A 72,089-nucleotide genomic window follows, 5' to 3' on the forward strand; every position below is an offset into this window, starting at 1 on the left:
AGGGGGGGTGTATCAATTAAATATGTAGTACCATATTTAGAAGGAGAAAGTTCTATACCAGAAAAAAAAATGGAGAAAGTTTCTCTTCACTCATGGTGAGGATCGAGGGATAATTCATAACTATATCTCTTTTTTTATGAAGTCGGATGTGTGTGGAATTTCAACCAGAAGAAGTGAAGGCTATGTTTGGTTGCAAGGGGAATTTAAAGGGAAGGGAAGGGAAGTGAAAATTTCAAACTTAAAAATGAAACTTCTGTAATCATAATCCAAGTGATTGTATAAAGGACTAAAAATTTCACACCATATTAAGTAAGGATACATTTTACATTTTATAATAATGGGTCTTGGATGAAAAGTAAAGTGAAATTTAATAACCAAATATAGAATTATTTGGAACCAGTGATATAATCACATGGGATAATGATTACAAACGTTTCTTTTTTAGGTATGAAAATTTCACTTCGCTTCCTTTTAATTCCTCTTGCAATCAAACGGAGCCGAAGTGAGAATGAATGATGGAAACGGATCCATAGAGTCCCATCCAACCTCATCAAAATGACAGAATCTATTCATTGTGTGAAGAGAAACTCAATCCTAAAAAAAATGACTTCTAATAAAATGGAAAAGAAAAAAAACATATGAGAGGGTAGAGAATTAAGACATGGTTTTAAGGTTCTATTTGTTTAAATGTAAAATGCATGGAAATAAATAATGTAGGAAATTATTACACTTTTTTTATTTTTGGTAAATAAGAAATTATTATACACTGCTACCTTTTTTTACAGATTTTTTTTTCGGCATTAAATTACAGTCCTCTTTCTACACTCCAATTTTATATGGGGCTTAATTGAAGATGAACATAGCAGGTTCAAAATTGAATCTCTAATGAATTAAAAGGTAGAAAAACCCATTGAAAGGTGAAAATCGTACCTCCTCTGAGCAAATACTCAATGTGGTCTCTTGGAGTGAACTCATGTCTTTGAGCCCTAGTTTGTGCAACTGTGTCAAGATGGTATCTGTAGAAATGGGCTCTACCTGCAAATCGTCTGTCACCATGAACTTGTTCGTTCCACAAACAAACACTCCTCCATCTCCTGCAGGTCTTGCACCCTCATCTTCTTTTTCCCTGCGTATCTCCTTGTCCATCATTTTCCTGCAATTGCATCTGACATTCTTGAAAGTAGTATACAAACCACCAGTCCCCCTTCGGCTGCAATCCCTATCAGCACAAATATAATACTCGATGGGCTCTGTATCATCAACATTCAGTTTCAGTTTCCTGCACATATTTTCAGAATGATTCCTTGGATGAAGTAGCATGGACTTGCATGTCTGAGTCTGCAGAAGCTGCTGCTCGTCAAGATTTTCCACCTCTTTGTATAGACTGGCCATGGACCCAATAGTGGCGGGCTGTGGTTGTTCTCTGAGGAGTCTCACTATGGTTCCCATGGGTAAAGTCAAGAAGCTGAAAAGAATGTCCACAAAGTCACTACTAGTTTCAGCCATTACTACCTTGTTGGTCTTCTTGTCCACCAGAACCTTCAGGGAGATAGTCTTTGATCCTTGGGAAGCCATTGTTGATTGATTCAAGCAACTCTTTGAGAGAATTCGTTCCTAATTTCTTTCCTGACCTCTATAACTATAAAGACCCAGCCCCCTTCAAGTAACGATTTCTTTTGCTTTTTCTCTCTTTTGTTGGTGTATTCTTCATCTTTTGCGGCATACTGTGGAGTGTGGACCAATCTGGAACGCTTCCCTTTTTTTTCACGACTTTATCCTCTTTTGCTTTTACTGTCTTTTGCTTACTTTGAAGGCATTTGCTGGTTTTGATTGATTGGTTGGTGTATTTACGTTGAAAAAAACTCTATCGGATACATATCGATTACCAACAATCTCCCCTCCCACACAGAGCCTAGTATCTTTCTATTACTGGTGTTGTAGAGACACAACCTTCAAAGTATGCAGAAAATAATGAAAATAAGAACAAATAATACACATATATTTATGAGTTTTGATAAGATTATCTACATCCTTGGTAAAATCCTGTTTTACTAGAGAATAAAGTTTTAATATCTGTCTTTGTACCTCTCAGTATTGTTTATATTACAGAGAAAGAAACTCTTACTACAAATATATAGCAAAACTATCCTAATATAAAAAAGTATAAAACTACCTTCAAATAAAAGATTCATACACTCTGGATTAAACTTTAATAGAATACAAAACATAGTACACCAACAACTGTTCCATATGGAATTAAAGCAATAATTCCACATAAAAAAAATAGGTGGTATGATGTAGAGAGTTATAGGTATTTGGGGCACCCTCTCTTCTTCTTACTTTGCACCCATAAAAAAACAAATTTAAGGACTTCAGATTTTATTTTATTTTAAATTAGTTGTTGGAATATAATGTCTTGTATTCCGTTGCTATGACACCCAAGAATACGATAAAGTATTGGATCCGTCTAGAAGATCGGTAAAATGTCCCACCAAGAATATAAAATTGAAATAATGATAACCATCATGCAGCCATCACAAGTCATAGCCACAGTTTGAACTAAGGTGGTAGCACTACGCCACTACTCACTTAAAGAGAACTCAGTCACAAGGATCATTCAAAAGTTAAAACCAGATTAGCATGTGGCTACACAAATGCTTTCACTTACATAAGTTCTGTTACACTGTTTCAATCAGGAAATTGCCGTTTCTACTACGTTATTTTGCTAGTTCCATAACAAGATACATCTGTAAAATGTTTACGCAATGAAATGAAATCATTAAAATGCCAACAACTGCGGGATATTTTTATCTTAGAGGCCAATATGCACTTACCCTGTTGTGTCATAAGCAGCGTCCAAGGACTCAAGGAGAATAACCATGGAACCACTTGATCTCACCGTTTCCAAGTTTTCATCCTAACTTGGTACAAGTTGTAAACTCGGACATCCTAAGTTTGATTCTCACTGGGCGCACCTTGGGCCACTCTTACGGGGTGTTTAGTGCTCTTCATTGCTTTCAGTGAAAATTGAATGGTTCTCATTCAACCCCGGTATGACCCGGTCAATGTGGTTGTGAGGTTAGTATGGGCCTGCAAGACTAGTCAGGACGAAGGCATGGATACCCGTCGTTAGTAAAAAAAAAAATGTTGTTGGGATCCTTTGCAGATTATCCACGGAACAAGGTTTGCTTTCTTTTGATTTATTTATTTTTGAAATATTTTCGACAGTTGAAGATAAAAATCCATAGGTGGTGAATGAAGGTTAGGGCTACCATGGTTTATCATTATTGGAATGAGCAGCATTCATCAACCCATGCAATATTCCTCAAATATATGAGATAACCTGTGTCATAGAATATTGCCTAATTTTTATAACATATACATGCACAAGAAATGTTGAAGTAAATGAGATTTCAGTAAAATCTAAACAAACCAGTAGTGATGTTGTGGATCAACCAGTGGAAACAATCTAATATAAACCTTCATTTGAGCACAATGAGGAACAGTTGATTATCTTTCTATATACATAATATGTTGGATCAACATAATAACAAATTCTTACCACCAAATTAAATAAATAAAAAATAAAAAATGCTATAGACAAGTATGATGATGTTCTAGCTATAAAGGGAACATTCAGTGACAAACACAAGTAGACTAAGTCTTATGATAAAGTTAACTACATTAAACGACCCTTACAAAGGTCACTGACTGAACGCTAGGGTTTTTTCTCATACACTCTTGATCCGTGGATATAGAATCTATTAAATGAAGAGAGAGAAAATTGATTCCATATCCACAGACTAGGATCGTTCTCGTACATTCTTGTACGCGAACTTGATCCACTCTCTCGGATGGTGTCCTTATTGAGTTTTACTTTCTTGCTTGGAAATCTTTAAGCCAAACTCAACCAAGGCATCAGTGAATACTGAGTTGGACGAGAGAGAAGCCTTCAATAGCCTCAAGGCCTGCATCACAAAAGTAACATTGATTTAAGAAGTGTGATTAATAGCCCTTGTAAATCAATTAATTGGTATCTATGGGATCTGTTACACAATTTAGTGGGTTGAACATGTAAAAATTCATTAATGGAGGTGTATGAAATGCAGGGGAACAGTTCAGCAGGACATATACCTTACCAACCTTCACCATGACCAGACCAGACCATATGGTTCTGAATTCAAGGCAACCTATGGATTTTCACCATAGGATAGGAATAGTAATTCAATGGTTCTACCAGATTATCTATGATGCATATCACAATTTACAAAAATTTTAACAACTCACCTCCACTGTGCCCACTTTAACCATACGAAACACCAAGTCATCCAGGGGCAATTCCATGCTTTTAAGAAAGGAGAGACTCCAGAAAGAAGCTAATGGAGTGAAAACCAAATTGTCTGTTATAATGAATGTGGCCGGTCCCTTGAGAAATCCTCCTTGACCTGCTGTTTCACTTGTTGGAGACTTGGGATTTACAAAGTCTAAAAGTGAAAGACGATCACCACTCTTTAAATTAGGCTTCTTAGTAGTCAAGTAGCCAGTGTAAGGGTTAGCCATTCGGCCATTTGCATAACTTCTACACCACAAGGAAGGAGGAGGCTGTTGAGATTCTTTTACTCCTAGTGGGTTTCTCCTACAAGTAAAACCACGGCAGACCATGGGTTGCAGCAGCAGGTTCCTTAGACTATCATCTCTCGTAACTCCTGAATGTTGCACGCTTTTATACAAATTGTCCATGGATCCCAGTGATGAATTCCCACCCAAGAGTTGTAAAATGGATCCAAGAGGGAAGGTAAGGAAGCTGAGAAGAAATTCAACCAAGTCTTCCCCAGCTTCAACATATAATACTTTGTTCATTGACTTGCTCATCATTAACTTCAAAGTCATACCTCCTTCAGAGCTCAAGGAAGACTGCAACGGATCTCCCATCTCAAATTTTAAACCTTCAGCTGTAAACTCTTGCTTTCTAAGAAACACATCTGTCAGAGGTGTCTTGGAAAATAAAATTCCCTTGAGCAATTTCAGAATCTATAAATGAAGACATGGAAAACATCAGATACAAATTTACAGTAAGTTGAGATTCATACAAAAGATTCTGATGGAGGTACCTAATACTGTACTCATGATAATACTTGAAACAGTGAATAGCTGATTTATAGGATCCACAACCCAAAACTATCACAGAAAAAGTAAAGATTCTGTTTATAAGTCTTCATTCTTCAATTTTCCAACAAACAGACAAGAGATTTACAAAATGTGCCAATTAAGGCCTTCAGCAAATTTCAAAACAGAAAGCACAATGCCAAGCAAGACAAATAAAGATACTGAAATTCAAGCCCCAACTAAGGCAAGAAGTCAAGAACCCAATTAGGAATACATGTAAGTATTCTTCCTAAAACCCTCTGAAGCCCCCTGCAATCTGGGTAGCAGCAATTTTTTTCCCTTAAGAATAGCCCAAGAAGCAAAGATCCATAAGACAAATACAAGAAGTAAAAGAAAGGAGAAAGTTTCTCTTAACTCATGGTGAGGATCGAGGGTCATAACTATAGATTTTGGTCATTAAATTGCCCAATTTTTACATTGGGCTTGATTGAAGACGAACACAAAAGCTTGAAAATTGAATCTTTAACCAATTGAAATGTAGAAAACCCATTGCAAAGGTGAAAATCGTACCTCCTCTGGGCCAATAATCAATGTGGTCTCTTGGAGTGAACTCATGTCTTTGAGCTCTAGTTTGCGCAACAGTGTCAAGATAGTAGCTGTAGAAATGGGATCTACCTGCAAATCATCGGTTACCATGAACTTGTTCGTTCTACAAACAAACACTCCTCCATCTCCTTCAAGTCTTGCAGTCTCATCTTCTATTTGCATCCGTATGTCATCATTGTCCATCATTTTTCCGCATTTGCATTTAAGATTCTTGAAAGTAGTATACAAACCACCACTCTCCCTTCGGCTACACTTCCAATTAGCACAAATATAGTACTTGGTGGGCTCTGAATCATCAACATTCAGTTTCACTTTCCTGCACACATTTTCAGAAGGATTTCTTGGATGAAGTAGCATGGACTTGCATAACTGAGTCTGCAGAAGCTGCTGCTTCTCAAGATTCTCCACCTCTTTGTATAGGGTGGTCAAGGACCCAATAGTGGCTGGCTGTGGTTGTTTGTTGATGAGTCTCACTATGGTTCCCATGGGCAAAGTCAAGAAGCTTAAAAGAATGTCCACAAAGTCACCGTCAGCTTCAGCCATTACTACTCTGTTTTTCTCCTTGTCAATATGAACCTTCAGGCTTATGGTCTGCGACCCTTCTTCGGAAGCCATTGTTGATTGATTCAAACAACTCTTTTTAGAGAATCGGTTCCTAATTTCTTTCCCGAACGACCTCTATATCTATAATGACCCGTATATATTTTTGACCTTCCATTGAACATTTTCTTTTGCTTTTTCTTCTCCCTTTGCTTTCTTTGTGTGCTCTGCTTTTCTGTTTATCATTCTTTTCCTTCACTTTTTCTTTTCTTGTTGTGTTTCATTATTGCCTTATTGGCCTTTTCGATCTTTTGCTTATTTGTTGGGACACAAATCAATTGATGGAAGTCAATGGAGACTTAAGAGGAGCTGTTAGAGAGGTGAAACCTAAGCATAACCTAAGCATTCGATTAAATGCCTCCAAGAAATAATAACGATTTGTTATTGCATTTCTCAGAATTTAAGTTAAATTTAAAACTAATATTTTGGTCAATAATGGTATCATGGATATCTGCATCAAGGCGTTTGATGAAACGCCTCAAAGAAACATAGTGTCTTGGAAAAATCTTATAACGATATTTCACATTTTTTTAAAATTTTGGTAAAAGTTCACATCTTATTTTACTTACAAAAAACAAGCACTGGAAAATTTATCAATATGTAAAATTTTGCTCCTCCAAAATTTTCACATTTATATGTAAATTTTTACATTAAACAAACAAAGCAAGTGAAGCCATTTTCATGATGTCACCCTGCCATGCACTCTCTATCCTTCACCCAGGAAGGGAAGTCATTTCTTGGTGGAATGGTCACACATTATGTAATTCTTCTCCCTCTGGTTTACTGTATGATAAGCTTCTTCTCCCTCTGGTATACTTTATGGTCAGCTTCCATCGTTTTTTCTTGAAGAACATATACGATCCACCACTGATTTACTCCAATATCTCATTTTTTTCTTTTTTCTTGAAGATGTGATGGCACCTTGAAACCATATGATTAAATTATTTTTATTTTTTTCATGTTAAGATGTAATCACATTGAATCAATAAACAAAGGATTTTATTTCCCTTTTTCAGAACATGAAGAACTGAACATACCCTTACTTATACCAACAGGGTTTACATGAGGATCTGGTGTGCAGTGTTCTTGTCATTAGAATTATGAGTGGCAACACGTCTGTTCACACTTTTATTTTTTGGGGGGTGAAAACCAATGTTCACAATTATATAGTAATTATTAGTAATTCTCCGAAGACAACGTTTATTCGATTCCATTTTGGTTTTGTATTTAATTTCTTATTTGTTTTTAGTTCGGTTTCATATTCAATTTACATCCTATTTTAGGCATTTGGCTAACTTTTCATATCTTCACCAAAAAAAAATACCTTATTTATTAGTGTCATAATCTTAGTTTTAGTTATTAGTATCGAATTGGCCATATTGCATTGATATTGACAGACAGTGATCCCAATACTTGGCCGATCTGGGATTCATATTAATATCAGGGGTAAAATTGTAAGAAAACCTAATCTTAATGAAATGTAAGGGTAATATTGACTGATCCAAACCTTTGTTAGTTAAAACGGGAATGGCAAAAAAACATTGTTCGTTATGGGTGTGTTTTAAACAGATCAAAACGTGAGCGGATATGGTAAAAAATATGGTCAAATATGGTAAAAACGGAAAAAACTGCAAACGGATAGTACGCATTGTAAACGTTTAAATTCAAACAATATGGCACCAAAAAACAGCAATATATATACATAAATTAGAAAATAATAACCTAAATACCTACATAACAGAGGGGGGGGGGGGGAGAGAGAGAGAGACCCCTAACCTAAGTCTTTTGCTTGTCGTTGGGAGAGAATATGAGAGTCATGAGACCGAGCGAGCGGACAGCGGATTGGAAGCGAGTGACTTTAGGAAGAAGGGGGAGAGTGGTAGACGGTCAGGGAGTCATGGGCTTAGGTTAGGGTGAAAGGTGGGTTTTCCGGTTTTACCTTCTTTTCTTCCTTTTTTTTTTTTTGTTTTTGTTTTTTAATTGTCATGTCCCTTTTTTTTTAGCTTAAAAAAATGGATTCACGTTTTAAACGCGTTTAGAATTTCAAGAGTTGTCATTTCCATTTTTTATCAGCTTACTCTAGGCAGTTCGAAATTCGATGTTTTAAACGGAAAAAAAAGGCATGACGTTTAAAACGTGTTTTAAACACGAATTAATAAACAAAGATCCAGGCCAATACAATGACCCCGGATCGATAAAATATTGGTATCAGTTTCAGTCATACCAAGACCGATACTGATAACTAAAAAAGAGTAGAATTCATCATCCACTTTGATTGAAATAATAACAAATAGAATATATTTTTTTTTTCCGGTTCTTGTATAAACAATATATCCAAAAGTTAATAATTTGAAAAGCCCAACTTAATTTCAAAAGTTTATATTTATTTATTTATTATTATTATTATTATTTTTGCTTTAGATACCCTATATAGAATGCATCGCTCCCTATATGGAATTCTGAAAATATAAGTTGTTTTGAGAATTTTAACTCGTATGGCTTTTTTTTTTTTTTATTCAGATCCAGATCCAGATCCAGGTACCAATGGTCATTGTCTATTTAGAAAATTCAATTGGATTGAACATTATTATTTGATCGATTTTATTTTATTTTTTTGTGGACAAGATGATGTGTACGGCTAGAATAGGATCCAAAAAGGCTGATCCATGTGGTGGCGTACCAATTTGGATTCTCCAATTGGATTATATCATATAAATTCGTCTATATTGGAAGCTAGATGATTTTATTTTTTATTTTTTGGGTGGGGGACGATTATCCATGTAAGAATGATGTTTTGAAAATAACAACACAATGTCAACCATTTTTTTTTTTTTTTTTTATGAGAAGAGAATGTTCCTTAGTTGCACTGGGCCAATGAGAGTGCATTCATTGCATTGATAGGGGTGGGATTCTCTTGTATTTCATAGGGGTGGGGGTGTCATTTTGTCCTCCATTCCTGTTTAGGTGCAAGGGCTGCACTACTAAGGAGCCTTTTTTTTCCTAAATATATTTTCATACTGGGGAGGAGAATGCTACCCGGTTGTGCCCTCTACACCCAGAAGGAGGATGCCATGAAAAGATGCCCATGTCTCACCGATTGGATGCCTATTGTGTGCACTCCAACTAGTACCTCTCATTGGTCCCTCATGTTGTTGTTTCCGGCTCTAGCAAGACATTAATCTTTCGCTTTTCTAAGAAGGATAAAAGAACCATGCCAGTCTAGCGCAGGAAACACCTAGATTGGTGGGGGCATGAAAAGATTGCGTTACTCCTCCCTACTGTGCATTGAAGATGCTCTTGTCACCCTCCCATTAGTCTGTGGGTTTGGTGTCAGGTAAGGGTGTCAATATATAACTGAAACCGTTCATCGGAATAGAAATCGACCTGATCAAACGGAACCACACTGTAGGTATACGATCCAATGATGGTTTGATAGGCCATAATCTCGATTCGTTTCCGTTAAGCACTGTAAAACTAATGGTAAACCGGAACCTAGTGTTAAAGTGTTTTAAAACTTTTAGAGTTTTAGTGTTTTGACTTTTGATGGGTCTCTATGAAAAAATGAAAGGAAAGTACTAACCGAGAGGGCAAGACGAGATGAGATGGATTGAGTTTCATTTTTAGATGTTTTGATTTCTTGATTTTTAGGATCATAGTTAATTAATTATCATAAGTGTAATCTCTTACATAGATAGGAAGTATATTGTCCTCAGCAAAAAAACAATATATTGTCTTGACTCTTTAGGAAGTTTATTGTATGTAGGATTCACACTAGCTGTAGGTAGGGGTGTCAAAACCTAGCCCGAACCGATAAAACTGATCGAAACTAACCAAACCAAACCGATCTTTATTGGATTGGATTTGGACTGAGGTATGTTGAAACTGGATGAAAATCGGTCCAAACCAAACCGACCAATAACCAAACCGAATAAAACCGATAAAAAAATGATTAAGAGATTATAAATTGATGAATTGATTATCCATTTTTTACAATATTAGTGAGAATATCTTTTATTGTAATGGAAATTATTACAAATCAATGAATATGAGGTTATGAATAGAGAATATGATTTGTAAATTATAACAATGATTCCATTGATTTCCCTTTGTTCATTGTACAAAATTAGTTGGATAGTTAAATGAATGATTAGATAATAGGGTTCATTTTGTAACTTCAATATTAGTTATCTTCTTAGTAATTAGTTATCCATCGGTTTCAATTTTAATCATCTTTCCTTTACAATGATAAACCATGATTTAATTATAATTTAAAGTGCTTTCATCAAATCTTTTGTTACTATAGATTATGAATGTAAGATTTCATTATGGTTCAAGCACGATAGTAAACCTGATCTAAATTGGTATTAATTCGATATTGAAAAACTGAAATCAAACCGACCGAAAACCAAAGTTCCTTAACGGATTGGTTTTGTTCTCCCTCATTCCTCAACTTAAACTGATTCAGCCCGATCGAAACCGAACCGAACTGACTGATTGACACCCCTAGTTGTAGGATTCACGTTAACTATGATCTTCTAAGCCGACAAGACTTCTTTAATATTATATCTATATATAACAATTGCAAAGATAAATTTTGAGAGAATAACATATTACAACACAAAGGTAAATTTCTCCAGTTCTACTACGTCGCTCTCTCAACTCCCTACTCCCTCCCTAATATCTGATCCATTAACCGATTGTAAATCGATTGTGAACGAATTACAAAAATCGATTAGAATCCGTTAAAATCAAAATCGGAAGAAAACGATTCTGATTTCAGCGTATTCCTATCAGATGTGATTTTGGTTTCACCTTATCAAAATGTAAATCAAACTGGAATGAGATCAAATAACACCGTTTGACACCCCTTAGACTGTCAGGGTTCTCCTGCTTATTTAAGAAACGGCAAACGAATTTTTTTAAATGAAAAGATAGCATAAATGATTTTGTTATATCTATCATATTGAAAGAAAACAAGTTTCTTTCTTGACCATAGGTAGAGGAGAGATTAGAGGATTATTAACAAAACCAAAAATAAAGAGGAGAGATTAGAGGAGATTGACCGTTCTACTAGGCTCCTCTTCTGTTGAGAAAATAAGTGGCGCATGTTCCTAGTTCCTAGTTCCAAAGCTTAAAAACGGGATTTCATGAAATGAGTCCAGATTCATTTGAATGTGGTATATGAATCGCCATAAACTGGGTTTTGTCTTCAGTTAACCCAATTATGAGTTTCTGAGTTCTGACTAGTATAATGGGATGATCATAGACACAGGTGTGAAAGAAAGTAGGAGCCAATTCTATTAAGTTTGTCTCGAATTTTTGACCCGTTTTGAAGATTGACCCGAATCGACATATTTTGGTGGCGACTCGAATGAGAAATTTTCTGAGATCTGTGATGGAAGCAGATCGGCCCAAGACCGGAGCCCATCATTGATCTCGTATGGGGGTGCGGAGGCGTAGCGGTATGGTTCGACCGGATCGATCGCGACCCGTTGGGTCGACCCGGGATTTGGAGTATATATATAATGTACTATTGCTTGTTGAGATAATCATTGTATTTTAGGGTTTTCACGCAGCTAGGGTTTCAGGGCGAGTTTTTCCTCGCCGCTGCTATGGTGTAATCTCTCTTTTGCATAGTGAATCATCTTCTTCTTCGCCCGAGGACGTAGCACACTACTCTGGTGTGTGAACCTCGTTAAATCTCTGTCGTGCGGATCTATTATCTCTTTATTATTCGTGTTTCTTCCTGTTTGATCTAACAAATTCTTTTAAAGGTTGCTTAAATTAATCAACAATGAGTTCCCGAGGGTCAAATACCATCAGTTTGAAGGTTCTGATTGACAAGAAAACAACAAAGTAGTAATGGTTGAAGCTGAGAGTGACTTTGTGGATATTCTTTTCTGCTTCTTGACTATGCCCATGGTCAAGAAAAACAACAGCCAGCCAGCCAGCCACTATTGGATCCTTAACCAGTCTATACACAGAGGTGGAGAATCTTGAGAAGTTTCTGCAGACTCAGGCATGCAAATCCCTGCTACTTCATCCAAGGAATGCTTATGAAAATGAGTGCAGGAAACTAAAACTGAATATAGATGATACAGAGCCCACCAAGTACTATATTTGTGCTGATTGGAATTGCAGCTGACGGGAGAATGGCGGTTTGTGTACTACTTTCAAGGATGTCAGATGCAGTTGTGGGAAATGATGGACAAGGAAACATGCATGAAAACAGATGAGGCTGGAGGAGATGCAGTGTTTGTTTGTGGAAAGACCAAGTTCATGGTAACTGATGATTTGAGAGTAAAGCCCATAACTCCAGCTACTATTGTGAAACTGTTGCACAAACTAGGGTTCAAAGACATGAGTTCTCTGAAAGAAACCACACTGAGTATTGGCTCAGATGAGGTATGATCTTAAACTTGCAATGGGTTTCTACCTTTTAATTAGTAAAAGAATTGAACCTTCTGTTTCCATCTTTATTGTGATTTTAGACTTAAAATTTGCTACTATTTGTTTGATGACTTCATTTACAGATTTTGAATCTCCTCAAGGGATCATTATGTTCCAAGACACCTCTGACAGATGTCTTTCTTAGAAAGCAAACAATATTTACATCTGAAGATTTAAAATTTGAGATATGAGATGAAATGCAGTCTCAAGGTTTATCTACTGCCTTTGCATCTTTACCAAATGTGACCATGAAGTTAATGAAGAGTAAGTCAATGAACAGAGTATTATATGCTGAAGCTGATAAAGACATGGCTGATTTTCTGTTCAGCTTCCTGACCTTGCCTCTTGGATGCATTTTACAACTCTTGGTTGGGAATTCATCACTGGGATCCATGGACAATCTTTACAAAAGTGTGCAACATTCAAAATTTATGAGGACTGATAGTCTAAGGGACCTCCTGCTGCACCCCATGCTCTGCTGCGGTTTTGGTTGTAGGAGCAACCCACTAAGAGTAAAAGAATCTGAACTCTCTCTTCAATTGTGGTGTGGAGTTATATACTTTCTTCCCTTGTACAAATTATATATTAAATAGACTGAATAAAGATAGCTCTTACTCTGGTTACCTGACTACTCAGAAATCTGATCTTAGTCATTTCAAAGATTGCTTTTCACTATTACAATTTGTAAATCCCAAGCCTCCAACAAGTGAAACAGCAGATCAAAAAGGATTTCTCAAGGGACTAGTGACTTTCAGGGTAGCAGACAATTTGGTTTTCAGTCGTTCCGATGCTTAGCTACAGAGAGCCACAGATGTAGACCTTTACCCCACAGAGGAGGTTTGTAAGATTAACCTGGGCATCAAACAGGTGAGTGGTTCAAAACTTTAGAAAATTTTATTACATCATACATGATATAGTTAGGTAGAACTAGTGAATCACTTCAGCTTTTGATTCTTATGGTGAAAAGGCATAGGTTGCCTGTTGCCATATCCTTGACATCAATATTATTACTTTTGTGATGCAGGGCTTTGAGGCTATTGAAGGCTTCTCTCTTCTCCAAATCAGTTCTATCTGATGCCTTGCCACCCATGGTCAACTTTGAATTAAAGAGACCCAAGCAAAAAAAGTAAACCATCATTAGGATATCATATATGGAACTTGTTCAATTATCCCCTAGAGTTATTTTTTGGTAGAAAAAAAGCCTAGAGTTCGGTAATTTTATTTGTAAGGGTTGTTTGATTTGATTTACTTACTCATAATTATAAACGTAAAATTGTGTTTGGCTTCGATTCCCCCTTACAGAATGGCACATTTTATACTAAAATGTAAAAAAAGAAAAATTAATTATATATGTATTTTCCAAGGAAGGTAATGCCAGATTTGGTATGATTTCTATTTCAGTTTTGAATTGTTTTCATGAAATAGTCAACAAAATAGTTTTTGAATTTGGTCAATAAATTGAAATTGTTTTTAACACATCAATTTTGAAATATTTCAAGAATAAAAAAAATCCATTTAGTAGTTTAATTAATGATCGGAATAGATTCTCTATATTTTTTGGGGAGAGATGGGCCGGGGTGGTGGCGATGGTAGTGGCAGGGTGTGTGCAGTGGGGTGGTGGGGCATATTAGGGGTGAGACCATCTAGAGAAGAAGAAGTGTGATGTTTCATTCTTAACTTGTAATTATATTGTTTTGCCCATCAAATTAACCATGTACTCATTTAAAAAGCATAACATGACTTATTGACTTCAATTTCAAAATTGAAACAATTCTCATTTATTACAGAATTTCTTTTCCATTTGATTCAAAAATCAAACCAAATAATTTTTAAGATACAAATCATCCCATGAAAAATGAGAAATCATACCAAATCAAGCCTAAATTTCAGATAAGACTGCATTTAATAACTTTTCACTGTTATAAAATCCCCTTTTACCCTTGCATGAAGCATTGTATTAAATAATTGAGAAAATGTTGGGTATACTGCTGGTATACCGTAAGTTAGCACACTGTGTCTAACTCTCCCTTCCCCTTTTGAAAGGACCCATGTCCCATACACCTCATGTATGATACCTCATTTGGTGCCACATTCAGCTAGCTTACCGTATACCGGCAGCATATTTATCCCTCTCCCTAAATAATTTATGAGAATAAGATAATTAACAATTAAAAGAAAGTTACAACCTTTTATTTTATATCTATTTTGTTAGTGCAAAAATTCGTTATGTTATATATTTTACTCAAAAATTTCTGCAATCTTTCCTCCTTCCATGGCCATGCTTTTTGGACTAATCAAGAAATGAGAAATTTATAGATTTGATCCAGATTTTACTAGCTTCATTGTACATGCGATGCCAATGATGGATACCGAACTGTTTATAATGTATTCAGTAGACATCATTCACATAGGATAATCACTCTTGCTAAATTTTTGTTATTGTAAAAAACAAAGCAATCTTCATTTTGAAATTGAAGAAAATCATATCGGAGATAGGGTCTATGGTATGTGAATGAGAGTAAAACTTGGGATGTGAATTGTGAACTTTGAAAACCCACCTTTCCTTGTTTTGGGTAAAGATAAAAAGAGTTAGAGATAGGGGATAGAGTACAACCGTGGGAGTATCCAACTCTGTTCCTTTTTTGGAACTACTCTCAAGGCATTCATCATCTCTTAGTGTTGGTGATTCCTAGGATTTCAAATCGTTTGGATTATGAGAGTGAAACCAGGCAGCATATTATAGCAACGATACATGAAAACCAATTCAGGTTTTGTGATCTTTCCCTGATTCAGAGAATTGATCAGCTTCCCCGGCTGTCAAGGTTCTTTATTGAAGAGCATGATCCATCTTAGGTTTACCCCAATATCCCATTTTCTTCTTGAGCCACTTTTTCTAGCAAGATATGATGGTTTCAGTAGAAACCATGTAATCAACATTACTTTCTTTTTCTTTTACTTTACACATTAAGATGTAATTATATTGAATCACCTTATTTTTCTTTTCTACTTTAATCAGACACAAAAAAAATGTGATTATAGCCTTCCTTATACTTTTTCACTTTCCACCAAGGTTTACATGATGCATTAACAATTTCAAAAGACTGCCAAAAATGAGGATTTGGTGTCCATGTCATTAGAATCATGAGAGGCAAATACCAACAACTAGGGGTGAAGCAAGGCCGGATTGGGCCGGATTTCTCAAAACCCTAACCCAACCTTAGATCCCAAAACTCAACCCAACCCTAACACAATCCTACTGGGTTCATGCTCAGGCCCAACCCTATAGGGCTCAGGGTTGGGCCGGGTTGGGTTGGGTTGACCCTAGCTAGTTTTTTAAGTGGAATTACATTCCGATAAGTACGATTCAATTCCGATTTCAATTCCAATTTCAATTCTTCAAACCACTCTATTACCTTCAAACTTTAAAAAACATTAACCGTAACTGACCCTCCGCCCCCTAAATTTCTCAAAGTGCTGGCATGTGCTAAGAGTCGAAAGAGAAAGGGTCCCTTATACTAATGAAGTTCTCTTGTCGGTTTTTCAAAAGCTTAGGAAAAGCTTACTTGTACTGTTTTAGTTACTTTCTTCATGCATACAACAAGATGCAATGACATTATGGCCTGAGTTAAATCTTGGCCACAATGGAAATCCATGTGGGTCATGCCCAACCCAAAATATTAGGCAGGTGGAGTTGTTTTCTGTCAAAATGTGCAATGTTCCAGTGTAAAAAAAATATAAATATAAATAAGAGAAAATTGCATTGCCACCCCCTGAACTTCGGTCGTTATTCAATGCCACCCCCTGTACTTTTCGAAACGTCAAAGACACCCCCTAAAAATTCAAAAAATTTCAAATCGGTCCCTACCGTTAGCCAACCGTGAGAAATGAATGAAAACCGGTTAGTTTTTTTCTAATATACCCAAAATACCCCCACCCTGAGTGAGAGGACAATAATGCCCTCTCCTTTATTTCCTATCTTCTAAACCCATACCCATCTCACATCTCTCATCTCTCATCTCTCATCTCACTCCTCTCACTCACTCGGCCGGACAAGAAGACGAAGACCCACCTGCAACGCGATTCTCCCCTCCTCCGGCGTGCGATTCTCCCACCTCCGGCGTGTGATTCTACCCTCCTACGGCGTCCAATTCTACCCTCCTCCGGCGTGCGATTCTCCCCTCCTCCGGCGTGCGATTCTACCCTCCTCCGACATCCGATTCTACCCTCCTCCGGCGTCCGAACCTCTATCCCAAGGTATGTAGGGTTCGGTTTCTTCTTCTTCCTTTCTAATTTAGGGTTGTTCTTGTCAAGTTAATCTACCATTGTACAGTTTTGAAGGTTGAAGCCCCTTGGTGACATTGAAGAATTTTAGTACATACTACCATTGATCCCATCTCTTAAGCCTGTGAACTGCCACAGTATCAGCTATAAGCTCATGTGAGCACCTCCCATTAACCCCTGGATAATCATACATCGTTGGCTTATTCGAACCTGTTCTTAGCCTTCTTCCCCATCTTCAACCATTTTCCAACCAATTTATCCTCAAGTCCATGTGTTTGATTAGCAGGAATGCTTGACTTTGCATTCCACTAGACGAGATCCCAAGACAATAGGAACCCCATGCCTGACATGTATTCGACGAATGGATTATGGCTATGGCAAGGGATTACAAAACCATAATACAAAAAGCCTATTTCCCATGATATGCCTACAGAATGAGAAGTTTGTTATCACTGGAAATATAATAACTGAAGCCCAATCATTTGAACATGTTTTAGTTTGTTTCTCTGAAGCATTTTTGACAGTAAAAGAGAAATTTATCAACAAAATGGGAGAAACTCAAATCACACATCAAGAAAAAAGTTTATAAGACGCCAAGATCACCAACTAGAAGGGTTTCTTCCAAATCTCCCTCTATTTGGAAAATAGCCAAAAAAAGTAGGTTTTAACAATATTGTCATTGGCATGGACTTCTTTTAGACTTTAAATTAGCGTACTACCATTATGTTAGTAAAATTACCTGATGTTGAAGTATAAGACCATTGTTGTTGAGATGGGTTGTCATTTTTGCTCACCCAAATGATCAAAGTCTTCGCACAATCAGACTCTGATCAGTGATTGTTTTATCTTAGAGCTAAAATGAAAGCATCCCCAATTGTAATTCAAGCAGCCAGTTGGTTAATTCACAAGCCAAGTAAAATTACTATCACTTTTGCCATCATAGTAAAATCTGCTTTGTCATTTAATTTGTTCTGTTTCCAATAGCTTGACTGCTGATGAATATGGTGGTTTCTGTTGCTTTGTAGAGCTTTAAAGAGGCTGGTGAAGTTACATTGTAAGTTTCAGTGTTTTCTTTGAGGAAAGATCTATGACTTGTGTTCCCTGTGTTTGAGTTCTGGTTCTATATTTTGAGCGTTTCTCATAATCTTGATGCTAAGTAATAATAATCCACTTTTACCATGTTTAATTTGCAGATAACCGATGTCTACTGCGAGTGTCAATGACAGCAGTCAAAGTGGGTTAAGGTTTGTGAATGTTAGATGCAAATGTCCTGAACCCAAAAGGGCATTGGTACGAATTTCAGAGTCTAGTTCGCACCCAAATATGTTGTACTACTATTGCCCTGAAGCACCAAGAGGTTGTCGATACTTCTCATGGTGTGAACCTATAGCTGCACCAAGACTTTTGTCATCCCCTGCAACTAATTTAGAAGCAGTTGTTGGTGAAAGAATCCAAAGTCAACAGATGAAAGAAGATATTCGTGGCTTGAAGAAAAGAATTAAGTATTTAGAGAAAGCGTATAGAACGATGAAAATTGTAATTGGTGTGCTTGTGGTGGTGTGTTTAGTGCTATGTGTTAAAAAATGACTTTACAAGCATTAATATGAAGTTGTGTCAAGTATGTAAGAATCTGAACTAAATGAAATCGTTCATTCTCACTGTTCTTATGCCTAAGTTATTGATTAATCATGACCCTCAAAATTGAATGGGTAGCATTTTGATGGAGAGAGTGCCAACACTGTGATAAGTTTCGATAACAAACGGGCAGCATTTTGATTCAAAACGGGCAACATTTTGGCTGTAAACGGGCAGCATTTTGGCTATAAAATGACATTTAATACCTGTAAATACCATATAAAAAAAATCCAAAACATATCCCTGAAGCACCAAGAGGTTCAAATTCCTGTTTTCATCACAACATAAACCATATAAAAAAAATCCAAAACATATCCCTGAAGCACCAAGAGGTTCAAATTCCTGTTTTCATCATAACATATACCATAAAAAAAATCCAACACATATCCCTGAAGCACCAAGAGGTTCAAATTCCTGTTTTCATCACAACTTATACCATAAAAAAAAAAAATATATCCAAAACATATCCATGAATACCTGTTCAAATTCCTGTTCATAACATATTCCATACACAACAACAAATAATGTGAAATAGAAATAGATCTTAACAAAAACCAAATCCATCAAAAACATCCAAAACCATACACTGATGGATCCAACTGTCTTAAGGTCATAAAAAGTAAATTAATACAATAATGTTCTCTTGTTCTAAATTAAAACATCCAGATTGCTTGTACTTCATTTCTTCTCCCTCTCCCTTGCTGTCCTCTTTGCTCGATTGGTCTTTTGCTTGGTCAATACCTTGTCTTGTAAACATCCCATTGTGCTAGACATAAATGCTTGTGATCTAGTCAGTCGTTGAGATGTGCTGATTCCATCTTCACTCTCTCCTTTATGTTTCTCCTACACAACAACAAATAAGCATGAGATTTTTATTAAACAAGTTTCAACTAAATAAATAAAGTGAATTGCATTTACCTTTATATTCTTCTTTTTACTAGTATATCCATCCTGCTTAGCATCTCCAGCCCTCGGGCATGTCCTCCTATTGTGTCCTTCCTTCTTGCAGATGTCACACCTAATTGATGATGATCTCTTCCTGAAATCTGAAGGAAGTGCTTCTCCTGCTTCTCTTTTCCTGATTTTGTGAGGTCTACCTGGTAACCTCTTTAGACTTGGTGGTAGACTCTCTCATTAGGAGCATCATCCTTCAATACTGCCAAATCTGGAAGTGGATGGATCATCTCTTTGTATGTATCCAAGTATTTTCCAATACTGAAAAATGGATCACAATAGTTGACCAACTCTCCCCTTATGTATGATATAGAAGCTGCAGCATGGAGACAAGGTATACCAGTGCCTTCCCAAACTCTACAATCACATCTGTAATGGTTCAAATTAACCACAAATCTATTGCCAAATCTGTCTAAGACCTCAAATTGACCTTCACCTGCCGGTTGACACCTGCAATGCCTTGCTTCTTGCTGAACCTTGTTCAACTTCACCATAACCCTTGGTGTTACTTTACCCTCCCACATGGTTGCCTTCTCATACCTTCTATGTAGCCTACCCATTATTTTCACCCTTAGGTGATCAACCAATGTGAGAATGGGTTTGCTCCTTAAGTCTCCAATCCATTGATTAAATGACTCAGTCATATTGTTCGTTATATGGTCACTTCTTGCTCCTACATCAAAGGCATGCCTTGACCACATCCTCGAGGGGGTTTCATTCAAATACATGTATGCATTTTCCTTAATCTCCTTGATGCTATTCATTTCCTTTTGAAACTGAAGTTCAATTGAAGCTTGTGAGGCAGCCCAAAAATGTAGCCTCAATAGCATACCAGGGTGCTTTGCCTTCAGGTTTTGATATAAATGCCTACTGCAAATTCTTTGGTGAGCATAAGGGAAGATTGTGGAAATCACAACTGACAGCCCCTATACAACACATATGTTCAAATGTTATGACATGTAAATGAGTAATTCAAAATACATATAAAAAATGAAAAAAGAAAAAAAGAGACAGAAAAGTATATGCCCCTATACCTTCTGTCCGTCTGACATGAATGTGAGTGACATATCATCACTGTCATCGAGTAGAGCATCTCGTAAATTATCCAAAAACCACGTCCAGCTATCCTTACACTCAACTTCAACTACACCATATGCAATAGGAAAAATACCATTGTTCCCATCAACAGATATTGCACTCAATAGTACCCCTCCATACCGGCCCTTGAGGTGGCAGCCATCAAGACCAATGAACGGTCTACATCCTCTTAAGAAACCCTTCTTGCAAGCATCAAAACAGACAAACAATCTTTTAAAAATCGGATTATCTGACATACGGTTCCTGTTCTCAAACTGTAGCTTAAAAATACTCCCAACATCCTTCTGAAGTACCAACCTACCATAAGCAGGTAGTTTTGCATATGATGTGGAATGGCTTCCTTCATTAATCTCTAGGGCAATCCTACGTGCCCTATACAGCTTGGTATAGTGGAACTGAAGACCGTATGTTTTCTGCATGTGATCAGCCATGGTCTCTATTTTCATTTCTGGTTGAACCTTCAGTTGTTGAAGAAGTTTCATTGCTATCCATCTAGATGTAGCAGACTTGTTCTTGGTTGCCTTAATACATGTATGAACTGGGTTATATGTCTTTACCATGTAGGTGATACCATCTGATATAGGTGAAGCATGTAATCTCCATGAACAATTTGGTGCTTTGCATATAACTGTAACTCTAGTTTGTTCATTTTTCAGCCTGATAATATCAAAACCCTCTTGTAGTATATACTCTCTCAAAGCTTCACTGAAATGGTGCACATTTCCATATACATTACCTTCAGCAATCTTCACCTTGCCACCTTTACCCACATAGTTCTGTTCATCAAATTTGCCATAATACTCTCCAGATTCATATCCAGATAGGTCATCACCAATTGGATCCTCATCATTTTTCCCATACCCATCATCCTCTGTAGATTCAGAGTCATTCTGACCATCTTCTTTTTCACTTTCATCATCCCACTCGTCTTCACCGCCAATTTTTCACTCTTCATCAGATCCAACCATAGAGTCATCCGAACATGCATTGATATTACTAATAGCCCTGACAACCTCAGCAGACACTCTCAGTCTCTTACCAGTAGCTTCACTTCTGCTACTAGCTCTTCCACTAGAAGTAGCAATGCTCACACACCTTGCAATGGTCTTGGTATCTTTACCTCCCCTAGCAGTAGCTATAGCACAAGCAGTAGCACTTCCACTTCCACTACTATTAGCATCAGTAGTAGCTCTACATACAACAATTTTTCCCTTGCTCTGACCAGGACCATCACCATATGGTTGTAGAGCCTGTTGACATTGTCCACTAGGTTCATCATCAAGTTCACCATCTCTATCATTAACCAAACTGCTAGGGAACCGGTTAACTGTAAATTCATCGGTTGCAGACTTGCTGTGAACAATGTCATCCACATATATATTTATCATATCACAACTATGCAAGCCAAACAACTCATACACTGATGGATCATCTTTTACCTCCTTTATCTCATTGTTTGGTAGTATACACTTCGCTTGGAAAACTACATTATGACCCACAGGCACATGTGTGATGAGTTCATTGTAGATGTCATACACCATGTCCAAGTAGCCATATAAGTTTGGATCAAAAATTTTAACTATAGTCTTCCCACTCCAATGGTATTCAATAGCACACTTAACATTCATTGCTAAAAAAAAAAAAAAATGTGAAAACAGAGAAAATCAGTAACATTACTTAATACTCATTAGAATGGTAAACTTTTCATCAAAGATTTTAGATTCCATATACAAGTCAAAGCATTTATACATCCAAAAAAGAAATTTCCAAATCAAAATCAAGGACCAATCATAGCAATGCATAATACAGAGAACCTAATCATAGTAATTTTCAACTATCAACTATCAACTATTTTCCCATATATTTTCTCATAACAAAATAATCTGGTTAAATCATCAATCCACACTTAACATAAATAATTGATCTTTTCTAACTTTCTTGAGGGATGAGGTTGTCATTTTGCCCTCTCTATCCGGCCGTATAATAAGATAATATATCGTGTTCAAGAGAGGGAGAGAATATGTTTTACAGCAGCAACAGAACGTAAGTCGATAGAAATCGTGAACCTCTGATGCAGGAACTATAAAACCTCTAGATGATTGAAGACTAATTCACAGATATGCTACTTGATCACACATTAAGCTGATATGAATGGGTCACATACTTACCTTAAAGGTTAGAAAAAAAAGAGAAAAAAAGAGGGGGGGGAACCAATGGAAGTTCCATTTGGTTCTAGGAAGACTACAACAAGAAATTATTACTTCTACTATGGTTTCCTATTGGATCAGGGTATTGTTAACCCTACTGGTAAGGTTCTTACACACTGAACAGTGTCAAGTTCCCTTGGTTGGTGCCAAAAAAATTCAGTTCTGATCATGCTACCTGGAGGGCATTCAGATAACCACAGAGAAGGTTTGGCAATGTTTTAGAGCTCCAAAATGAAATAACATAATTGGTGCATTGAAAATGCTTTCAGTTGTATAGGGCCATTGTAGTAGAGCTCAAAAATGGAATACAAGGGCATTTCGATAGACACGTTTTCAGAGAAGCTTGTGAGCAGCAAGCACATGATAGAGAAGATAACAGAGGGCAATGGGTCTTTCGCTAGGAGGAATAACAGAGGGCAAGCACATGATAGAGAAGATAACAGAGGGCAAGCACATGATAAAGAAGACCTGTGAGGGCAATGGGCACCCACTTTCAATGTATCTTACCACGGCCGAGAAATGGTTTTCAGAATTTTTTTATAGTTAAAAGAAAACCAATTGATACCTAATACATTTTCTATCAGAGTGTTTGTTAAAATTACCTAAAGAGTAAGGGAGAGAAAACTTGGAACGACAATCCAAACACATTTCACCTCATATAACAAACATTTCACAGGTCTTCTTCCAAAGAGCTCCAAGAAAAAAATTTACTTTCTTTTTTCCCCACTCCAAAGTGCATAAACCCTAGATTAACTTGACAAGAAGAACCTTAAATTAGAAAGGAGAGAAGAAGAAACCGAACCCTACATACCTTGGGATAGAGGTTCGGACGCCGGAGGAGAGTAGAATCGGAAGCCGGAGGAGGGTAGAATCGCACGCCGTAGGAGGGGAGAATCGCACGCCGGAGGAGGGTAGAATGGGACGCCGTAGGAGGGTAGAATCGCACGCCGTAAGAGGGTAGAATCGCAAGCCAGAGGAGGGTAGAATCGGACGCCGTAGGAGGGTATAATCGCACGCCGATTGGGATAGAGGTTCGGACGCCGGAGGAGGGTAGAATGGGACGCCGGTGGGTCTTCGTCTTCTTGTCCGGCCGAGTGAGTGAGAGGAGTGAGCAGTGAGATGAGAGAGGAGAGATGTGAGATGGGTATGGGTTTAGAAGATAGGAAATAAGGGAGAGGGCAATATTGTCCTCTCACTCAGGGTGGGGGTATTTTGGGTATATTAGAAAAAAACTAATCGGTTTTCATTCATTTCTCACGGTCGGCTAACGGTAGGGACCGATTTGAAATTTTTTGAATTTTTAGGGGGTGGCTTTGACGTTTCTAAAAGTACAGAGGGTGGCGTTGAATAACGACCGAAGTTCAGGGGGTGGCAATGCAATTTTCTCTTAAATCTAAAAAACTAACACGGTGACACAAGAACACATATTTACCCTCCTCAACATGCGCAACCCACTCCTTCGGCTATTCTTCCTTTGAACATCCTCCATGAACACTACTGATTCAGTTCGACTGCTAACCGATGGAGGCGTCCCTTCATCACTAGATAGTCCCTTCAATCTCGCTTCCATCCCTTTGCCCCACAGCCTTGGGCGTAGAGTTGGAGCTAAACGTCCCCGTTCGATGGTAATAACCATGAAACCTCTCTGATGCCGATGCAGCCTCGGACTCAGCATAGTTCGGACGACGTTGATGTGCAGTCGATCCCGAACATGGCTTGCAATGGCGATACGCCCTGGATGCTTAGTGTACCAAAGCAGTGAGAGCTTTGATGGCTTGCTTCGTGCTCAGGGTACCGACGGTCTCCTCACCTTCCGGTTCATGAAGCGATCCGCCGCCGAGCTGCTTTGAACAAGCGATGCATGTCAGCAATTTTTCTCACACTCCTATATAATATTGTACCTGATTTCTGTCTGGAATTGAAGATGCGAGCGAGATATAGAGCCAAGCTGCTGTAATAAATAAAAGGGGAAAATGAAATCATAATCAATTCACTCTCACCCTCAAATCGGCTTCGCATTTGTATATCAGAGAGTTCAGAGTTGGTCCCAAACCTGGAATCAACGTCCAATCAGCTCTGAGAAACCAAATATCTCCATTAACTTGTAGAAATTGTTAGAATATGGTACCGTATAAGACCGCTGAGTACATGGGAGTATTCCAGTAATGCAGGAGACGAACCTTTGGTGCAGAGACGTTGAAGCAAACGAACCAATGGTGGGTTGAGTCATATCACACTCTCCTTAAGATCTGAAACGCCCCTATAGAAGTACAATTGGGGATATTTGCCTTTTATCTCCAAGATAAAACAACCATGTGATCTTTGTCTGATTATATGCAAACTCTGACCCTTTGGAAGAGAAAGGCTAGGTTCACTAAGCAAGGTTTTGTAATACTGTTTATGCAATGTTCAAAAACAGAGAACAGAGAAGGAGGGGAGAAGACAGGAAATTGCCAAAAACATATATACCTTTATGCTTTCTTTTGGTTTAGAATCCAGATTAGCATACTTGGTTTTTGAAGTAAACAATGGATCCTGCGACTGAAGTTTAATTCTTTCTTCTTGCTTATGATTCATGCCAAATTCTCCTATAAAAACTTGGAAATGTGGATCAGAAGGAAGAGGAGGAGAGAGGTAAATATGTCTTTTTGTATTCTAAAACTAACACCTCCCTTACGTCGTTAGTTTTTTGGATTTGAATGTAATAAACGAAATTCTAGGGAGAGGACATAATATAGGCAAACGCGATGAGAGGTTGATGTAAATCACCCAAAAAATAATAAATTGAACTGGGCTTACTATACAATTTTTACCGCATTTCTATTCCAAAATAATGAAAAAACATCATAACTTATTTTTTAGAACGTTACAGTACAGAGCATTAATGTCTACTCTACTTTTTTTTTTTCCTTCCGTGGCTCCTTTCAATGGATCTTTTCCATTGACTATATTTCAACATTTTTTCTTATTACTCTTTGCTTGGACCCGGATCCTTTCCCACATGCATTGGTGGCTAACGATGCCTCGACATGCACCTTAAATGTTTTCTAGCTGTTGGATATGCGTTAGGTACATTGACGTATTGGATAAGATCTCACTTCTTTTCCACTCCCCTATATGTATGTAGCTTTTTAGACTTGTAAAAGACAGAGTTGATAAGTTATATTTTTTGAAACTTGTGAACATGCTATGGTGAGTCTTTTATTGCGAGTTTGAGATCTTCTAGTGGTGAATGAGTTCCCAAGAGCTCAAAGTTAAATAGTCCTCTCTAACCCTTGTTGTCTTGTACTTTATTTCATTACTCTGATGCTTTGAAACCTTCCAAGGTAAGTTTTGGACAGTGGTTACTACCTTCAAAGTCCATGCACTATTCATCTCTTACACCATTTTCATCTCATTCTTCTGCATAACCACTAATACTGTTGTTATATACCCTAGATCCGTCCATTTCAATGTAGAACTCATCCACCGCGACTCTCCCCTATCTCCATTCAAAACCCTAAAACCACCTTTTAGACAAAGCTCTTAAAGCATATGAATCCTCAATTGCTCGCTATTCCTATTTAACTTCTCATACTACTTCTTCCATTGATGTTGTTAACTACAATAACCATAATTACCTTGCAAAAATCCCCATTGGAGCTCCATCTTCTGATATACTCACTACCATAGACACAAGTAATGGGATCTTGTGGATCCAATGCAAGCCTTGCCTCCAGTGCATTGACTACACCAATTCATCAACATACACTCCCTTGTCCTGCAACTCATCATCCCATTGCAAGCTTTCTCCTAATGGGCATTGCAAAGATAGCCCTAATGGGTGCACTTACCACACTCAATATGGTAATCAAGATGAGAGCTTTGGTTACCTTGCTTCAAAATCCATAGGCATCAACTCTGATGGAGGTGTTGAAACCACAAACATGAACCTGGTTTTAGTTTGTGGAATCAATAATAACAAGTTCATGCTTCATGATACATCAGCTGGAGTACTAGGCATTGTTGCAATGAACTTGTCAATAGTCTCTCAGTTAAGTTCCATTTCACAACCAAAGTTCTCTTATTGCTTCAGCATCGTCAAGAGGTAATTTGATATTCGGTGATGCACATATTAGTGGATTCACAACTCCGTTAATATTTGATCGCTTCTATTATCTTAGTCTGAATGGCATTAGTGTTAGTTTGAAAAAGCTTAATATTCCACAAGGAACATTCGATCGAAAAGACTCAGACTCAGACTCAGACTCAGACTCAGACTCAGACTTAGACTTGGGCTCATAATCAAGCTCAGGTGGGGTGATCATTGATAGTGGCACACCACTAACAATTTTAGCAAAAGAATGATATAATGAGCTAATAGAAGAATTATCTGTGTATCTAGTGATGTTCAAGTGCTACCAAGTTCCATTCACAAAATCAAATAGGTTATGCTCCTGTGGCAGTTTTATTAAGGACTTGAATGGATTTCCAACTCTGACTTTTCATTTTAAGGACAATGCCAACTTGGTTTTGGGGAAATGGAGTTTGTTTACCCAAGTAGAGGAAGATGTGTTTTGCTTGAATTTCATCCCTAGTGATTCAACCGATGTATCTATCATTGGAAACATGGCTCAACAGTTCTGTAATTTTGGGTTTGACCTTGTTAAAAATGAGCTTTTTTTTATTCACTCCAAATGCATTATATGAGAAACAGTTGTGCCATTTGGCTTGGTAATAAATAAAAGGGAAAAATGAAATCATAATGTTGTTTTTAATGCAAGTTTTAAAAAACAAATTTAGATTCAAAATACTTGCCTCTTCAGTTTTTGAAGATTCTTTACATCCCCCCTTAATTCCTTCAATTTTGGAGATTCTTTAAGTCTCTCCACATAATGGTTATTAATCTCTACAGTTTGCTAAAAGCTCCTTAAGGCAATTCTCTTTTAATCGTTTGAGTCACTTTATGTCTCTACATGAGAAGCCTCTTGAGGCATCAATCCTTCAATTTTGGGAGATGTATAATCTCTCATTCAAGTCTCAATTTAATTCCTTCTCCTTTACTCCTCATCTCACTTGTCTTATAAATAGAGGGAGATTTAGCATTTGTAAAACATGGATCAAGTCACTTGAAGTATTCAAGTGTGTGTTGTCAAGCTTTGATTTTCTTGAGTTTCATTGGATTTCACATGTCCATTTCTTGGTGTTTTGTTTTCTAGTTTGAGCACAGTCCTATAGCATTTGAAGGGGTCCAGTAGTCGAGTGCACGATTACTGGGGGAGCCATCGGGCTGTTTTATCTTGGAGGCCGATTTGCTATATTTCCGATTGCACCATAGGGGGCATCTACGGTCTTAAGGACAGTGTCAAGTGACACGACTCAGCCCACCAATTTTTCTAACAATCTTTGTTTCAGGTATCAAAAATATTTCATACAGGTGATAGATTGAAAGTTCTCTTATCAAGAAGGCAACACTGAGGTTTGCTCTCTCAGTAATCTGACACAACCTTCCCTACACATAATCAATTCACTCTCACCCTCAAATCGGCTTCGCATTTGTATATCAGAGAGTTCAGAGTTGGTCCCAAACCTGGAATCAACGTCCAATCAGCTCTGAGAAACCAAATATCTCCATTAACTTGTAGGAATTGTTAGAATATGGTACCGTATAAGACCGCTGAGTACATGGGAGTATTCCAGTAATGCAGGAGACGAACCTTTGGTGCAGAGACGTTCAAGCAAACGAACCGATGGTGGGTTGAGTCATATCAGAAGACACTCTCCTTAAGATCTGAAACGGCCCCTACAAAAGTACAATTGGGGATATCTGCTTTTTACCTCCAAGATAAAACAACCATGTGATCTTTGTCTGATTGTACACAAACTCTGACCCTTTGGAAGAGAAAGGCTAGGTTCACTAAGCAAGGTTTTGTAACACTGTTTATGCAATGTTCAAAAACAGAGAACAGAGAAGGAGGGGAGAAGACACAGGAAATTGCCAAAAACATATATACCTTTATGCTTTCTTTTGGTTTAGAATTCAGATTAGCATACTTGGTTTTTGAAGTAAACAATGGATCGTGCGACTGAAGATTAATTCTTTCTTCTTGCTTATGATTCATGCCAAATTCTCCTATAAAAACTTGGAAATGTGGATCAGAAGGAAGAGGTGAGACGTAAATATGTCTTTTTGTATTCTAAAACTAACACCTCTCTTACGTTGTTAGTTTTTTGGATTTGAATGTAATAAACAAAATTCTAGGGAGAGGACATAATATAGGCAAACGCGAGGAGAGGTTGATGTAAATCACCCAAAAAATAATAAATTGAACCGGGCTTACTATACAATTTTTACCACATTCCTATTCCAAAATAATGAAAAAACATCAAAACTTGTTTTTTAGAACATTACAGTACAGAGCATTAATGTCTACTCTACTTTTTTTTTTTCTTCCGTTGGCTCCTTTCAATGGATCTTTTCCATTGACTATATTTCAACATTTTTTCCAATTACTCTTTGCTTGGACCCAGATCCTTTCCCACATGCATTGGTGGCTAACGGTGCCTCGACATGCACCTTAAATGTTTTCTAGCCGTTGGATATGTGTTAGGTACATTGACGTATTGGAGAAGATCTCACTTCTTTTCCACTCCCCTATATGTATGTAGCTTTTTAGACTAGTAAAAGACAGAGTTGATAAGTTATATTTTTTGAAACTTGTGAAGATGCTATGGTGAGTCTTTTATTGCGAGTTTGAGATCTTCTAGTGGTGAATGAGTTCCAAAGAGCTCAAAGTTAAATAGTCCTCTCTAACCCTTGTTGTCTTGTACTTTATTTCATTACTCTGATGCTTTGAAACCTTCCAAGGTAAGTTTTGGACAGTGGTTACTACCTTCAAAGTCCATGCACTCTTCATCTCTTACACCATTTTCATCTCATTCTTCTACATAACCACTAACACTGTTGTTATAAACCCTAGATCCGTCCATTTCAATGTAGAACTCATCCACCGCGGCTCTCCCCTATCTCCATTTCAAAACCCTAAAACCACCTTTTAGACAAAGCTCTTAAAGCATATGAATCCTCAATTGCTCGCTATTCCTATTTAACTTCTCATACTACTTCTTCCATTGATGTTGTTCCCTACAATAGCCATAATTACCTTGCAAAAATCCCCATTGGAGCTCCATCTTCTGATATACTCACTACCATAGACACAAGTAATGGGATCTTGTGGATCCAATGCAAGCCTTGCCTCCAGTGCATTGACTACACCAATTCATCAACATACACTCCCTCGTCCTGCAACTCGTCATCCCATTGCAAGCTTTCTCCTAATGGGCATTGCAAAGATATCCCTAATGGGTGCACTTACCACACTCAATATGGTAATCAAGATGAGAGCTTTGGTTACCTTGCTTCAAAATCCATAGGCATCAACTCTGATGGAGGTGTTGAAACCACAAACATGAACCTGGTTTTTGTTTGTGGAATCAATAATAACAAGTTCATGCTTCATGATAAATCAGCTGGAGTACTAGGCATTGCTGCAATGAACTTGTCAATAGTCTCTCAGTTAAGTTCCATTTCACAACCAAAGTTCTCCTATTGCTTCAGCAACCTAAGTGATTCATCGTCGAGAGGTAATTTGATATTCGGTGATGCACATATTAGTGGATTCACAACTCCGTTAATATTTGATCGCTTCTATTATCTTAGTCTGAATGGCATTAGTGTTGGTTTGAAAAAGCTTAATATTCCACAAGGAACATTCGATCGAAAAGACTCAAACTCAGACTCAGACTTGGGCTCAGACTCAAGCTCAGGTGGGGTGATCATTGATAGTGGCACACCACTAACAATTTTAGCAAAAGAATGATATAATGAGCTAATAGATGAATTATCTGTGTATCTAGTGATGTTCAAGTGCTACCAAGTTCCATTCACAAAATCAAATAGGTTATGCTCCTGTGGCAGTTTTATTAAGGACTTGAATGGATTTCCAACTGTGACTATTCATTTTAAGGACAATGCCAACTTGGTTTTGGGGAAATGGAGTTTGTTTACCCAAGTAGAGGAAGATGTGTTTTGCTTGAATTTCATCCCTAGTGATTCAACCGATGTATCTATCATTGGAAACATGGCTCAACAGTTCTGCAATTTTGGGTTTGACCTTGTTAAAAATGAGCTTTCATTTATTCACTGCAAATGCATAATATGAAAAACAGTTGTGCCATTTGGCTTGGTATTAGAGGATCTTGTCTGGAATAATATTCTAGTATGGTTCAATCTCTTGGTAGTAGAGGATCTTGTCTGGATCTTGTCTGGGTTTAAGCTGTTGGCTCCTGCCTTTAATAATTGGCAGAGTCAGATTGGGTGTGACACACATGGCATCCTTTGGTGAACCCACCCAACTGCTGCCACTCCCGAAAGGGGAATGGAGAGATTGAGCTAAGGTTGTTCTGGTGGTTGATCCTGTTTGTGTGAAGCTGCTAATATTGATCATGATTTGGTCTCAATTTTGGTTCAAATTTTACGTGAATCATCATCATTGCTATCTTACTATGTTATGCAGTTCATGACTATGATAGTTGCCAAGCGGTGCCCATATGCTATGCATTTACTCAGTTCCCACCTTTGGTCTTTGATGATCATTAATTTCATTTTTTTCCCCTCCTGAATTCTCGAAGAAATATTTTTACTCTTATTTACTTTTGTAACTAAGCATACTTATTCCAATACTTGGCTCCATCTGTTTGTCTGTAAAATGTTAATGTAATGTAAAATATCTTAAAGAAGACTGAATATAGTAGAAATTGTAACATTTGAATGTTGAAGTGTGACCAATGCCCTTGGCTTGGCTGCTTCAATGGTCAAAATCTTATATTGTACCTTGAGAACCAGGGATCAAGTTGAAATGTGGGGTAAAACATTGCTATTTCCATTTTTTCTACCAATAATTTGAGTTCTAATTGACAAGTGTTGGAAAATTTAATTACTATATTTCTTAAGTTACATGGTTTTCAACATTTTAGATACACCCATAATTGAGAAGTGTTGGAAGGGTTTTTTTTTTTTTTTTTTTGGGTGTGTGTGTGTTCAATTGTTTTATTATTTGCATGAAAGATTGTTCTATTGGTAACAAAGATTTATCTGGTCTTAGTCATGTACTGAGATCTTTGTTCTAGATTTTTTCCATTGGCCCTGGGTACCGGTCTAGAAGCTAACTGAAGAATAAACCTGCAAAAGTGTGGGCCCAAACTAACCCAATTTTCTTGGACAGAGAGAGAGAGAGAGAGAGAGAGAGAGAAGTTTGTCACTTCTAAGGAATGTTTTGCAATTGGAATTACTCAAATCCGTTTAGTATTGAGTGATATATGGTCAATACCATCTCATGGTGTAAAATATGATGATGTGTTTGATCCAATGAGGGGATTAATCCTCTTCTCATGTTTTGATTGATTCTCTGTGCAAAGAGGCTCCCGCATGCGTGGGTCCAGGGGCCGAGAATTATGCCGTTTTATCATGAGATGTCGAGAGACTATTTCGACTGCTTAACCATCAAGTTGTAACATTCGGACCTTATCGATGGACCAAGTGTGCCCCTTAGAAAACAAGAAGAGCTCCCCTTAGAAAACAAGGAGTCCACATCCTCTGCAGCGAGCGGTGAGGTGCGATAAACATCGGGATGGCCAAGAGCATTTGGGCATGTGCCCCAAGTGATTCTCAGTCACTCGATGCTCACTGCATCGGTGCAACGGTTGCAAACGATTTTCACACGAAAAGAAGAGCCCAACTAGGCTACAAATAGGGTGAATGGCTAGTGTGGATCTGCGGCTAGGTCATTTTCAGTATTTTTCTTCAAAATATAGTCTTTCCATTTCAAGGGTGTCAATAAGTGAGACTGGTCTGATTGGATTGACCCTGCTGGCCGAATGCTTTAGTGGCTTGTATCAGGTTTGGCATTTAGAAAGTACTAAGAGACCAAAGTCGGCCAATGAGACTGAATGAAACTGAAACAAGGTCGAAATGGAAAATTCAATACACATTTTTCTTATGAGTGAAAGAACTCTGCCCGTCTGGCGTTCCTTATGCCTAAAAACTGTTGGGTGTCAGAAGACCTAGTTGGCCCTTTGCACGCTGGTTATTTTTCAAGTCCAGCTGTGTCTGGAGTCTCTGGATTCTGGGTGTAAGGGGCATGGATGGGCAGAGATGCCTTTTGCTTATTGTTTTTTGTTTTTTTGTTTTTTTTTTTTTAAATATACGAAAAATTTGAGATCAGATCTATAATAGATTTGTAAGGTATTGCTACAAGTAAAACTGATAACAGACTGAAATTGAACGGATCAAAATTATCGGTTTTGGTTTGGCTTTCGTAGATCGAACACCTTATCATTCCGATATCAATCTAACCCGAAATAAGCAAAAAAACATCAACACAGTGGAACCCCGATAAAAGTTAAACCAAGCTGACCATTTGACACCCTTAATCCCAATGTTAGATTTTTTTTTTTTTTTTTTTTGCAGTCCCGATCACATGAAAATTATATAATTTGGCTAAAAATTGGTTTAAAAAGTTTTATGTGAGGTTGTTCCATTGGGTTAGGAACTTTTTGTATTCATTACTCAACATGACTAACCACTTAAATTTCTCTCTCTCTCTCTCTCTCTCTCTCTCTCTAAGAAGACATAAAAATGTGTGTCACAAGGTGAAGGAGAGATACTCATGAAACCATAGGAGCACTAGCATGGCCACGCTCCTAGACAAAGTTCTTTTCTAAATTTCTTTTTTATCTATTTTCAAACCTAAGGGATTTGAATGCAAAGTAGAGTGAAATTTAATAAAAAAATACAAAAAGATTAACGATAGTGATGTAACCATATGGGATAATGATTACAAATATTTCTTTTTTAGGCTTGAAAATTTTCACTTCCCTTCCATTTAATTTCTCTTGCAACCAAACATAGCCTTAAGGCTCCATTTGCATAAAAGGGGAACATTTTGCAGTAAAATTAGTGTCATAAAAATAAGCTTTCTCCCAAGAGTTCTTCTATGTGACAAACAGAGCCTAAATCACAATTGTATCCATTTGCCACGAAACAGTTGAAGCACTTCTTCTGGTTATAACAGTCAGGTTGGATCTTTTTCTCTCTATAAGGTTAATAAGAGGCCATGGTTGGGCAGCCTTGCAAGTACTTGAATGAGAGAAACACTCCTAATATTATAAGTTGGAAGGGTCCTCATAAGCTAAAATTTTCTTAACAAAAAGCACCAGAAAAACAATTGGTAGGGTGAGCCAATTTAAAGAGTGCCCCAAACATTGGACTACACATGAACACTTCCACTCCAAGAAATGCAATCACAACAAGGTGGTCTATAGTTTGAACAGCAGAGATGAGGATTAAATTTAAGAGTTGTTCTTACAAAGGGAAACATTATATAATGCATTTCTGAACTCCAAAAAATAAGCTGTCCCTATAACGGTTTCTATCAATTAATTAAATCAGATACAGAATTCTTTTATAATGAGAAAGGAAAAACATACATATTTATATTCCAAAAAATGAAAGCCCCAGGCATTAGCCATAGGAACTCCCCCCTACCTGCAGCCCTTCATCAGGTAGGAAGAGGGGCTCGAGGAAAAGCTTACTCCATTCATGGTTCCAACAGACTTTCCGTTCTCCATTTGCTTCACAGGTGTCCCACATCCACTGAAATCCAGAACCCGCTGCTCACTCTGCAAAGGCAGCAAAACCAATGAACACTCAAAATGTAGATCTAATGCTGAAGCTGCATTTGATAGTCCAGAGTTTGAAATTTTCAGTTTTTAATGCATTTTTTTGTTGTTTGGTTGTTCAGGCGAGTGATCATCTGGGAAATGGCATCTAATGCTGAAGCAGCATTTAATAGTCCATAGTCTAAAATTTTCAGTTTTTAATGCATTTTTTTGTTATTTGGTTGTTCAGGCGAGTGATCATCTGGGAAATGGCATCTCCCCCCCCCCCCAAAAAAAAACCCAATCCCTACTCTCCCAAAACTTTTGGATCTTGATCACACAAGAAAGTAAGTTCTCTTACACTACCCTAGTTCAACCAAACAGCTAGAGAATGGGGATTCACTTCACTTCACAGTCTCCAGACCACCAAGCACAGCCTCCTTGTTGCTGTTAGTTAGCCAAAATTTTGAGTAGTCTACAATCATGATCAGAAAGTGATGCAATAACAACACCAATCACATCCCATGGATCTGTAATGTTTCAGAACCAGCATTGTCACACTTTAATCTCGTCATACTTTGGAGCTCCACTGGAGGCAACATAAATAAGAGTAAAGCTGGGAAAGATAAGATAGTTTAAACTCAACCAAGGACGACGAAAATATCATACCAGGACACCACAAGGCAAGGGAATAAGGTTCTCCAGCTCATCATCTGAGAAGTGATTATACTCTCGGGCGGAATTCTGGTCAGTGGAGAGTCTTTCCTTTGAAGGTACTCCGGGGTTTTCAGATGCCAGAATCTCCTGCGCCTCGGCCACTGCAGCAGCAGTATGCTCACTCAACTGTTTCATTAAACCAATTGCATCGTAGCTTCTCTCGCCAGGGCTCATAAAATATCCAATGTCCTGCAGGAAGTTGTACTCCTTAGGTGGATCAAAGGCTTTTTTTTCTGGGGGGGGGTGGTGGTGGAAGGGGGTAGGAGCAAGCACATTTTGCACATGTTTTTGCACTCTCTTAAAGTATGCCATGTGACACTCGATCAGAACAGAAAAAATCATAAAAACAAATGCATGCATGCGCTTACCAGGAGGGGAAAAAATAAACCCAACACATGTGCCCACTGACTCAGGTGAAAAGATACAGGAAGAGAGGATACAAAAAAGTGCATGCTTCTTGTTGATCCCTATACTCAATCTCTTAGGTTCTCATCAAGTAAGCTCTCTCAAAGGTAATGTATATATTTGCAAATAAAGCTCGGTGGATCCTTTGACAGCCCCCCCCCACCCGCTTTCACATATCTATATGGACGCAAACTCAGATCTCCAAAAGGGAAAGAAGGATAAATGATGAAAGATCTGAATGTGTATGTAAAGGAAAAAAAGAAAAAAGAAATACAAGAAAAAATTAAGCTTGTAAATACCTCAATTGTTATGTCTGTATCAACTCTTGGTCCAGGCAGAAAAGAGTTCATGAACCAAGGAGACTTCCATGCTGAGGGAGACTCGATACTTCTTTTAAAGGAAGGGGTGTCGCCAAATCTAGAATCAAAAAGCAAACCAATGAAACATAAGTGGAAAAAGTGATTAGCAGAAAAGAAAGAAAAATTGGTGGTGCAGTCATGGACTACCAGGAGCATATAACAAACCATATTTCTTAAGTTAGGTTCTATTTATAGACATTTATACGCAAACAATGTTTTGTAGCCAAAGTTTATTCCATTAAGAAGATTCACCAACAACAGAGAATCCTACAAGCAAAGTAAAAATTCTAGTCATCTCTTCTTAGCGGGAAATTACAGTATACAAGTGAACCAAAATCACTAAATTATCAATGACCAAAGACACTGTTTGCAGTACATGGAGATGGCCTATCAGTAAAGCCCTCCCTAAATGATCCCTATGGATGATAATATTTGCTGCACACATACAGAATCCATGTGAAGCATACTTTTGTGAAGGGATATAGAATCCTAGTAAAACCATGTACCTGTTCCTTTATGTTATAGATGAGATTTATTTTAAGAGAGAGAGAGAGAAAAAAAAAAGACCTTAAAAGTCTTATTTTCAAATAGATACTGACTATTTTATAATTGATAACTTATTGTGCTTTTGTGCTCAATGGTATGTCATTTTGAACATTCTATATAATTAATAGAAAGCATTACTCAACGCCTTGGGCAAAGCTGGCTGGACAGATCAATTCTGCATTCTCTAGGATAGGGATAGGTCTTTCTCCAATTTTGTTTGTTTTGCTATCTAGCTATCTCTAATTTAGGGAGCATCATGTGTGTTACAACTCAGCTAAGCCTCATCCCAAAATGGGGAAGGTAGGCAACTGGATGCTGTAACACTTCTTGTCAACCCTACTTCATGCATGTCTTTTCTCACCACTTTTCTAAAATTAGGGTGCAGCATGTGCATCACACCAGTTTAAAATGACAGAAAAATTGTGCTAGATGGCATCGAGGACACCATCCAAACCCAAAGAGAATCCAACTAAATAGAATTGAGAAGAAAGATTCTGGAAATTGTACCACACAAATAAAGTGATGTTTAGAGCTTCTAACAGTCATTATCCTAGTGATGTTTAGTGCTTCACAACATGCCATATGGCAAGATATGGGACCCTCAGGGTGTCAAATGGGACTGTTCCCAAGCAGTTCCGGCTCCAACAGGGCCAATCACAGAACCATCCCATTTACTAAACAGTCCCAAACCATGATCCAGTTCCATTTAATAATGAGACAGTCTTGTTCTGGTTCCTTAACTGTTCAGGGCACTCAAAGTCTCAAATATATGTCCAAAATTCCTAAGCATAAAATAATTGAATATAGTATCATAAGCATACAAACACTACAAATCCAAAATTTAACATTTCCATGTCACCAACACCAAATCAAATTCAAATCCTAAATTATTTGAATAAACAACTTCCGTATTCATATGAACATCCCAAATCACCAAAATACTTCTGAACTATTAAATCCAAATGATAAAAAAGGAAATCTAAATCTGTAGCACTTGTCTTTATCATCAATATCATTAGCCTTTCCAATTCACAAAAGAGTTCATGCATATTAAAAATTGTGAAAATTCCAATTAACAAAAAAAAAAAAAAAAAAAACCCTCAAGTTGAGCCTCACAACGATATGAAAAGTATGAAACCCTAAATCCTGAGTGAGTTGTGAATCATGAACTTGAATTCTTGATTGAATTTCATTATCTTAAAGACTTTTACTCCTCATTAGTATTTAGCAATAACAATTAACAACACAACTGATAACCCTTAGTTTTTCCTTGTACTTGAAACATAACCTTTGAATAAGTTATAGTTATATGTATTGTATAGTTCCTACCCAAAATAAATAATGTAAACATGTTAAATGGGCCCTAGTGGTTCCAATTCTAGCCAGTTCCTTATTGGGCATTCAGTTTTGGACCCATTGGGAAACCTATCCCATAACTGTCCTGTCCAGTCCATTTACATAATTGGTCCCACAATTGTCCCATTTAGTTACAGGCCAAGTTGGTTCCAGGTTTTGGAGGTTCGATTCCAGGACGGTTTCCAGTTCCAGACCTAAATTGACATCCTTAGGGGGGCCAAGTTCACAACCATCTCACAGGTAAAATTTGTAGCCAAAAATGTGTAAAGAAAGTGGTTGAAAGTTCAATCCAAAGTTTCACAAAATAAATAATTACCACAACAGTGAAACCAATCTAAATATACACGAATAGCATTTTGAGACCCTTCCCTGGATAAATTCGACCGAAAGTTTCCAATGATCTGGGTGTGAGGTCCTCTATCCCATGGACCCACTCACTTACCACCATGTTGTGAAGTGTGAAAACACTATGCTAGTGTCGTTTATTTATTTCCCTGAAATCTACATCTCTACAACATCCAAAATCCCATTGTAGCAGTTAAATACAAAACCACACCATTAAATGCTATACAAAAATCAGGCAGTGACACAATTGTGGACAAAATGGATGAGTCTTACATGCTAAAGCTTTCAATATCCACAGCACTTCCACCATTTTCAGATGCAACTTCTAGTGGACCTGATGAAGGAGAACATTGTGCAGATGTAAGTGGCATTATACACTTCGCATGCCTCTTTCCTCTAACAGTAGGAGACACAATTACAGACAGGCAACGTTTCCCAGATGAAGATTCTGAATGGCCAAATTGGTTTGACGCCATGTCCAAGCTTAAACAATTCTGAATTCTTGGAGTTCTGATACCTCCGCTCAAGGCTTTGCTTGATGGGAATCTATCTTGATTAGGAGAAAATAACATCATATTATTCACATTCTGTTCAACAAGTACTCCGGAAGGCTGTTGCACCTGGTAAGAAGTTTTGTGATATCTAGATGGTTAGTCATTACAAACCAATAAAACCATTAATGTTGAAAAGTAAATGGGCAACATCAGCAGAAAAGACAATAACAGCAGACAAAGGCAATGCAGCAGTGTGACCAACAACCACCAATAACAGAAATGTTGAAATTAATAAATCAGAGTTTGCTAGTTCCAATAAGCCTAACAGAATAAATTATACTTAATTCAAACTCCCCCACCCCCACCCCCACCCCCACCCAAAAAAGGAAAAATACTTAGAGATAATATCAGATGGTTCATAATCTATTATAAGATGTAGTTTTAGGAACATTATAGCCCAATTCGGTGTACAATATGGAAAGAATGTAACAGGATAAGCTGATTATACACGAATAATACAAATGACAGTTGAAAACAAGAATAAAGCTAAATAAGAGTGTCTGGAAGTAAGTGCTGACATCTAATATTTATCTCAACCATGAAGACGGCAATATGCCTGAGATGTTAATATTCCATAAAATGTAGTGCCATTGTAAAAGTTTGTTGCTTCAGTTGAAAACATGGCATCAGTAAAATAGATCAAGCATAATGCTAAGTTTTCAAATGCATACGTATACATATGCTACATGATTTTTCCGAAATGCACAATCAACTGCCTAAATACATGGCATCACAGTACTTACTAATGCAGTAAATGAAGTTAGCCGAAACAACTAAAGCAGTTTCAAGACCAAAACAGACTTATAATGAGGTTGGCAGAATGCAAATAAAATCCACACTAGAATGTTTAATTACATATCGCACCTATTACAAAAAATAAGTTCACTTAATATGAGCAACGTTTCACATCAACAATTATTAACAACAAAAGTAGAAAGAAGGCAGCATCAACCTTACTCATATCACTACATCCTGTCTTACCTTCTCCAAAGGATTAGTATCATCAAACCCTTTCTCTGAAACCCTTTTCGTAGATGCAGTACCATCTTTTTGTGCTTCAAAAGCACGGTCCAAATTTTCCTTTTCATAAATGGAGGATCCAGGGTTCTTTTTCTGGTTATCTGATGGAGAGAGAAGAACCTCCTCAATAGAAGATAAAGAAGCCCTGTGACCCACCTTTTCATCAAAAACAACATCCAGACAAGAAAAATCTCTGGCCAACACGGACGTACAAAACGTTTCCTGATTTGAGTCCTCCCTCTCAAGCCTTTTGTCACTTCTTTTTTCTTGCAAAGGAGATAAGAGCTCACGGTTCCGTTTCTTCAAGATCGATGGAGTACAAATAAAGCTTTTGGCGGCAGATTTTAGGACAAGATCAGGGCTATCATCACGAGCCGGTGAATCCCATAAGCTGTATGGGGAAGAGCAGTTCATAGAAGACATCATAAGTTGGCGTATCCCAAGGGGACTATATGCTTGCTGCAAATCACCACCAGATGTAATGAGATCACAGCTGACAAAAGGGATCTCCAAGCTTGGAAAACGAGGAGGCTCATAAAATAGAGCTCCCGAATCTGGATTTTCTGTATGCACATTTGTGCTTTCATCCAGGCAAGGAAGCATTTCTGTCAGTTCGGAAGTCAGGGAACTAAAAATGTCCACAGGAACCGATTTTGAATCATCCTTTGACTGGTCTGGCTCCATACCCAGGCAAAACTTGTCCATTTCACCATCACAACTTGCAGAGACATTAAGATAAATGAAACCATCACATGAGCTTGTAATAATCCCTGACTCTTGAGTTTCAGTTGCTGTGTCTCTTGGCTCATTACTTTCACTACCATGTATGTGTTTACCATCACCAGTGTAAAGCAGGGGGGGAACACTTGATAGAGGCTGAGAACTTGAGCTTCCCATCATATCAGAAGATCCTACTGAATAATATGACTGTGAAGTTAAACTTCTATCTGCTTCAGAGCCCTGGATGTCAGATTGGGAAATAAATGAATTGACACATCCGTCCAAGTCAATTATATTTGAAAAGTTAATCTGATTTCCCATAGAAAAGCATCCATCAATTCTCGACTCTGGGCATGTAACCCCACAACAATCACCTTTAGATGTTGATACATGCTCCTGGTCATCAGAATCCACAACCATATTTCCCATTGAAGTAGAAGCATTAAACTCCACAGAGTTCTGTAACAGAACAGATCCTGTTTTGTGGTGTTCTTCAACACCTACAATACACTGTGCCGATGTTTCAAAAAACCGTGGTGGTTCCTGGTCATAATTGCTGTCAGAGACTCCAACCTCAGGGAATATGGTTTGCTCAGTCAAGTTAACAGAGATTTCCAGTTCATGAGATAACTCTGGGACTTCTTCAAATGTATAATACTGTTCAGGACATAATGGCATACAAGAGCCTTGACCCATTCTTTGACTAGCCTCCTCTGTCACTTGAAACTCCTCCTGTGTTTGTACTGAAACTGCATGAGCCACGTCGTGCTCAGACTTGGAGCAACCAACAGCAGTTGAACCTTGGCTACATTCCGATATTTCCTCTGCTTCTGCCACATCTTTGGGGACACTATTATCTCCACTGCTCTGTTGTGTCCTCAGCGAGGATGAAGGCGTGCACTGATTTGGGTTTGGCACATGAGGCAGACCTTGAAATTTTGTGAGTAAGCCTGAAGCCAAGTACGAGTCCAACTTCTTTTTAACAGAGCTGTTCCAGTGATTTTTAATTGAATTGTCTGTCCTGATAGCCACGTAGGAATACTTCAATGGTCACAAAGAAATACATAACAAATACTAATTTAATTTCAAATAGATTAAACAGAAAGTACATACAGCCACTATCATCTAAGCAATTGAATTAGCATGACTTTAACAAAAACGGATGAAGTTGTACAAAGGGTAAAGTAATGAAGAGGAATGATGGTTCTCTGATTATCTAGGGGAGAACTTAGAAAATAGTGTTTATCTTAAGAATGACAGGCAGAGAGCATACCTTCCAGGCAAGAATTTTGTTAACTCTGCCCATCTGTTTCCATAAATTTGATGTGCTTGAATCAAAGCCAACTCCTCTTCTTGAGTCCACGCCTCCTTGTTGATTGCAGGGTTAAGATGATTATGCCATCTGAAAATGATTATTCTCACGTAAAAACTAAGGAATATTGCATATACATGTCTTTGGAAGTTCTTAGAACTGAAAAACCTATGGGACCTCATAGCAAAGAAAGGTAGAAGCCATACTGCATACCCAAAGATGGCTTTTGAATCAGACTTCACACTAGGCGCAACAAGAATATTTAAAAAACAATAAAAAAACACAAGAAAATATCTAAAAAATAAAGAGAGAATCTAGGTTTCCCAAGGATTTCACACTACACTATACCTATGTCAAAGAGAAAATTGCTTTTGAATAATGGAAAAACATAAAAGCAGAAAACAAGAGAGAGGGAGAGCTTTACCTCCCAATGTGGCAAGAGAACTAGTGACTCTAACAACATTAAAAGACTAAAAATACCCACACTACGTGAACAAAAATACAGACCAGTTATAGTTCTGAATAACTGAACTTAGAAGACTTTTGAATATCTCTCAACAAAATAGTGACCCACAACAAACTTCAGCTGCCCACTTAGACTAGCTGATGTAAGGATTCAAAAATAAACATCAAATTGAAAGTGAAACATGCGTACCCTAAAAGTAAACTCTTTCAACCATGTAAAATGTATTAAAAGTGAAGACAGCAAAGTACTAATAAGGGATGAGGACATTAAGAAGAGATAGAAAGATTATTTCTACAACCTACTAAATGAAGACATTTAATAGAGTCCCCGAAGGCTGCATTACCCATCAAGACACCACATGTCATAGAAATATACAAAAAATTAGGGTGCAAGAAGCAAAAGAAGCTTTAATGAGGATGAAAAAATCCAAGGCATTAAGTCCAGATAGCATCCTCAAAGAAGTGTGGAAGAGCTTAGGAACATGTGGTCTAGCCTAAGATTATGAGCATAAGGAAAATCCCAGATGAATGAAGGAGAAGCATTGTAGTTCTAATTTATAAAAAATAAAGGTGATATTCATAGCTGCAATAGCTATAGAGACATGAAACTAGTTATTCATAATAAGAAATTATGGGATAGAGTTATTAAAACTCACTTGAGAAAGAAAATAATTGTTAAGGACAAGGGTTATGACTGGATTATGACTAGTGCGCTAGGATAAGGACTATGATTCATCTTACCTAGCATTCCTTAATTGTAATCGAGTGTAATCCAAATCCTCTTCCTATAAATAAGAAAGGGCTCTATCATCCTAGATAAGCTAATTTATTCTCTAAATATCATATTCTTAATTCTTCACTTGTTATTAAAGCCAAATACATTGGGTATTTTTTTTAATCCGCTACCAATGGGATCACAAGCTCCGCCCCAATTGGGGCTGCGGCCTCCCTTCTCACACCAAGCATGGTAGGCTTACCATGCTCTTATGAATGTCGCAACACGTCTAACCACATTGACTATCTCCTAACTGTGCTGAAACTCTGTCCTCATAGCCCTCACCGACCAACGATCAACTGCATCCGGCCACTTCTTGGCCCTAATCGATCACCGCCAGCCCCTACCGGCCTCGCCTATGCCGATCACTACCAGCCACCCTTACTGTCCTAGTCAATCACCACCATCCCCTACTGGTCTTGCTAATCACCACCAACCAGCCCCCTACTGGCCTTCGCTCTCACAACTAACCCTCAGCTGGCCACGACAACTACTGCCAACCACTTGATGGCCCTTGCCGCTCACCAACCAAACCCTACTGCCCTCTCTAGTATTGCCTAGGCACCACTGGCCCCCATGGCTCCATGAAGTCCCCTGCCATGGCTCCTAGTTTATTCCTAGTTAATATTTATAAAATCCCCTTGTGTCCTTGTCTTTTTCTATCAAGTGACCCTCTACTATTTGGTTAATTACGACACTACCACTCTCTCTTGTAACTTTGAAATATTTAGGGGCCTGCCATACCCTCCTACTATTGGCTATTGTGTACTTGGGTGGGCCATAAGCAACCCCAATGCAAGGTTTCGACCCCAAGATTGCATCATTGTCCCTTCTTTTTAAGGAAACTATTATGCAAATAAACTCTCCATTGATCTCTTCTTTCTATAAATCCAGTGTTGTTTGCAAGAAAAGTACAAATAAGGTTACCCCAGCATATTAGGGTTTTAGTTCATTGCTTCCTGATTAGTTTAGAAAGGTAAACAGCTAGTACAAGAAAATCTGACGCATAGGATTGAGAATATTCGTGAACTAAGTGTGATTCCCAAACCTAAGAGAAAAAAGAAGCCCGAAAAACAAAGTATACCATAAGCATTTTCTAACTAAAGAGAAAAAGATATCTTACTCGTCCAAGAGTGATTTGTCAATCATACCTTTCACGGCATTGCTTTCCAATACGGCCAGGTAATGCTTGAGCAATGGTGGACCACTTCTTAGCCCCATATTTATTCACCAACTCAATTATTATATCATCTTCCTGTCCATCAAAAGTTCAATTTCAATGTGCATTGCATAAAAATACTAACTCTAATAATTGAAAATTGAACCACTAAGGTAGGAATGTGATTGATAAAAGATGCAATAGAAATTCCCGAGCAGCATACCTCTTTTGACCATGGACCTTTGACAAGTTCTGGATTCAAAACCTTCTGCCACCTGTGGAGGCACTGAACATCTGTCCTATCTTTGAAACACTCAGCTGCTAGAGGCACAATTACACATATTAGGTAACTTATAGGTAGTATATGAATAAATAAGAACACCATATTGGTCTAAACCGTACTGTCCATACAAAATGAGAAATATAATTGAGATAAGAGATTTGGGAACAAAAATAGTTCTAAGTAGAAATTGAGCCCACAAGATAAACAAGAAGAGAAGTTTAGACTCTTCAAAGAAAAAAACTTAAAGACTAAATAAAATGGTTTAACCAAGCCTAAAACTCAAGGCCACCCCAGTTGGCAAGGACTAAATAAAATTGGCTCCAGTTTCCCACCAAGGGTTGGGCCAGGTTCAAATCTTAGGTCTCAGACTTAGACAGTACTCCAATTCGCCTGATTTAAACCATTGTAATCCAACTTGCAACATATTTCTAAGTAGAAATTGCGAACTTTGGCATTTCAGACCAGAAAAAAAAAAAAAAAAAGCATAATATAAATCAGAGAAGCACACATAGTGATTCGCTGCAGCTTCATAAATTGACCAAGATCCAGGAGTCTTGTAATTTTAATTCTGGTTTCAGGAGTGCTGAAAATTCACATTTTTTCTCTTTCTCAACTGAAGTCTCAAAATCCAAATGATTTAACCAAACAATGCTACATGCCCACACATCACAATAAGAAACCAATAAATAAAATCCTAGCTAAATTTTTCAAAGAACATTTAAACCACCAACTAAACACCAAAAAGCCATCAGCAGATCAACAAAAAATAAAATTAAACAAAGATAACACCAAACAATATTATGATTTTCACAGAAATTATGTATGCTAAAATTCCTGTGCAGGCTGGCATATTTAAAAAAACGAAAAGGAGAATCAAGGAACAAGGCCAAGAAGCTCCCTTCCTTATCAACACCAAACTAAAAGAAAAACTGCAATCATAGGAGGTAAACAAGAAAAGACTCTATCCCATTTTTTTCATCCATCACCCATAACTTAAAAGACTCTCAATTTTTATTTTTTATTGGTAAGGCCACAAGGAGAGTCGAACTCGTGACCTCTTTAATTTTGAGGTGTTGGTCCTTCCCAACTGAGCTACCCACTTGGGGTCACTGTCAAAATTCTTCAATTCTATTGTTCTAAAATTTAGAGTCAATCGCCAAATATAGATTTCAGAAAGTAGTACAAAAGTATAATATTAACATCAGTTAAATGAGTCATACCTATCTTTTTCCAATTTCTTCCTTTAAAGAGCTGAACAGCCTTGCGCAATAACTCATCCTGATGGAAATAACCGAGCTTCACATCAACAGATAAAAACAAAAGGGAAAAACACTGGAGAGGATAAAACAAGAGTACATGAAAAAGGATTTAGTTCCCTATGCAAAGGGTTCTCTAAGCGAGTCTAAAATGTCTGCCAGCATTATCAGGTGGGGCCAAATTCTGTTGACATGTAGACCCCAAGGCCCCCCTGCTCACATGTAACGTTTCAGCCTAATTAATATTTGCCAAGTGGAACAATAGAACTTTGAAAAACTCAGGACTATGGGAATGTGCACAGTAGTGGTCGGAGTAGCTAGGCATGCACGGACACTTATGGTGATGCTTGCACAGGAGAAAATTTGATTGAATTAGGATCTATATTTTGACACGTGACCAATCCACACTGTTCTTTAGATATCTAACTTTTAGAACTACCATATCACTCTTTCACATGGCAAAAATGAAGCATCCGCTTGCAGATTCTTTTCCAAATGGCTGCTAAGAAAAACTTTCCCCTTTGTATATATGGTGCAACGGATTCAGTTTACCACCCCCCCCCCCCCCCCAAAAAAAGAAAAAAATTTTGCTTTTAAAAGGAAAACCAGAAGAGCACTGGAAAAATTCATTACACACAATAGTTTTCAGAAACTTCTGCTCATAGATTTCTTGCATGTACGCATGTTTCATGGTGGACACTGTTTGGATGAGGCTGTGTATAGATTCAGCAAATAGCCTAACTGCTTCATTTCAAGTTGCTGAGGATTGGATACCTATTGATTGGAAAGAGAGGCTCTTACATCCCATTCTTCATTCTGCTTTCCCCCCATGATCAACTCTTCAGGAGTCTGGAGAAGCAGTGATGTTCCATTTCTATCCTATATTTCTAGCTGATTATTCGATTTCTTTTGACTTTGTTAAGAATATTGTGTTAAAGTTACTGGCTATTATTCACCCCCCCCCCAAAAAAAAAAAAAAAAAAAAAAAACTTACTGGCTATTGATGTTTATTAGTTATGGTTGTTGTTTCTAGTTATTGTCTACCATAAGGTTATTTTATAACTGGTTTAGGTTTATGTGAAGATATACGTAGACCAAGGGTATATTTGTAATCTCAGCAGTACTTATGTGATTATAAACAAAGTGGCCACTGGTGGGAGAGTTTGTCTCTCTTTTTCTGTCATTCAATAGTCTTCTCCATTTCTTCTTCTTCTTGCTTTCTCTTGCAATTTACTTTTTTTAATTTTTTGGGTTACATGGTATCATATCAAGTTTAACTTAAATTTCTTGTCTAGTTAGATTTGAGAGTCCTCAAAGTAGTTTGGTTGCTTCATTACTGTTCTTGAATGATCATGAGATCTGAACATGAAGAATGAAGGTTCATTTATACCTTGATCATCATCTCTCTGTTCTACGAATTCTTTTGAGGCCTGTTGATGATTAAAGGACCTGCGGCTGCAGTTTATCTTGATGATCTGATCTCTCCCAGTCAATTTGTGTATTTCTACACAGGCTATCTGCAGTTTATTTCTGCCGACAATAAGAAACATCATAACTGGGAATCAAACCCTTGGATGTCTATCATTTTTTGATATGCTATTCTCTGCCCTGTAGATTGTATTCTATTCATTTTCAAACTAATCAGACAGGCTGATGGAAAGTTCTGTTGTTTCCTATATTTTAGGATCTGGAGTTACTAAAGTATGATTTGCTATGATTTCTATTTCAATTTCATGGGGTGAATTCTATTTAGGAAATTGTTTGGTTTGATTTTTGCACCTTATTTCAGTGAAATAGAAACCAAATGGAATAGAAATTCTGAAATAACTGAGGATCTGTTTCAATTTTGAAATTGAAATTGATTTCAATCTTGCTCTTTAATGAGCACATGGCTAATTTGATGGGCAAAGCAGTAATTTCATGTTAAAAATAAAACACTGCCCTTCTTTTTCTCCTAATGGCCGGTGGCCACAGCACCTCCCCACCACCCCACCACTGCCACCGCCACCACCCCCACCCCTGCCCCTGTCCCCACCACCACCACCCTCTCCCAAAGAAATACAGAGAATCCATTCTCAAAAATTGAACCACCAAATGGATTGCTTATTGTTGAAATATTTCAGATTGATGCAACCAAAATAATTTCAATTTCTTGACCAAAAATCTATTTATTGACTATTTCATGAAATCAATCCATCCAAAATGAAAATAGAAATCATACCAAATCTGCAGTTTATATTTATATGTCCATTAGATTTTTACCAAATTTTGGGTTGTATCCTGCCATTAAGACCTTCACTCAATTTGAGTTTGAAGCCAATCAGATGATCTGCTTTCGAGATATGGGCTTGCCTATTTTTATGCTCCTCCTGGGTTCCTGCGATTAAAGAGTTTTATACACCTGAGATTTTCTCCTGTCCTGCGGTATAATGTACTGTTATGAAGACTTAGGGTCTGATATGCCTTCTAATGAAGATTACATGTCCTGGTTTGCCATCTAGTCGGAGTTACAATGCTCTCTAATCAAGATTCCATGTTCTGGAAGACCTGAACTTTCCTATTTTATTGGATCTCAAGTTTCTAACTCCTGTCTAGACCCATATCTTTGAATCTGGCTCTTAAAATTCTATTAAATTGGAGGAGTTCCTCTAAATGAGCAATACTAATCAACCTTTCATGGTGATTTGAACTTATGATTTATAATATTAATTTTCACCATTTCTACTTATCATAGGCCTTGCGCTATCTGAAGTTCTTTCTAGTTTGATTATTTGTTGGTGTCTCCTATGATTTATCATAGTAACAACTTGTTCTTAGTTCTTACTATCAGTGAACTGTTATATATGTGTCAACCAGCATATCTGGTGAACCTTTTTGGCACCCTCAGCACCCTACTGTCTCTGCAGAGAGAATTGTTGCTCTGCGACATTGGTGGTTCTTCACCCTGCATTGTTGATTTCTTCTTGATTCTAGTGACCGTTTCTGAGACTGAGACTGAGGGTGTTGCTGATATAGTATCTCCTCTGGTGCAATGGGAGACTCTAAACCTTTTGTGGACAATGTAATGAACCAAATTGCTTCAGTTAAATTGTGGTCCTGATAGGTGTCATGGACCCCTATTGGACCCATTCATGTGTTCGGCGGTATTGGAGTTAGATACTCAAATTGTACTCATGAAAGGTGGAGTGTCCCTATAATGAGATTGTTTTAGTTTTATTTGGTTAGCATGTTCTGTTGTTAGGTAGTTTCCTTTTCCTCTTTGGTTTCCTTATTGGAGGGTAGTCTGTTTTGTAATATATATATATATATAGACTGGGAGACCAGCAATAATTTACTCTCTGGATCTATCTCTGGTTCAGTTATCTTCTTCTCTCTTCTCCTTCTTGCTAATGCTGGTTCCTAGGTTTTGGTACTGTCAATTGGTATCACAGCTACTCTTTAGCCAGCACTAGCAATCTTCCTTACCTCGATTTTGATAAGCCTAACGGAGTTCCTCTTCTCATGTGTGCAGCCACCATTGCTGCTTCTTTCTATGATGAAAACCCAGTTGTATGTCAATGAAAAACTAGGTCATCCTTAGTTGTGATGTTTACTGCATCTGGCTGGCTTCTCATGAAGATTTGGTTCATCTACAAGAGATGATTTCGGTGAAAGGATAAGACTGTCGCCCAGTCCTTGTTTTTTGTTGTTTCAGCAGCAAGCTCCTTGCTATACTACATACATCAATCCATCCATCTAACTTCTTGTTTTTAGGGATCTATTTATCCATGTGTGAAGCATTCTCGACCATTTTTGGGCCTGTTCAGAGATATAGTGAACCTGGAATTTATCTTATCCAGGAGTATAGGTGTTACTATGTTTTTCTTGACTTTTTTTCTCAGCATTGATTGGATATTCTGGTGGATCCAACCATCTGATTCATCTCAAGTTTTTAGGGGGTTTTTTTTTGGTCTACTATGAAGGTAAGCTCGGTCAACCAGACATCTGGATTTTTTTATATTCAAAATCACCCAGTTTCTGGGTTTTGTGGTTACAGATTTGAGTATTTTTGCTGCTGCTTTATTCCCACTAATCAGATCAACTTTATTTTGTGGGGTTTGTCCCCTTTTTTATTCTTCTAATTGTTTCTATACTCAGGAGATATTTCAGAGGAGTCCCTTCCTCGAATTCTATCAATTTTCTATTGACTGTTATTGTTGTGCTTGATGGCTGATCCCAAATTGGACAGTGTTAATGTCCAGAGCATCATTATTAAACCAAATAGAGTTGGGAACTATCTGTTATGGGCTTAGATGGTCAAGGTATATATCAATGCAAAAGGAAAGTTGAAATACCTTAGATCTGACACTCCTAGGCTCCTACTGATTTTAAAGACCCTATTGAGATAAAGGCCTATGAGAGGTGGATACGTGAAAATGACATTGTCCTCATATGGTTATGGAACAGTACGGATCAGGCTATTGCAGCCAATGTAATGTTTCATCCCACTGCCAAAGGAGTGTGGGAGGACTTGAAGCGGACCTTCTCCCAAGAAAAGAATATCACCAGTGTTTATGATTTATATGATAAATTGTAAGCAAGGGGACAAGTCCTTGCATAAGTACTTCAATGCATTTTTGGGCGGATTAGAGGACTTCAATATTCATCAGCCGCTCACTATCAATCCGGAACAGTTACAAATTCAATGGGAAGAGTTACATGTAGCAAAGTTATGGCAGGACTAAACCCAAATTATCAGTTTGTCAAGAGTCGGTTGCTTACTAGGGAAAAGTTGCCTTCCCTTAATGAGACCCTTTGCTCGTCTTTAATGTATTGTTACTTCTTTAAGGTCGATACCTCACCTGCTCCCAAAGATAGTTCTGCATTTGTGTTGCTCGTGGTCAAAGTTCTAAATTCTCTGGGAGAGGGCGTGGCTTATGAGAAGGTCATGGCAGTAAAGGAGAAAGTACAGGTGGCCAGTACAGTGACCGACCCTTTAGATTCTGTTCCTTTTGTGGCAAGCCCAATGCATGGACTACCAAAGTGGGTTCCACCATTGGCTAACTATTTTGTGCCTAATGGTAGTACTTGAAAGGTATCTTCTGGCAACGCCAATATTGCATCTGCAATTGGAGTTTCTTCGTCATGGTCTGGGTCTCTCAATGATTATAATCACTTATTAAAGCTTATCTAGAATCTTCAACCATCCCCTGATGCAACTTCATCCACAGCTACTCTAGCCCACATAGGTTCGTCAACTTTCCTTACATCCAACTCCTCTTCCACTCCTTGGATCATTGATTCCGGTGCTTCTACCCATATGACTCGTAAGTGGTAAGTCATAATTATTTTCCTCATTATCAAAAGTCTTAAACTTTCTCTTGTCATACTTGCTAATGGATCATCTACAATGTACTGGTTATAGCACTGTGTCCCCTACTCCATCCATGACCTTGTATTTTTTCATGATGCACTCCAATTACCATTAAGTTTACTATTTGTTAGTCAACTCACTAAAGGTCTTAACTACTGTCACCTTTTCCTTTCTATTATGTTTTTAGGACCTTCAGACAAGGAGGACAATTGGTGCAGGTTGGACTTTATAGTTTCCTATTCTAGTTAAGTTTCCTATTTAGATTATGAATGCAATTTAATTTTGATATAGGTAAAATCCAGACCAACGAGAGAACTTATCATTTGAGTCTCTCATTGGCTCAGCTGTCACTTATCCTTTGAGTCTCTCCATTATTCTAATCGACAGTAGGTGTTGGGATCTCTAAAATTACACAAACTTCAGCATATGGGTTCCCAACAACCAATCGGTGTCTTGACTTGAGTGTGAAGCCTATGAACTCGGGAAGCATCACCGGTCATCCTTTCCTGCTCGTAGTGTGCCTAGAAGTCAGTATTATTTTCCCTAGTCTATTCTGACATTTGAGGTCCCTGTCACATCAAAAATAGGTTAGGGTTTTCTTACTTCGCTACTTTTGTTGAAAGTTCATTCCGCTTCTGAGTTTTTGTGTATTTTTAAAGATTTTTATAATGAAATAAACACCCAATTTGATACTTCCATCAAAGTTTTTCGTTCTAATAATGCTCTTAAGTGCACTCAATGTGAGATTTCAGCATTTTGTTCTGATAATGGGATGATTCACCAAACAAGTTGTTCATATACCCCACAACAAAATGGAGTTGTTGAATAGAAAAATAGACACTTATTAGAGATTTCTTGGTCTCTAATGATTCATATAAATGTTCCCAAAACACTTTTGATGTGACCCTATTCCCACTACATGTTACTTGATAAATCGGACATTCTTCAGTTCTAGCTAATCGTTCACCTTTATCTATTGTTTTTCCCAAAACACCCTTGTTCTCTTTGCCACCTCAGGTTTTTTGCTATGTTTGTTAATATTTTACAACATCTGGTAAAAAGTTGTCTCCCTGGACTATCAAGTGTATTTTCTTTAGTTATTCTAGAACTCAGAAGGGGTATTAGTGTTATGACACACACTTACTCATCGGCAATTTGTTGAAGCCATTGTTACCTTGTTTTGTGAGTACTTCCATATTTTGTTCCTCCTGCACCAGATAGTAGTTGCGCACCACCTCTGCTGATTCTTGCGCCTTTTGATGATGCTCCTCCACCTTTACCAGCTTATCAGTGGCATCAAATAACAAAACCATTGACTGCTTCACTGCCCACCACTCAATATGTTCCTCCAATTGAAGCTCTGACTGACTTACCAGTGGATCTTCGCAAAAGGTTTCCATTCATGCATGTAGAAATCCATGACTGCTTACCCTAATGAGAATTATATTTTTATATCCCACATCCCATCTTCTTTACATTATCTTGCCTTGTCCATATCTACTAACGCCATTCCTCAAAATTATCAAGAAGCCTTATCTCATCATAGATGGAAAGTGGCTACGAAAACAGATATGGATGCTTTAATCACTCGACAGACATAGACCCTAATAAATTTACCTCTAGGTAAAGATCTTGTATGGTGTTGTTGGGATGCTTGTATCTACACCAATTGATACTCCATTACTCCTATGGATCCACATCAAAAGTTTGGAACAAGATACGCGCATAGGTACTAGAGATTAGTTAGGAAGCTTATTTATCTGACTGTGATAGGTGTTTTTAGCCAATTTATGCAATCACCAAAGAAGGTTCACTAGGAGCAGCACCTTGTTATATCTTAAGGTACCTGCAAGAGGCTCCAGGAAAGGGGCTCATTTATCGTCTTCATTAAAATATTGATCTGGTGGGGTTCTCTGATACTGACTGGGCTAGTGCTGATCGTGATTGAAGATCTACCACAGGTTATTGCACATTTATTGGTGGCAACCTTGTCACATGGTAAAGTAAGAAGCAAACAACTGTGGCTAGATCTGAGTATAGAGCTATGGCCCATATTGCAGCTGAATTGATGTAGTTGAAAGCTCTTTTTCAAGCATTGGGTTTTTCAATTACTCAACCTATGAAGATGTGTTGTGATAATCAAGAAGCTATCTACATTACCAGCAATCCAGTGTTTCATGAAAGGACCAAACATATTGCGGTTGACTGCCACTTTGTGAGGGATGTGGTTATGAAGAAGCTGATTGTTACCCCATTTGTTTCATCTGCAGATCAGTTAGCTGACATATTTACCAAGTAGTACTTTGGTCCTGCTTTCCAAAGTGTTGTTCCAAGCTAGGCATTAGAGATTTGCATGCTCCAGGTTGAGGGGAAGCGTTAAATTGTGGCCCTAATAGGTGTCATGTCATGGACCCCTATTGGACCCATTCATGTGTTTGGCGGTATTAGAGTTAGATTATACTCACAATAGGGGGAGCTAGATTACTCACAATATATATATATATAAAGCTTGAGACATAGGAGAGCCAGACCCAGAAACGAAATGAGGGGATTTGGTTGGGTACTTGGGTATGAAGAGACCCATTATGAATAATCACAGGGAAGAATCAAAAGTTGGTGGGCCCATCATAGAAATCAATTTCCATTTATTTATGGAATTTCCACTACTTTAAAGTTGGGTTTCTATTGCTTTAATGGACACCCATAGCGACCCAGAATCAGGAGTTTCATTGTAAAGTTTTGAGCATAGCCATTCTAATTATGACCAAGCCAAAAAGCATCTACAAAATATAGAGCAGACAACTCAAATGAAAACAGCATTGAAAATATAACACATATATGGCTCCTCAAATGCCCAAAAACATAATATACCAGAATCCATAGAACCAATGGCTAATGTTGACCTGCTACAATAAATTACTTGAGAAGACTTACTATGAAAATTCAAAGGGCAGTTTCCAATGTTTACACAAAAATGAGATAATATCTAGTCATCAAACTTCTAGAACATAAACAAGGAAGGGGCAAACATTTGTCACAGAACAAAGAAAATTTTGAAGTCTTGGTTTGGTGATTACAGAGAAGCGATTGTGAGAGAAAACAAAATTTAAGTACATAATTATCATGTCAGTTTTCATTTCATTTACACAGTTACCTCTTCAGAAGTCCATTGTCCCTTTGTAGAGCGCCTTGTTGGGCCACTAGTCCTCCTAGAGAAGTATCAAAACATGTACGATAAGTCGATAACTATACATTTATTTTGTGTAGCTATAGGCATATCTTAATATAAAAAATAAATAAATAAAGATTGAAGTAATTCTTCAGGCATAAAATAAATGGTTGTGTGGCAAAAAAGTGGGGTGGGGAAGAGGGAGAGAGATCAGAAAACCAAACCACCAAAATAAACAAGCCCATTTTTATCTAGAATATATTTTTAAATCAATTCATAGGTAGCCATCACCAGTTAACAAAATCAGGTCACCAATCAAAAAGTGGACAAAGTCATCATATCAGCTTCAAAGATTACATGGATAATTGAATTGAGCATTTCCACTCCACAAGATGAGTACAGGTACAAACTTTTTCTACTCACATGGGGAAAAACACATGTATGGATACATGGACACGTTCATACTTATAAACATATATTGGTGGGCAAGCACTCAACAGGTAGAAAGACTATGATCCTGTGCATCATAACTTGTTGACAGCAAGAAATCATGTGATCAATTGATAAGAAAATGGATAAATATATTCAAATTGTGATCTTTTGCCTATGGTGACGAGGTCAATAGTTAAAATTAAAAGGAAAATGACATAATGGCATTTATGACATACCTAAGCACATAGTATAAAAAAACAAAAAAAGATGAAACTAATAAAGGCATACAAGATTTCACCTAAAATGGAAAAGAAAAAAAAAACAACAGAACATGTAAATTTTCAAAAGTTTACCCATGCATTGGTCGCATCCTTTGTACACCATCACTGCTCCCATCAAAAGGAACAGTGACTAGAATTTCTGTAACTTCAGCACTTGTAGCACCTTGTATCCTGTCACTTGCCATTGGTCCTTGACCAGCAAGTCACCCCAACTCCCACTCGATGGTAGCTCTCTTCAGAATAGGTTTCCCAAACCATCATAGGCAGCCCTAAGAAGTAGCAGGAACTTCCTTTTGGATGGGAAAAATTGCAAGCTAGAAGGTAGAGTAAAGGAAACATAATTCAGACAATGAAAATTTCACAGGATATGCAGGAACCAGATACAAAATTCGAGGTGTGAGTAGACTGTACCATTCCCCTCCCCCACCCCCAAAAAATGAAGAAAAAAAAAATAAGAAGATGAAAAGAGTTCTTAGTTTCCACTAAATTAAATTATCAGCATCAATTTTTCTTTCGTCATCATCTATGTTGCCTGGACATGGCAAAGGATACAACTTGGGTGTGGCAAAGATTCCCTTCCTTGCATTCTCATCAACTTTCATGAAGTTTCCAACACAACAGTGGCTTATAATTTGAATGGTCCAGGTAACATGGATCATCAGTTAAGACTTTTCCCCACTATTTGGGAGGTTCCAGCAAACACAAATGCAATTCTACCATCCATTGCATCTATGATCACATCTTACAATGTCACAAAAAAGTGTAGCCCATTGATGGAAGGTAATAGAAATGATAGTCAATGAGAAACCAAACCACTCATAGCAAATAAGAGGAATAACTCTTTATCACATGAAATATATTATCTTCACCCACAAAAATATGGTTTTTAAAACATAATTTGAAGTTCGGAGTACAAATCAGAACATTTTCTGCTCAAAATAACATAAACCAATGAGGACAATTCCCTTCTGAGACTTACTTGGGATTTATATTTAAGAAAACAAAATCCCAGTCCCGAATGAGTTCCAAAGCTCGGATGCAATGCAAAATTTGGAAATAAAACAAAACAATTGATAGCAAAAAATTTCATTTAACAGGACCAATAAAAAAAAGGAAGAGGGTTCCCTGAAAGAGTTCCCTGATTGCACACAGAAGCATCAACAGTGGCGGGATTTCCACCTTTCATGAGGGGCAGGGTGGTCATTTTCCCCCTCTGTATCTGGGCACAGGGGCCACGCTGCCTTTCAGGCTTCTTTTTCCCATAAAAATATTAGTCTTTTACAAAGAAGATGTTAGGTCCAGATAAACATACACAACAAAAATGTATTCAACCCAGAAAATATAGTTTCCCACAAGTCTCACTAATTCATGTAGAAAAACAAAACTCAACTAATTTGAGATGCCTCAGCCTTTTGGTGCAAATACAATTAAACAGCCCAAAAAGATCAAAAAAACTGTCTTGTTCACTCATAAATTCGAACAGGAAACATAGTGGACACTAAGCCGTGAATGAGATCCCCAATCGAAATGCTGCGATATGTCAATCCAATGCAAAACCAAATTTCAACCAGCTCACTGAACAAACTATGGCTTAAAATATCATCAAGTATTCAGCCCAAAAAAAGAAAAATGTACGCTTTCAGTCAAATTCATATACCATTGAACCTCTGATAAACCCTACCTAATAACATTTTTCCGGAAAAAAACGATCACTTTTCTCTCCGCTCTGATAAATTAGGGTTAAAACCCCAGAAATGATCGACTAGTTCGCAACAGAAAACTCTATAACGAATTTTAGTCAAATTCAACTCCAAATGAAGATCAAAGAACGAATTCCAAATTTAACAAGAATAAACCAAAACTCACCGTTATGAGCTTCGAACGGCAGAAACCAGAAAATTTGTGCAGACACCAAATCGATGAGATCAATGAGACGCTTGACGATATCGTGCACATTGCAGATCTTAGTAAACAAGTCTCCGGTTTGAAATGGGAGACAGAAAGATCTGTAAAGGCTCGATGAAATCCACAGACTGGTATAGCGTGAGTGCGTTGGAGAGAGAGAAAAAACGAAACGGTCGGTGGGTTTTTTCAAACATAAAGGGGCGGACTCTGTAGTTCAAAACCTATGGTTAAAGATCGAGCAGTTTTCGAAATATCGACATTAGACATTCAAAGGATTGGAAATTCTTCAAACATAGTTACCGTCCCTTTAAGAGGATTTATAAGTAGTCGTTGTAGGTCGCTTCCATATTATTTCGAATATCCAACGGCAGGCCTACCGGATGCAGCCGGTCGCATATTTTTGCATTTAAATTGGATGTGATTGTTCAAACGGTCAGTTCGGTCTGGTTTGGTCGGGTTTTTTATATCAATTCAGATTGAAACAAGACCAATAAGATGTTCAGCCTATACAAATCAAACACAAATTTCATATTTATCAATTTAATAGTTTCGGTCCGTTATTGGTCTCTTAATTGTCTAATATTGGCCTGCTCTCAGTTTTTTATATATATAAAATAGTGTAAAAACGTTGAATTGTATCGGTTTTCTACCGTTTCAGTCGATCTTATTATGAGTCAATCTGGCTGTTTTCGGTCATTTCAATTCTGTCCGATCATTTCGGTCAGTTCAGCCAATCTGGTATCATTTATTACATCCTTAGTTATGACGGTTTCATAGAGGATCAGTTTTTTTGTCCAAGGTCTTGGTTGGATCGAAATCAGAATACTAGCCCTTGACTTGATGAGTCAGTGGCTTGGGAAGGAATTAATCAAGTGACCAACTCTCAATTTAAAACAAAATGTAAAACAAAATAAAAATACTTGTTTTATAATTTTTTTCCTAGATCAAGGTAGTTTTTCCTTTAAGCTTTCTTAGCCTACTTATGCAAAATTGGAGGCCAACCATTATTGTCCCAATGAGGTTATATCGATAATATTTTAGAATGTTTTAGAATGTGTGATTTTGAGTCGAGTGTAGCACCAGTTGTAAAATGTGACAAACTCAATTTGGAATAATGTTTGGTGACTGATTTGGAGCTATAAGAAATGCAAAGTTTATCATAGATCTGGAAGTTTGGCCTTGACGACGTGTATCCGCCCTCGCCCGCCTTGAGCCTAAACAAGGCCTAGGTTAAGTTTAAGGTTGAAAAACACTAACCTTGGGTCAGGGTTGGGTAGGGCCTAGGTTGAGGCCTAAGCCCGACCCAACCTAGCTCTGGTTTCAACCCTAATTTATATAAATATAATTTAGGGTTATCATCCTATTCTATTATTCAGAGTAATGAAGTTTGGGTCATTGATTCTGATCAGGTATCCTGAACATCCATTATTGTGTTGTATTGCATAATTTTAATTGTGTATTGATCATCTAATCTTTTTCTTCTCTTTTTTTTTTCAATGCATAAGGCACAAATGGAAAAAATAGGATCAATTAGGATTATCACGAACCTAGCAAAATATTGGTTGGTCAATTAGGGTTGGGTTGGGTTGGCATGAACCCGACAGGGTTGGACCTAGGCATGAGTGCAACAAGGTTGGATTGGTCTAGGTTGAGTTTTGAGGACCTAGGATTGGGTTAGGCTTTAAGAAACCCAACCAACCTAGCCCTATTTTACCCCTAGTGTCCCATATGCATAAATGGAAAGCAATTTAATGTATGTTCAAGTCTATACAAGACTTGACATTGCCTTTCTAGTGAGAGTGTTTGGAAGATTATAAAAGAATCAAAAAATATCACATTAGATAGCAAAAAAGAAAGTGTTGAGCTATCTTAAGGGCACCAAAGATCACATACTCACATATAGGCATGTGGGGATACAAGGAGATCTACCTCATGATATATCTTTCTACTTATTGGAGGAGCAGTGCTTTAGAGAAACATGAAGCAACCAAAGATAGACTATTTTACATGGAATCAAAAGTGGTGGCATGCATGAGACTTTGTCACTTTGTCACTCTGGCACATTGGTCAAGGAAATTTGTCATAGATGTCAAGATTAAGGGTGTCAATTCCAGTCCCACATTAGAAAGTCCAATCAAGAAACACAAAACCGGCCCAACTTGTTTATTAAACATGTCGAGCTCAAGCCCTAATTGAATACTATTCGGTCATTCCCAAAGCGGAAGTCCTACATGATGGCGACCAAGACCGACTAATTAATAGCTCAACATGTTTAAAGCCCATTTAGAGTATGCTTAAAGCTCGTTTACTTAGCCCGACATGTTTAAAGCCAGCTTGAAGCCCGCTTAGGAATAAATGTCTCATTAGATTGTTCTTTTAAGCTCCATTTAGCACGATTATTGGCAGTCCATTTAAATATTGATACTCAACCGGTTGTTTATAAATGGGATTATGCCTAGCCTATGAGGACCGATTACTTAAACGGGTCAATCATGATGCAAGATCTTAAAGTGGGAAAAACCGATTAGGCCTGATCGAAACTGACCCAACCGGAGCCGTTCGAGTGATTGACATATCTAATTAAGATTATATATTCTATTGAGAGACCTATTCATATATAATATGACAATACTACAACAATCACATTTTTTAACAATACTTGTTCAGTAAGTCGTTGTTGACACATTGAGAGACCAAGTATTTTATTGTTAAAGAGGATGTTTGGGATTAGTAAGTTTCGATTGAACATATCGACACTGAAGAAATGATTGTTGACCGCGTCACTAAAAGGCTTGTGATTAAAGTGTTTTGTAGAACATGTGGGTAATATGTGGATATAAATATATATATATATATATACACACAATTCATGATTCCGAATGAAAAGTTTTTTATCTTCCATTTTGTAAATTATTTCGTCATTTTTCAATTCAATGTATACGTAAAGTCTTACAGCTTATAGTGACACATGGAATAAAATATTCTTTCTATGGATACATACCATAATGATTTGTGAGTTAAAGTTTTCATTTTGAATGTGCGGTACTCTTTAAATGGTTTAGTTCAGCATGATCATACATTAACTTAAGAACTTAATATGTATATTTGGTGTGTCACAATATAGGCCAAGAGGGAAAATGTAAAGTACAGATGTAGTCTACAATCTACATTGCCCCATCAACATTAACTACTATTTGCAATTTATGGAGAATTCAAATATGAATCCCACAATTTGTTAAATTACCATCCGATCCAACTCAGGACAACGGAACCGATCCCTTGAACCTTGTTGTTCATAATTTTATGACATTTATGATGGACACGTTATAGGGTTGATGAAAGGGACAGAGCTTGAAAAATCATAATAGCATTCCACGGGAGTGTTACCATAGAACAAAAAGGCATTCCACGGGAGTCTTGTGATGCATTTAATTAAACAAGTCACGTTGGTAGCTTTGGAAAGCTTTTATTAGTCTTCAACCCTTAAACCGAACATACGGTGGTTTACTCTTGTCTTTCTAGGTAACCAATCACGAGAATGTCTATCTAGCTACTACCAAATTCTTTAATACTTGGTCTGTTGGTCAGGTGCTGCAGCATTATAGCAATCTAAACTGGTCAGCTAAAGGAACCAGCCGGGTTTAAAATCCGGAATCGGTCCACATTGAATTAGAAATGGTTTAAATCAGTCTGGAATAATTTTGAAATCGGCATATTCAAGGATTTGGATCTTCTGTGGTGCAATAGGGCATCTGGCGCGCATCTAACGCCCATAAACGCCTTGGGATGCATGTGGTTGCCTTGGGCTCCATATTTGAATGTTTTTGGTTGTTGGATGTGCGCCAGACACCTTGTTGCTCCATAGAGGAATTCGGTCCCATATTCAAGGCATTTAATTAGATTTTTTTTTTTTTATTACAAGATTGAATAGAGCCGATTGGGAAAAATTGGGATTGGGCTTGGTTGATTCCGATTTGACTAATCTAATACGAATTTTCAAACCCTTGGAACAACTTGGCTTGAGGTGAATTTGACTAAGGTTGGACAATTGGGCTAGCCTCATCTACTTAGACAGTGGAGTAAGGTGATGTCGGTGATTTGAGAACTATTTTGACAAGGATATTTTTTACCTTCACCCATGATCTAAGGGAGAATCCCCTAATTGAGGGGTTCGAATGGTGTGCAAAGGTCATCTTGAGAGATATTATTGGAGCAGAGCATTTTATGATCTTAGGTGGGTGTATTTTTCTTCGCCCATGATGTAATAAAACTCTCTTTTCGGCAATAGTATCTTCTTAATAACAAATCTAGTTTGAATTATCTAATAATAAACTTGTTGGAAAAGAAGGTTGCCACACTACATAGCACTTGCTTTCGGACATAGGAAGTTGGTAATGACCGTCGTATCTCTCCCCTGTGAAATAAAAAATCCCACCCCTATCGGATACCCACATGCACACTCTCATTGGCCCCCATGTTGGGGTTATGAAACCGAACCAAATTGAACATGAAAAATCAAGCCCAAACCAATATTAAATGAATACAAAATCATTACTAACTGAAAAATCATTAAAATAATTTTTTTTCTTCTTCTCCTAATTTTTAAAAAAACCAATGAGATGCTTGTTTTGGCTTCTTTTATCACATGGACAAACCCATGTACTATCTCATATCACAAATAGTAAAGCATTATACTTGGTAAAACGGACCCAAACTCAATAACAAATCAATAAGAAAAATATAATTAAATTAGGGATGTATATGGATAGTTGAAATCCGAATTTGAATTCACATTTGTATCTGTATCCAATCAAAGGGTATCCATATTCAAAACCGAATTATCGAAAAATAATTATCTAATCCGATTAGATAATCAATTAATGATTTTGAGGATTCTTGAAGTTAAGACAGATTCTAAAAAATGAGGAAAGAACTAAGATCTTATAAAGATGAATTAAAAGCAAATTGTATTCAATGGAAAGGTCTGGATTACATAAGTTAAAGAGTAAATAGATAATCGAAAATCCGAATTTGATTCATATCCGTATCCGTTTAAGGGAATTCGGATCTGTTCATACCTTATTCAAATTTGATCCGTATGCCTAGTTAGTTTGGTTCTGAATTCATCATTCTCAAATTAAAAAGTCAAATCGAATCAACTGGTTGACAACTTTGACGGGACATATCTCACGGACATAAATCAATGTGTTCATATTATATTATATTAAATTAATCAACTTGATCTTTGATCTCATCTGAGATGATCTCACATCTAGATATTGTACAGTGAATATGAAACCTTTACATGTGCTATGGATTCCTCCAATGTTGACTTGAGTAACCTTCTATTCAATCCAAATTAAGAAAACCATACAGTACAGTTGTTAGCCTTTCAAATCAAATTTTGATAAAATGGAGTGACAGTTTCTGATCCATGGTTTTAAAAGTAGAATCTTTCATCCAAGTAATGGCAATTTAGATTAAAGCTAATCTTAGATTTTGATCCCCCAAAAAATAATTGAATTATTCTATTAAAATGACCAGACATGGTCGTTAGTGTTGTACTAAAAAATTATCACTCTTTATTCTTTATTTGTTTATAGCTACTTGGTTGTTGCAGTGTCACCAATTTTGCATTTAATTTCCTTCCAACCCAATCAGTTAAATTTACCTTTCCCTCGTTATCTTTTGAAAGTTGAAATGGATTGCTTATTTGGTTACTCTGCAAGTACCATGCGGCCTATACCAACAAATTCCAGAAAAAGAAATCAACTCTTCCAATCCTCCTTTACTTCGATTCAACCATCTCATTGTAACCTTCTTAATCAATAAAAAACAGAAGCAAATCCATTTTAATTTTGAATATTTGGAGTGGGTACCAGACAGTAAGTCAATCTGACTGCTCCTCTTCATCTTCTTCGTCTTCTTGAATCTGCATGTCCAAGCTCACATGGAGGTGACAGATCTCGATAACTTGCGGAGGGCTCAACCCCATTTTTCATTTCTTTAAGCTTTTCTTTCATGATTGAACTGGGCTGATTTCTTTTATTGGTAAGTTTAACTCTTTTATTTTTTCTGATGTTGATTTAGGGTGCTGAACAGATGCGGGAGGAGAAGCTTTAGCTTTGGTTGAACAAGAACTTAGGTAAAGATGATTACTCATTCCGTCTTTAGAAGCTAGAGCTAAATACTAGTTATGAACCTAGTCTATGTTCTAATGCACAAGTCCATGAGCATTTTGATTTCAATTTGGTTGATTATACATTTTGGGTCTGGTTTCTATATTTCTCTTGCTATATGTTCAGACTTCTGGGTATGTATTTTTTGAAATCGTTAAAGCAGAATCTTTTTAGTTTTCTATGTTCTACTTTTCAATTTCTTTGTTGTTTTGCCTGCAACTGATTCTCTCTTCGATTTACATGTAGGGTTCTTTCATAGTCTAGAAGAATTTTCTTAGAAAATCAAAGACCTGTAAGTGTTCTGAGATAAATTTGTTTTGTTTTGGTGGGTTTATCTGGATTAATCTCAGCATCTGACCTTGTCAATTGAATTTTTTTGGTAGAATATGCCTCAAGATACACTCAGATCAGTTGTTTACAGATCATTTGCCCATTGTGATGATCCAAATGGGGTTGTTGAATGTGGGACAATTATAAAATCCAAGAGTGGTTCACGAAAGATGGAGCGACTAACTCAGAAGGACCACTGGAGAGTTTCCAATCCATCATTTGTATGTAAGGATGAAAGGAAGGAACTGGTCTCTGAAGACATCAGCAGAGAATCAGACACTCCACTTCCCTCTCAACTGTTGGAGGTTTCTAGGGGAGCTCAGAAGATAAACGACATGATCGACTCATGGTCACAGGGTCTGAGCTTTGATGGGCAATCTAAGGATATTGCAAGAGATTTGTTGGAGGGTGCTTTGGATCTGCAAGAGTCACTAATCATGCTTGGCCAGCTACAAAAAACTTCAAAATACATGTCTCAGTTTAAGAAACAGAAACAGAAGTTTGAACAAGAAGAGAATGAGTTGGTTGTAGGAAGAACGTATTCAGATCGATATGAATTCAAAAATAGTCCAATAAATTTGCAAAAACCCCGACTTTCTGCAGATGGGTCTCCTAGGAATTGCAGTGAGGATCTCAAGAAATTGATCAGAGACAGCTTCTCCAGGCAAAACCTTTTACCGATGCATTCCACGGAAGACAAGGTTTCTTGGGGTAGAAAGAAATTGGACTCTGATTTGGATATTCCTTCCACTAGCTCAAGTCGATCGACTTTGGTTCCCTCTAAGAGCTCTGCATCTGTCAATAGTTCAGTTTCATCAGCAGCCCAGGAGACGAAAGCAAAATCTCTGGGTTTGATTGCCAAGCTTATGGGTCTGGAAGAATTCCATTCAGAACCAATACAAACATCCAAAAGGATAATGGAGGGTAACAAGAATTCATGTCAGCCAAGACCAATTTTTGATATTGAGAGGCCAAAAACAAGGAAGCCCCAGTTTGCGGATTCAAACATGGATCCAAACAGGAAAAAACTTAAAGAAATCATTGAGACCATGCATTTTAAAGGACTTCTGAAGACTAAATATGTTGAAAGGGGTGAGTTTCAGTCCCGTCGTTCAGATGCTTCTTGTTTCAAGCAGAGAATGGATGATGAAATCCCACCTATTGTAATCATTAAACCTCTGAGCTCTTCTGTCGAGACAGAAGGTCCCCTACTAGGTAAGTTTATTTGGGATGAGAGAGCTTTGGACCCTAACAGTTGGCTCAAATTGAAAGAGAAAAAAGAACCTTCCAGAAAAATGCCTACTGGGGAAGAGAGAAAGTTGGAGTTGGACCACAAAAAAGCTGCTGGAATAAAGACAAAAGAAGAGCCTGCAACTAAAATGTTCATAAGAGAAGAGGGAGCTTTGGAACATAAAGAGAGTCCTGGAAAACTGGACGCAGAAAAGGAGGCTCAAACCATAAGGCTTATCCGTGAAGTAGCTAAAAACCCCAAAGAGAAAATCAGGGAACTAGAAGCAAGAGAGTTACAAAACCAAGGAAAGGCATCTTTTCATAAGATGAAGTCCTCTATTCCTCTAAATAATGAAGCAAAGAAAAAGGAGGATAACAAAAAATCTGAGAAGGCGGAGAGGGTACTATCTGATAGAAGAAAACCACAAGAAAAAGTGAATGTGAAATCTGTAACTATGTCTAGATCTCAAGACCATACCAGGGCAACCTCATCGAAGTCGCAGAAGCAAGATAGAAAGTTTACCATGGTAAAGAATAGGTTGACGCACCAAGAAAGTACCAGTCAAAATCCTAAGGCAACATGCTCCACAAAACCAGTTTCACAGAATTCTGCCAAACAGGTGAAGAGAGAGCTGGCAAAAAAGGCAAAACCAATTGGAGGATCCCTGACAATTGGTGTGAGTATTCATTCTAATTTATCACATTTCCTGATATATATGACTATAGTAAGTACTTTGTTTCTTTGACTAAATTTTTTTATCCGAACACTATGAACTGCTTCATGTTTTAGAGTTCAAATTGAATGAAGGAATATGGGTGTAAAAACTGTGGAAGCTAGATTTCCTTGAATTCACTCATAAAAAAGAAGAAATAAGTTTCTGAAAAATGGAAACTAACACAATTTGCTATTATCTGCAGACTCAGAGTTCACAATGCAAGCACAAGGACAAGAAAACCAATCTGACATGTGAAATAGACTCTACTTTGACAACAACTAATACTTTGCTTAGGGATCAACACCCTATAGTTGAAAGAACAGGGCTATCTGAAATTCATTCTGGAGGTAACCGGCTTATTTAGTGATCAAATTACTCACTTAAACCATGCTGGTCTTTGAAATTTCATTGTCACCATTTGGTGTATGACAGAACATGCATGTTTATTTGTATATACAAATCAATTAAAATCAACTAAAAATTCTTCCAAAGTATGGTTATCTACAAGAATCCTCTTCTGCGATTCTTATCCATTTAGAGGAGCATCTTCCATTAAATAAGCAATCATTTTTACTTTAATGCCAAAACAGTCCATCTTGGTGCATTCATTTGCCTTTGAAGTGTGTGGCTAAATCTCCTCATGGTGTATAAGGTTTACATGTATAAAAGTATTAAATTTGCTTTATGGAGGGCAATCATTTAAGGAATCACAGCTACCAAATTTGTGTGGTCATTGATCCTTAAGCAGAAATTAGAGAATAAAGAGAGTGGGGCTGCTGGGTTAGGCTACCTGAACTACCAAAATTTTTAATCTTTATTTAAAATCAAAGGTACTAGTCCATCTCGGCATAGTTGGAAGGAGAAAAAAAAAATAGAGTATCCGTTACGGTTTGTCACATAAAAGATGGGTGTTGAAGTAAAGAAAAACGACAAAGATAATAGCTTTTATATTATCTAGATACATATGAAAATGCATGTTAGTAATCAATATTTATGTGATTCCATTATCTGTAATGTTTGCTGTTAGTTACAAATATACATCTACTCCTAGTCATTTTATGCACATACAGGTATATCTGGTTGTTTATATGATCCAATTTCTCTTCTGATTAGATTCTTGTGAAGATTGGAAGAATGAAGTTACACCACAGACCAGCCTGCATGAAAGTAATACTGAAAGCGCAGAAGAGGTTAACCAGCTATCCAGCCATGAAACTAGAGAACAGAATAATACTGTTGGAACTGAAGTTAGTCTCAGATCATTGCTTTTGAGAAGCCCACCATTCCTCAGCTCTGTGGAGGAGTTCTTTCACCTCAATGTCAACAAACCTATAGCTTTAGAGAAAGCAGGTATTGAAGAAGTTGGAACGACCAATTCCAGAGTTCTCTTGGAGTGTGCAAATGAACTCTTGGAAAGGAAAAGTCTCATAAGATCCCAAGTAGTAGTTCCTTTGTTATGGATCCCAAATCAACGATTTGACGTACATTTTGACCGGTTAGTGGAGGAAGTGTGCAATGGGGTGGAGGATCTAAAAAATTACAGCAAGGGTGGTGGTAATGTTCTTCTCATGGATAGCCTTTATGTAATGCTGGAGAGAGATCTCAGGGGCAATGGATTGGTGTTGACTAGTTTGTGGGATTTGGGTTGGAAAAATGGATTTTCTATGGATGAAACTGGCGAGGTCGTAGGTGAGGTGGAAAAGCAGCTTTTGGATGGCCTGATTGAAGAGTTTATTATAGACAATTTGTGTTAGCTTCTTCTTCTATTCCCCTGGTAGTTAACAAGTTCCTGATCTCATTCCCTATGTGTAGACTTCATGTGCGGGTAGGTGATGAAATGTATCCCATCTGCTGCCATAAGGAGTGCGTGGAGGGGTATTTATGGAAGAAAAAAAACACATGTCATCACCTAACTGTACGTGAAGCATACACATACGGGTAGGTGATCTGAGATTGTAGTTACAGTGCTTTAGTGATAAACAAATGGGTAGTAGGTAGGTATTACAACTGCAGTTGCTATTTCATTGTACATCAAACTTACTTGGATCAACCTATGGCCATAGGATTGTTATGGCCATTGTAAAGATAAGAAACCCCCAAATGTATTTGTTAGATTGGGTTTTGAGAATATGTATGCATCTTCTAACATATAGGGAAATGATATCAAGATATTGAGATAGCACACTTATCTATGGTTGTTGGGCCTTCAAGAGATCCTTGAACTACGAACTCTTAGGGATCTTGTAACACAATATGTTAGCAAAATAGATGGGTTGAGTCATGCCATTTGACACTCTTCTTAAGACTGTAGACATCCCCAATGGTGCAATTGGGTGAATTGCATATCAGCCTCAAAGATGAAACAATCCAATGGCAACCCTAGTAGTTATGCGCTCAATTGCTAGACAACTCCTTCAAGTATTCCAATGTTGTGCTCAAAGCCTCAAACTAAAGGTACTTGTGTACAAATCTAATTAAGGTACATTTTTTTGGGGGTGGGGGGATAATGTTTACTGTGGGGGAGCGCAGCCTCCACCATAGTTTGTCACTCTCCTACCCCATATGAAATAAACTATAGGGGTAGAGGGGAGAGATAGGCTATGGAGGGTGCTGGTGGAGGCTATGCTCCCCACAGAGAAGACTTCCCCCTTTTTTTGGTGAGTGGGGTGAGGGATTGCTGGCGGGCTGCATGCTCCCTGCACCAGCTTAGGGGTCAATGCCAGGTTGCACGGGGGCATTAATGTTAGTGGGATTTTTGCATTTCATCGGGTGTGTGTCATCATGTCACCCTTCTATGTCTATGCATAGGTGCCACATCACTTGGTAATAATCGTTTCCCTTTGTTTTTTTTCTTTTTCTTTTTCTTTTTCTTGTCAAGGATGAAAGTGAGTGCATCTTGGTGATCTCAAGGTTTTGCAGCATTGAGGATTCAGTGAACGGTGTGGATCAGATGTAAGATTTCCAATTAGGTGGACTAGCATAGTCAAAGATTTGTTTCCAAAATCGGTTTAGTGGTATTGACTACAGATGGAGTAAGCAGAAAGAATCCAATATTATTAGTAAGTGATCTCTATGGAGATATTTGATTCTATTAGCACACCTTAATGATATGAAATATTTGTTACTATGTGTGGACCTAAGGTATTATTTCATTAATGGGGAGGAAACCTTAATTTCTTTGCAGGGTTGGTCTCTACCCTCACCCCTATATATAGTTATCACTGAGCCATTAAGTGAGGCTAATGACCTAAAACAAAAGTGGAAGAGGGTAGATCAGATCAACATTGATCGTGTTGTACAAGAAGCATACGAGAAGACATTGAGGAGTTGTAATTCTTCAGTCATGGATTCAGGTACACCTAAGATCTTACTCTATATTCGTTGTTACATGCTTATCTGATCTCCATGTAATTACATAGATTTTCTATCAATGGTATCAGAGAGCAGTTCGTGGAGACGATGGGCTATAGTTTTCTATTATTTTGTGCATGACATGCGTATTGAACAATTAATTTGTTATTATCATCTTGGTTTGGTGAGATAATGGGATATAATGGTGATTTTGCTTTTGGTTTACTTCAAAGGGTTACTTTATGGTTTTTATTAAAAAAAGAAAAAAAAAAAAAAATTGCAATCCAAGTTTTGCAAGTTTTTTTTTAAACTTATTTTTTTTGCAATCTGGTTTTGGAGTCCACATTGTGGATTCGGTTTTTTGGTTTTTGTTTCAAAAAAAAAGAAAAATCCTACAAACAAAGTGCTGAAACGACGACAGGATGAAAAAATAAAATAAAAAAAAGACGTTAATGTTTAGGGTTTTGATATTATTATAACGTGGTTCTACATTTATACCCTTTAGATCTTAAATAAAGTTTGGGTTCTTGTATGATTTTTAGTTGGGTTGGATTTGTGGTTTCTTTTAAGGTAAAACTTAACAGGCTAAGTAAATTTCTTAATGGACTTATTAGACTTCTTTTAATTAGATCTAATGGGCCAGATCTGAATGAGAACTTTAACTGAAAATAACGGACTTAAGTCCAACATCTCTTTTATGTAAAGAGTTATGGACTTAATCTTCAAAAAAAAAAAAAAAATGAAAACCATGTTGAAAGGTACTTCGCCGTGGGTTTAAAAGGTCACAGTTTTTTTTTTTTTTAAAAGGTCTTAAGTTATTTTGGCCTTGGTTCTTACAGGTTTTAAGTTACTTGGTTTATGAGTTCACCTAAGGCTGGGGTGACTTGAGGTTGAACTTGATCTTTAATTATAGTTTGGGTTTGGTCGATCCATATCAGGCTGGGATGGGCTCCAACCTTGTAAAAAGTTTGATTGACCCGTGAGGTCGAACCATAGACTTAGTCACCAATTGTTGGTTGGTTTTGACTTATGAACTGAAAACTAATGGCTCGAAACACAATAGAGAAGTCATCAAATAATTGAAGACTTAAACAAAATCAGAGGTAAAGAAAAATAAATACATAAATATTTGTGCTAGCAACCATAGTAATAACCTTTGATGATGAGAATATTTTAATTCTTATTGGGTAATTACAATAGAGAGCGAAACAAGACAGGACCTTTATTTGTGTTTTACATTTTCTACTTCTTTTTTCTAAATGCATTCCAATTTCAATTGCTGAAAGATTGCATTATTTTAATTGATTTAGAAGGACTTGTAATAATGGAATGCAATTTGTTAATGGATTTAGCCTTGAATTATTGGGCTTAAGTATTTCAAGTTCTTCATATTAATCGAAATGGGCTTGGGTTTTGGCATTTTAAAATCCAATCAGTTATTAAATTGTTTGAAATTTTGGGTTATTAAACCTTTGAGCTGGACCATTTTCATTTTAAATGAGCTAATTTTTTTTTAAGCCCAGTATTAATTGGGTTTTGGGCCACAATGTTCAGCACAGGTAGGGGTTATGTTTATTTTGGATACTTAAGGGTTGTTGGTTAAACTTCATAATGTTATGAATTATTGGGTTCCAGCCCGTTGTTGGTTTTATTTAAAATTTTAAGTCTATTGAAAACTTTTAAATGATGGGCCATTGGAGATTTCATTTATTTAGAAGAATAATGGGGTGAGGCTTATGGGCCTAATTTGAAATAGGCTGAATTGAAAACCAAATTAAATCCGATTTTGGTAAACCAAATTAGATTGTAAACCACTATAATGTTGAACACGTATGTTTCAAGTATTGTTTGATTAGATCCAATGATCCGAATCAACATCGGTTGAGACCGATCATACACTTGATCATTTGAGACTTGGCATTGGTATTGTGTCATAAGTACAATAATAATAATAATAATAATAATAAAATCCAATGTCTTGATCAAGTCCTCTTAAAGTGATTAAATTCTAAACCAACCCAAAATCAAGATGAATCGGTTCTACCAAATTGTGCCATGACTGAACTGATCAGGTTGGTCAATCCATATATCCGACACATTGACCCCGAAAATTGAACCATTTGGGTTTTTCAATGGATCGTCGAAAAACCCACGGGAACATCAACATTGACCAATGTTAACCGGGAAAGTATTTATTAAAAAAAAAATATTATTTTTGTATTTAGTCATAGAACCAATTGGTCATTGATTAATGTGTTGAAAATTGACTTGTTATTGATATTGTGAAGGATTATATCATTTGAAATGGTTTTACATGGTAATGGTCAATTTTCACATAATGTCTAATGAGGTTTTTTAGATTTAAAACATTTATATTGAGACTCCCAAGGCCTTGTGAATAATAAAATACCATTGGTCTTCATAATGTCACTTTATCATGTACTTGGGATGTTGTGGTTAATTGCTTAACTGATCAAATCAGTGGAAGGATATAATTATGTACTCTGAAATGTTGTTTATGATTTGACCAGTGGATGTATGTTCAATATACTGAGTTGAATTTAAAACAAGAAAAATAAGACCTATATTTTGTATTCCATAACTATTTTGGAATAACTATAGTGTTTTGTCTTTGTTCCAGAATGACTTCAAAATTGTATTTCTAATTATGAATGTTTCTACATTGGTTTATCATAGCCATGATATTGAAAATTTATTTATGAACGATAAAAGTAAAAAAATTAATGACATTTTGTGCTTACATCTCATATTTGGAACACCCTATGATGAATAAATATATTGAAATTAAATAGGGTATAAGCTTCCGCACTTGATTAGCTGCATAATGCATTTCTAGGGAATCATAAAAGGGTGATGTGGATTCCACCAAAGTGATGTATCTTATTCTTTCATGATTTTCCCTAGGGCAGCATAGTAGTGACATTTGCCTAAAGATGATGTCACCAAAGTTTAAAAAAAATAATGACAGTAACCTAAGATTTCTGATCCCAAAGGTGAAAGGACCTCAAGTTATTGTTCTTTTCATAGTAAATGTGGATTTACAAGAGGACTAATGCATTCTTAGCTTAAAAGATAAGGACACAGTTTCATTTATAACTCTTGAGTGATATAATCATTACAGTGAATGCACGTAAATCTCACTAAGTTAAACTTTGTAATTGGTGTGGTCTATTTAAATAGGTTTTAGTGAAAATTCTTTGTGGGTAAAGTTGACAT

General features: G+C 37.3%; 5 protein-coding genes across 8 annotated transcripts in view; 2 read left to right on the forward strand and 3 right to left on the reverse strand.

The window, feature by feature from the left end:
- LOC122068387 overlaps positions 1 to 1,670 on the reverse strand; it is a 4,509-nt gene extending 2,839 nt beyond the window's left edge. The window contains exon 1 of the mRNA XM_042632234.1: positions 931 to 1,670. Within this exon, the coding sequence (XP_042488168.1) occupies positions 931 to 1,575 (645 nt within the window). The 5' untranslated portion in view covers positions 1,576 to 1,670. The remainder of the gene's footprint in view (positions 1 to 930) is intronic.
- Positions 1,671 to 3,459: 1,789 nt separating this feature from the next.
- Positions 3,460 to 6,570, reverse strand: LOC122068390. Its single transcript, XM_042632240.1, has 3 exons — positions 5,677 to 6,570; positions 4,288 to 5,031; positions 3,460 to 3,968 (listed from the first exon to the last, which is right to left on the reverse strand). Exons 1-3 carry the CDS (start codon positions 6,325 to 6,327, stop codon positions 3,864 to 3,866), a joined length of 1,500 nt encoding a protein of 499 aa, XP_042488174.1. The 5' UTR covers positions 6,328 to 6,570; the 3' UTR covers positions 3,460 to 3,863.
- A 20,293-nt stretch (positions 6,571 to 26,863) lies between these two features.
- Positions 26,864 to 30,796, forward strand: LOC122068394 (probable aspartic protease At2g35615). Its single transcript, XM_042632243.1, has 2 exons — positions 26,864 to 27,024; positions 30,070 to 30,796. Exons 1-2 carry the CDS (start codon positions 26,864 to 26,866, stop codon positions 30,794 to 30,796), a joined length of 888 nt encoding a protein of 295 aa, XP_042488177.1.
- A 3,499-nt stretch (positions 30,797 to 34,295) lies between these two features.
- On the reverse strand, positions 34,296 to 57,289 carry LOC122068396 (transcription factor MYB3R-1-like). Of its 3 annotated transcripts, XM_042632247.1 has the most exons (13): positions 57,008 to 57,289; positions 55,694 to 55,870; positions 55,214 to 55,455; positions 54,414 to 54,468; positions 45,871 to 45,928; positions 44,591 to 44,688; positions 44,360 to 44,463; positions 41,930 to 42,058; positions 39,898 to 41,677; positions 38,636 to 38,982; positions 36,056 to 36,173; positions 35,304 to 35,540; positions 34,296 to 34,655 (listed from the first exon to the last, which is right to left on the reverse strand). In XM_042632247.1, the coding sequence occupies exons 3-13, from the start codon at positions 55,324 to 55,326 to the stop codon at positions 34,518 to 34,520; spliced, it is 3,177 nt and encodes a 1,058-aa protein (XP_042488181.1). In that variant the 5' UTR covers positions 55,327 to 55,455; positions 55,694 to 55,870; positions 57,008 to 57,289; the 3' UTR covers positions 34,296 to 34,517. The 3 variants fall into 3 exon arrangements, with proteins under 3 accessions (XP_042488181.1, XP_042488180.1, XP_042488182.1); XM_042632246.1 differs by lacking the exon at positions 55,694 to 55,870; XM_042632248.1 differs by lacking the exon at positions 55,694 to 55,870 and having other exon boundaries at positions 44,591 to 44,685; positions 57,008 to 57,288.
- A 5,357-nt stretch (positions 57,290 to 62,646) lies between these two features.
- Positions 62,647 to 67,685, forward strand: LOC122068385. Of its 2 annotated transcripts, none has more exons than XM_042632231.1 (6): positions 62,647 to 63,002; positions 63,137 to 63,191; positions 63,472 to 63,517; positions 63,609 to 65,462; positions 65,704 to 65,848; positions 66,615 to 67,685. In XM_042632231.1, exons 4-6 carry the CDS (start codon positions 63,612 to 63,614, stop codon positions 67,253 to 67,255), a joined length of 2,637 nt encoding a protein of 878 aa, XP_042488165.1. In that variant the 5' UTR covers positions 62,647 to 63,002; positions 63,137 to 63,191; positions 63,472 to 63,517; positions 63,609 to 63,611; the 3' UTR covers positions 67,256 to 67,685. The 2 variants fall into 2 exon arrangements, with proteins under 2 accessions (XP_042488165.1, XP_042488166.1); XM_042632232.1 differs by having other exon boundaries at positions 62,647 to 62,931.
- Positions 67,686 to 72,089: the final 4,404 nt, after the last annotated feature.

The sequence above is a fragment of the Macadamia integrifolia genome, unplaced genomic scaffold, assembly GCF_013358625.1.
Source record: "Macadamia integrifolia cultivar HAES 741 unplaced genomic scaffold, SCU_Mint_v3 scaffold381, whole genome shotgun sequence".
Lineage (NCBI taxonomy): Eukaryota > Viridiplantae > Streptophyta > Magnoliopsida > Proteales > Proteaceae > Macadamia > Macadamia integrifolia.

Excerpts from the sequence above, each read along its gene's own strand:
- LOC122068385 (XM_042632231.1), top strand. The coding sequence starts at position 63,612 with ATGCCTCAAGATACACTCAGATCAGTTGTTTACAGATCATTTGCCCAT. Across the intron at positions 65,463-65,703 it reads GAGGATCCCTGACAATTGGT|ACTCAGAGTTCACAATGCAA; the intron begins GTGAGTATTCAT and ends TATTATCTGCAG. Across the intron at positions 65,849-66,614 it reads ATCTGAAATTCATTCTGGAG|ATTCTTGTGAAGATTGGAAG; the intron begins GTAACCGGCTTA and ends TCTTCTGATTAG.
- LOC122068394 (XM_042632243.1), top strand. The coding sequence starts at position 26,864 with ATGAACCTGGTTTTAGTTTGTGGAATCAATAATAACAAGTTCATGCTT. Across the intron at positions 27,025-30,069 it reads TGCTTCAGCATCGTCAAGAG|CCATAATTACCTTGCAAAAA; the intron begins GTAATTTGATAT and ends TCCCTACAATAG.
- LOC122068396 (XM_042632246.1), bottom strand. The coding sequence starts at position 55,326 with ATGGCAAGTGACAGGATACAAGGTGCTACAAGTGCTGAAGTTACAGAA. Across the intron at positions 38,983-39,897 it reads ATACTAATCCTTTGGAGAAG|GTGCAACAGCCTTCCGGAGT; the intron begins GTAAGACAGGAT and ends ACTTCTTACCAG. Across the intron at positions 35,541-36,055 it reads ATACAGACATAACAATTGAG|GACATTGGATATTTTATGAG; the intron begins GTATTTACAAGC and ends AACTTCCTGCAG.
- LOC122068390 (XM_042632240.1), bottom strand. The coding sequence starts at position 6,327 with ATGGCTTCCGAAGAAGGGTCGCAGACCATAAGCCTGAAGGTTCATATT. Across the intron at positions 5,032-5,676 it reads TGATTATTGGCCCAGAGGAG|ATTCTGAAATTGCTCAAGGG; the intron begins GTACGATTTTCA and ends CTTCATTTATAG. Across the intron at positions 3,969-4,287 it reads TTAAAGTGGGCACAGTGGAG|GCCTTGAGGCTATTGAAGGC; the intron begins GTGAGTTGTTAA and ends TTTGTGATGCAG.